Source organism: Dendrobates tinctorius, unplaced genomic scaffold, assembly GCF_039654945.1.
Source record: "Dendrobates tinctorius isolate UK_male_01 unplaced genomic scaffold, ASM3965494v1 ptg000303l, whole genome shotgun sequence".
In the NCBI taxonomy this organism is placed as follows: Eukaryota; Metazoa; Chordata; class Amphibia; order Anura; family Dendrobatidae; genus Dendrobates; species Dendrobates tinctorius.
Genome location: NW_027361970.1, coordinates 4,303,474 through 4,375,562, shown reverse-complemented (window position 1 = coordinate 4,375,562; position 72,089 = coordinate 4,303,474). Strand labels below are relative to the sequence as shown.

Here is a 72,089-nt window from a genome sequence, read left to right as displayed (position 1 = left end):
TGAGTGGCAGCTCACTAGCGACCACCTAGCGATGCACCAGCGATCCTGACCGCGTCATATCGCTGGTCGGGATCGCTGGTGAGTCGCTAGGTGTAACGGTACCCTTAGTGATCAGCATGGAAAGGACTGGTAGTTCCCCCTACACTTATTCAATCCAGGTTTTGGTTTCCTGACTGGTCCAGCTGATATAATCAGGAGGAGCTGGGATCTCTGTCTATCTCGTCTGCTGAGCTGGGAGCTGACACAGTAAGATTACATGGACTTGTTTGCTGTTATATAGGTTTATTTTGTAGTTAGCCTGCTATTGTTAGTTAGTGGCCAGACGGCCTTAGATGTTTTATTTCATGTTTGGCATGTGTAACATTGAATAACAAGTGTGCACAATAAATATGCCGTGTCCATATTCATGTGGAACTTGCTAGTCTGCTGAAGTGACTTCATAGCCACACGCTTGTGCCAAAGCAAAGATCCCAGCTGAGCTATCTATTCCCCACAAATGGTGTTTCGAATGCGGGGACTTGTGGCTGCTGGACTGTGACTGCAGAGAAAACGCTGTGTATGTCCTGGCTGAAAGCTTCTGCGCATTTTGAAGAGCCAAGAGTCCAGTAATATGGAGGAACTAGTGAAGCAGTTATTGCAAGCAAATGTGCAACAACAGCAGACTAATGCTTGCTTCCAGAAGGCTCTGGAGCAGCAACACCAGATGCAGCAAGAGCAGTTGGAGGCAATAAAACAGGCCTTGGTTCGGCAACCCCGAGATGAGGGAGACCGTGCACAAAGCGATGCTAGTGCACAGAAAGCCATACAGAAGACTTTGCTTAAAATGACCGCAGACGATGATGTGGAAGCATACCTCACCGTGTTTGAACGTATTGCAGAACGTGAGCACTTACCACTGGACAGATGGGCTGAGGTAGTTGCTCCACTTCTAAGCGGAGATCCACAAAAGGCCTATTATGATCTGAGTGGAGCGGATGCTATGGACTATATCAAACTCAAAGGCGAAATCCTGGCAAGACTGGGAGTAAACACGTATGTACGCGCGCAGAGGGTGCATTTATGGAATTTTGTGGAGCATCAGCCAGCCCGCTCACAAATGCATGATCTCATCCATCTAGTAAAAAAATGGCTGCAACCAGAGGCTTTGACGTCCGCACAGATGGTGGAGCGTGTTGTTCTAGACAAGTACCTGCGGTCCTTACCCGCTAAGATCCAGAGGTGGGTTGGACAGGGTGACCCAACTACCGCTGACCAGTTGGTGAATATGGTCGAACGCTACAATGCTTCTGAAAGCCTACTCCAAGGGACGTTAGCACCCCACTGGCTCCCCAAGAAATCGCTGGAGAGTCCTGCGAAACCTACTTCATCTTCAAAAGAAGAGAACATCACAATGAAGGGTAGCAGACCTGCAAAGGACTATGGAGGTGGTACGGGCTCACGTCAAGCCAGCAGACCTCGTCTGGGATCTCCATTGAGGAGACAAGGGCCTATACAATGTTGGCGATGTCGCGGGCTTGTCCATGTAGCAGCTAACTGCCCAATGACTACAGAGCCAATGGACTGTAACGCTACGAGGCGTCTTTCGTTATATGTGCAGTCAGTCTGTGTGGCGGAGACCCTCACGGGAAATGAACAACACGTGTGCCACGTCGAGGTTGACGGTTATAGTGTGAATGCCGTCTTGGATTCCGGCAGTCAAGTAACTTTGGTACATGCCAGTTTGGTGGACTCTAGCGCCCTAACGAACTTAACCGTGGGCATTAGTTGCATCCATGGGGATACTAAGAACTACCCCACTGCCTGGATTACTCTTGCCACGCCAGTAGGGACCAAAAGACATCAGGCGGCAGTCATAAAGTCTATGGGACACAGTGTAATCCTGGGGAGAGACTTTCCCTAATTTTGGGACTTGTGGAACTTCAAAAGTGGCATGAACCCTCTAGTTGAAGATGGTACTCCGGAGCTAGCCCCTGAACCATTGCAGCAAGACGACAGAGAACCCATCTCAGAGGAAGTACTAGAATCTGCGGACTCTCCTCTGGCTGTGTATGCAGGCAAGGCAGACCAGCTAGAGGATGTTTTAGAAATGCCTGATCTTGAGGTGGCCCGTGGTAAGTTCGGGACCGCTCAGCACCAGGATCCTACTCTAGCAAGGGCGTGGGAAAACATAAAGGTCTCCGAGGGAAGACCATTGTACCCAGGGGCTCAAAACGAGTTCCCACACGAGGCGGTGCAGCAGGATATGTTGTATCACATAGACAAGGTGCGAGGGGTGGTGGTAGAACAACTAGTGGTACCTAAGTCCTTACGCCAGGTAGTTTTGGAGTTGGCACATAAACATCCCTTGGGAGGACACCTGGCGGTAGAAAAGACAAAACACCGTATTCTGCAACGTTTCTTTTGGCCGGGTCTAGTGGGAGACGTGACCCAGTACTGTCGGTCATGTCCTACGTGTCAATTGACCGCACCTATGTCACATTTTAGAAGCCCCTTAGTGCCTTACCAATAATAGAGGTGCCCATCGAGAGGATAGCAATGGATATAGTCGGTCCATTAGTTAAATCTGCCAGGGGTCATCAGTACATTTTGGTAGTATTGGATTACGCCACGCGTTATCCCGAAGCCGTGCCCTTGCGGAATGCCAATGCGAAATCAATTTCAAAAGAGCTGGTTAATATGTTTTCCCGCACCGGCATTCCGAAAGAGATACTTACGGATCAAGGGACCCCCTTTATGTCTCGTATACGTAAGGATTTATGTAAACTACTAAAAATCTCCCATTTGCGTACCTCAGTATATCACCCTCAGACTGACGGTTTGGTGGAGTGCTTTAACAAAACCTTAAAGGGAATGTTGAAAAGGGTGGTGGATAAGGACGGGAGAGATTGGGATGCCCTACTACCATACCTCCTGTTCACTATACGTGAGGTACCCCAATCCTCCACAGGCTTTTCACCTTTTGAGTTGGTTTATGGGCGGTGTCCTAGAGGCCTGTTAGATATTGCCAAGGAGACTTGGGAACAAGAGGTGACTCCTTATCGCAGTGTAATTGAGCACATAACACTTATGCAGGACCGAATTGCAGCAGTTATGTCAATAGTTAAAGAGTGTTTAGAGCGCGCACAACATGCCCAAAGCACGGTATACAACCGAGCGGCAAAAACACGAGTCTTTCAACCCGGAGACAGGGTGTTGGTATTGGTGCCTACCGTAGAGAATAAATTTCTTGCGAAATGGCAGGGATCATACGAAGTGCTGGAACGAATAGGTGAAGTAAATTATAAAATACACCAACCAGACAAGAGAAAGCCCAAACAAATATACCACATAAACTTGCTTAAGGCCTAGTGGGACAGGGAGAGTCTGGTGGCAGGAGCTGCCCTTGAGGATGGGCCTCGAGGGGCACCACCTTCTAAGGTGAAGGACCCCCAGGTAGCTCCGCCAGAAGTGGGTATTGCAGACACGCTATCTGAAAGCCAAAAACGAGAGACCAGGGAGTTCATACAGAGGAACGCAGATATTTTCTTGGAACTTCCTGGCCGGACTCACCTAATTAAACATGACATTGTTACTGATCCACAGGCGCGGGTACGGCTAAAACCATATCGAATTCCGGAGGCTCGGAGACAAGCCATTGCCCGGGAAGTGAAGAAGATGTTAGAGCTCGCGGTCACTGAGGAGTCCCGGAGTGATTGGGCTAGCCCTATCGTACTGGTGCCCAAACCCGATGGGACTATCCGATTTTGTAACGATGTTTGGAAAGTAAATGAAGTATCGAAATTCGATGCCTACCCGATGCCAAGAGTCGATGAACTGATAGAGAGACTGGGTTCGGCCAGGTACATATCCACTATTGACTTAACAAAAGGTTATTGGCAGATTCCCCTCACGGAATCAGCCAAAGAGAAAACTGCCTTTGTTACGCCCCAGGGATTATTCCAGTACCGAGATATGCCATTTGGGTTGCATGGTGCCGCAGCCACCTTCCAACGTCTAATGGACATTGTCCTAAAACCCCATGGCCAGTATGCATCCGCGTACTTGGACGACATTATTATCTTTAGCGACGACTGGGACACGCATTTGTCAAAAGTACAAGCCATCTTAGACTCCCTAAAAACAGCTGGGTTGACTGCCAATCCCAAGAAATGTATGTTGGGATTGGAAGAGGCTCGCTATCTGGGATATAGCATAGGGAGAGGCGTCGTGAAGCCTCAAGCCAATAAAGTGGACGCTATTCAAAATTGGCCACGACCGGTAACCAAAAAACAGGTTGGAGCTTTTTTAGGGATCGTTGGTTATTATAGGCGGTTCATCAAACATTTTGCGACCATCGCAGCTCCTCTCACAGATCTTACTAAGGGGTCGAAATCTGTCACAATAAAGTGGAACGCAGAAGCAGAGGAGGCCTTTCAGCGATTGAAAACAGTCCTCTGTGACCAACCAGTGTTGGTTGCACCAGACTTTATACGGGAGTTTATTGTCCAAACGGACGCCTCTGGGGTGGGCCTCGGCGCGGTTTTGACTCAAGAAGTAAATGGCGAGGAACACCCAGTGGCCTATCTAAGCAGAAAGCTTACGAGAGCAGAAAAGAACTACAGTGTAGTTGAGCGGGAAGCCCTGGCTGTGAAATGGGCCCTGTGCACCTTGCGCTATTATTTACTAGGTCGCCAGTTTAGACTAGTGACGGACCATTCGCCCCTAACGTGGATGTCCCGGGCAAAAGAAGGCAATGCGCGGGTGACACGCTGGTTCTTAGCATTACAGGGGTTTAAATTTTCCGTTGAGCACAGGGCGGGCACAGCGCACAGAAATGCAGATGCGTTGTCTAGAACGCACTGCTTGGTGACTCGTCGTGTCCGACCCCACGGGCTCGAACAGAGGAGGGGGGTGTGTGAGGTGCCAAGGGGAGAGGTACTAGAAAACAGGTATGTTTCTCCCCGTTTCATTTCATATGTCTCCCTGTACTGATGATGAAGACAGTTTATTTCACTGTAATCCAGTCCTGGTTTCCTTAGTGATCAGCATGGAAAGGACTTGTAGTTTCCCCTCCGTTAATTAAATCCAGGTTTTGGTTTCCTGACTGGTCCAGCTGATATAATCAGGAGGAGCTGGGATCTCTCAGTCTATCATCTGCTGAGCTGGGAGCTGACACAGTAAGATAACATGGACTTGTTTGCTGTTATATAGGTTTATTTTGTAGTTAGCCTGCTATTGTTAGTTAGTGGCCAGACGGCCTTAGACGTTTTATTTCATGTTTGGCATGTGTAACATTGGATAACAAGTGTGCACAATAAATATGCCGTGTCCATATTGCTAGTCTGCTGAAGTGACTTCATAGCCACACGCTTGTGCCAAAGCAAAGATCCCAGCTGAGCTATCTATTCCCCACAATACATACACAGATACATACATAAACAGATACACACATACATATACTGTACACACACATATGTAAATATACACACATAATAATCTACGACCTCAGGTGTTCTGTTCAGATGAGTCATGGTGGTCGGCCACATAGTGCAGAGATAAAGCTAGAGCCTGGAGACGACAGCAGGGCCCACTGTGGGGGATGGGGGACACAGAGCACAGAGGATTTCAGCTCCATGCTGCTGCAGAGCTCTCCAGTGCAGGTAGCCACCTTCGCCTGACCTCCTCTGGGAGATGTCCCATGCAGTGATCCTCTTCACCTGACCTGTGCCCCTAGATGCTGCAGCCTGCCTGGAATGGCACAGTGGAGGAAGCACAATACAGTACACACTGTAAGTCCTGCTCTTCCTCCATTCACTGTTGTCCCCTGTGTGCTGTGCAGCCCGGGCCCCTGACAACTAGTGAGTACTCACCATTGGGACGGGTCATACAGGAGGATAGACGAGGAGGAAAGCGTTCATTGGTCAGCGTCTTTCCCTGCATGACACACCCCTGTGTGCTGTGCAGCCCGGGCCCCTGACAACCAGTGAGTACTCACCATTGGGACGGGCCATACAGGAGGATAGACGAGGAGGAAAGCGTTCATTGGTCAGCGTCTTTCCCTGCATGACACACCCCTGTGTGCTGTGCAGCCCGGGCCCCTGACAACCAGTGAGTACTCACCATTGGGACGGGCCATACAGGAGGATAGACGAGGAGGAAAGCGTTCATTGGTCAGCGTCTCTCCCTGCATGACACACCCCTGTGTGCTGTGCAGCCCGGGCCCCTGACAACCAGTGAGTACTCACCATTGGGACGGGCCATACAGGAGGATAGACGAGGAGGAAAGCGTTCATTGGTCAGCGTCTTTCCCTGCATGACACACCCCTGTGTGCTGTGCAGCCCGGGCCCCTGACAACCAGTGAGTACTCACCATTGGGACGGGCCATACAGGAGGATAGACGAGGAGGAAAGCGTTCATTGGTCAGCGTCTCTCCCTGCATGACACACCCCTGTGTGCTGTGCAGCCCGGGCCCCTGACAACCAGTGAGTACTCACCATTGGGACGGGCCATACAGGAGGATAGACGAGGAGGAAAGCGTTCATTGGTCAGCGTCTCTCCCTGCATGACACACCCCTGTGTGCTGTGCAGCCCGGGCCCCTGACAACCAGTGAGTACTCACCATTGGGACGGGCCATACAGGAGGATAGACGAGGAGGAATGCGTTCTTTGGTCAGCGTCTCTCCCTGCATGACATACCCCTTTTTGAACTCCTGCTCTCCCATGCCGGTCTCTCCCCAGCTCTGGTGTTCAGGTGATTACAGCAGGAATTGAAAGGGCCCAATGCTGCATAATACCGGGCCCCTTACTCTCCCACCGCCCGCAATCTGGACTCTGGCCCCATAGCGGCTGCATACTCTGCCCCTATGGGCACTACGCTCAGAGGCCCCCTTCCACCTCTGGGCCCTGGTGCATTGCACCAGCTGAACCGGTGGTATGTCCGCCCATGGGGCCCTTCACAGCCAAAAAATACCAACCCACAGCCACCCCAAAAGTGGTGCATCATGTTAGATGCTCCATTTCTGCCGCTTCGCCTTGGCTCTTCCCGATTACCCTGGGGTAATGTTTTTTGTGGTTGATGTCAGCTGTGAATTGCACAAAAAGACATCAAGCCCTGGTGTTAATAATGGTGGGGTGTCTATCAGAATGGAAACCTGAAAAGAACATACACACAAACCACATAAGAATAAAAAAAAACAAAGACACTTTTCCATGTTCACCACATTAAAAAAAAAAGGTTCCCATGCAGGTTTGATATAGTTCACCAAATCCAGCAAAGCCCATCGAGTTCTCTGTACAAAGTCTATGGGCCTTTCCAACAGCCACTTCCAGGTCACTAAAAGCTGCATGAGATTCGGCGACTCGGAAAAGTGATAACATCAATAACGTTACCGCTCATCAGAATCGCTGGGTCACACAGTGTGCAGCGCAGATTATGAATTGGGACCATTTTTACAAAAAATTGAAGCATTTCAGCATTATTACAACATAAAGTGACACTGGTAAGATTTAAAAAGATGGTGCTCTGTCACTAAGGGTTTAAAAACTTTTTTTCTTAAACTGTCTAATAGCAATGAGGCCCATGGGTCTCTACTGATCTTTTCCTGCAGTTTCCTCCTTGTGGCAGAATCCTTAGTTACTACGTACAACTACAATGCATAAGGCCATGTTCACACGGTCAGGATTTTACATCAGTATTTGTAAGCCAAAACCAGGAGTGGGTGATAAATACAGAAGTGGCGACTATTGATGAGCAAACATGGTCGCCACTACTTGGTGCTTGCCAGAGCATTTCACTGCTCGAGATGCTCGGAGCTCGACGAGTATTTCTGGGTTTCCACAGCAGGAACTCGGGTCCCTGCCCTGCATATTTGGCACTCGTTAGAGAGACAGTGAACATGCAGGGATTGTCTGCCACACACAGTAATGCTGCAGCCATGTTGGCTGTGGCATTACAGCGATTTTCTAGCCGCACAGCATCATCAGGTCTATATCAGACCTGGAGCCGCCATACTCATCACAGTCTGCTCCGGAATCAGGCAGTGTAGGAAGAATTGCTGCTGAGCTAGTGAGAGATTTCCTTGATTCTAACTTAAGGCCCTGTCACACACAGCGAGATCACTGATTTTGTGACGCCACAGCGCTCTCGCCAGCGACATCGCTGTGTGTGACATGGATCAGCGACCGGCCCCCCTGCCGGGTATCGCTGATCGTGCTAGAACGTCCTGGGCCTTTTGTTTGATTGTTGGTCTCCCACTGGCCAGCACGCATCGCTGCGTGTGGCAGCAAGAGACCAGCGATCAGCGACCCTGGGAGCTGGTTTCCAATGTAAACAGCGGGTATCTAAGAGCCACGTGGCTCTTAGTTACCCACTGTTTACCTCGGAAACCAGCTTGCTCGCTGGTCCTGATCGCTGGTGGGTCTGTCTATGTGACAGCTCACCAGCGATCAGTTAACTAGGTCCCAGTGATCCCATCCATGTTGGATCGTTGGTGGGATCGCTGGGACATTGATATGTGTAACGGGGCCCTTAGTGTGGGTATACCATATCTAATACACATATCCATCTCAACTAACAGTCCTTCTGAGGACTAATAAAGCTGCATAGATATCAGTGCTAGGCAGGCAGGCACTGTATGTGGCAGACTGCAGTGCATATAGCAAGATGGTCCATTCCAGTTCTGTCTGCTGCTGCTGATATTACAGATATTTGTAGACATAGCCCCAGGTATCAAGGGCCAGGAATAATTTTTTTACAGGCCAGCTATTTCAAACTGTGGTTTGTTCACCACATGGATGGGAGATAAAAAGTGCGCTTCAAATTCTGCCATTTCTGCCCTCCCTTTAAATTTTGTTGCAGTGTGTTATTGAAGTTTTTGACACCAGTTTGCTGGTAAAATAGTTACCTACAGGCCAGCTATTTCAAACTGTGGTTTGTCTGTCACACGGATCACATATACTTTGTTTGCTCCAAATTCAGCCATTTGAAGTGAACATGGAAAATATTGTCCTCCATTTACAATGGGCAAGGCGCGTGGCAAGGGACGGGGATCTGGATATGATGGTGATGGTGCATGCAGAGGCTGAGGCCGTGGCCGTGGGCAAGCTGAAATTGTGCCACAACATAAACTCACATCTTCTCGCCCAACCTTCCTGTCCGAATTACTATGGGATCGCAGCACACCACTATTGAATCCAGAGCAGTGTCAAAAGATGGTTAGCTGGATAGTGGATAATGCTCCAGTCACTTTGCCACCAACATCACCCTGTCTTCCACATGGTTAAGTCTCAGTAGCTGTGAGTCTGGACCGCATATTCCGCACCCTGATCCTCCTTGCTCCCACCATACCGAGTGCCTGGAGACAACTGATCCCACACTTGGACACTCCGAAGAGGTGTTCACTTTTCTATTTATAGATTTGGGCCTCTCGCCTAGGCCAATTGAAGTGGGGAAAGAGGAGATCGCGTGGAGTAATGCCCAAATATTTGAGCAGCTACAGTCACACGAAGGCGATGGGGGAAAGTGTCACAAGAGGTGGACGATGATGATACACAATTGCCAGAAAGTCAGGAGGAAGACAAGGGTGCTGAAGTGAAAGAGGAGGTGATGGATGATATACTGTAGTAACTAACCCAAGCTGGTAGGAGGACATGCAGAGCAAGGACAGCAGCACACAGGGGGAGGGAGGTGTAGCACCCCAACAGGCAGGAAGCGGTGTGGTGGCCACAGACAGAAGACGGGCAACTGTTCCCCGTAACACCAACACAATGGAGGTTGCCAGTCCAACTGTTAGGTGTCAGAGACACCGCACTGAACTTGCTCACCAAGCCAGTGCGCGTGTCCTGAGTAAAGCGAAGAGTGCTCAAAGCTACCTGTGGAGCGGGCAGCAACCAAATAGATGCGTACTTCAGAGCCGCAGGACCTGAAGCACGTGACTGCTAGAGGTGTGGCCTAAACTCCACAGAGCTAGGAGCTGCAAGACAATTCCTAGCAGAGTAACTGCGAGACAAAGTTACCAAGGGGCATAGACAGTGAGAATAGTCAGGACGCAGCCAATGAGTCACACACAGAGATAGCTGCAAGGTACCAGAGGGGCGAGCAGAGAGTAGTCAGGTCACAGGCAATGAGTCATACACAGATAATAACGCAGTACAAAATCAACAGGCAAACTCACAACGGGAAACAGAGGCGGGTCAGAACCATATAAACAAGCTGTAGCAACAAACAGGCACACGGGGGTCAGCACACTAGGCCAAAGGCAAAAGTATAACTGGCAGGGATTGAAGCTACCCAGGGGTTTATGAAGCTCTCCCAGAACCAGAAAGAGGCCACAATCATTAACCTCAAGTGTGCAGGTCAAAAAATGCACAGAGCTCCAGACATTAACCCCCGGTGTGCAGCTCAAAAACCTGCACTGGGATCATGACATTAGGTTTTCCTGAGTCTGGTTGTTTTATAAAGACTCTGCCGATAACCCCAAAAAGGCCATTTGCACCACGTGCCAGGCCAGCATCAGTAGGGGTAGCAAAACTACCAGCCTGACCACCACCAGCATGATCAGGCACATGATAGCAAAGCACCCGACTTTGTGGGCCGAACCACTGGGTCCAGGAACAGTGTTTGCGGGTGACACCACTGCTTCCTCCGCTGTTGTGCGTGCAAGCCAAACCCCTGTCCATGGTGCATGCAAAGATGCCTCCTGTTGTTGCCCACAGTCAACCAGCACCATTATCAAGCCTGTCCACATCTTTGTCCCAGCCCAACCTTCAGTTGTCTATACCCCAGTCATTGGAACGCAAGCGGAAATACACAGCCAACGTCCCACAGGCCACATTACTAAATTCACACATTTTGCGACTGCTTGTGCTCAAAATGTTGCCTTTTAGGCTCATGGAGACTGAAGCTTTCTGCAACCTGATGGCGGTGGGCCGTCCCTGGGTACTCGGTCCCCAGCCGCCATTATTTCTCCCGGTGTGTCGTCCCCGCATTGCAGAAGCATGTGTCCCAAAACATTAGCCATGCCCTCAACAATGCAGTTACTGGAAAAGTCCACCTAATTGCTTGTGCGCAGGGATGGTACATCTCACTGACAGCACAATGGGTTAACATAGTGGAAGCCGGTAGCCAGTCAGACCTTGGGATGGAACACATGCTCCTCACATGAAGGATTGTAGGCCCTACATCAATCAGGGTTGCCCCCACAGTCTACAGCTCCTGCACCTCATCCTCCTCTTCAGCCTCCATCTCTGAAATGACCACATCAGTCACAAGCTGGAAGCACTGTAGCACTTCCTCAGCCTAATGGCAACAGGCTGTGCTGAAGTTAATATGCTTAGGTGACAAGCCGCACAATGCTGAAGAGTTGTAGACAGCTCTGAAAGAGCAGGCAGATTTGTGATTGACACCGCTGATCCTATAGCCAGGCATGGTCGTGTGTGACAATGGCCGAAACCTGGTGGTGGCCCTGAGGCGAGGTGAGCTCACACACAAACCATGCTTGGCCCATGTGATTAACCTCATGGTTCAGCGGTTTCTCAAAACCTACCCGGAGCTGCTGGATCTGCCTGTCAAAGTATGCCGCCTGTGTGCCCATTTTAGAAAGTCAGCTACAGCTTCCACCGCCCTTGCCGAGCTTCAGCAGCATTTGCGGCTTCCGGCTCACCGACTGGTGTGTGATTTCCCCATGCGTTGGAACTCTATACTGCAAATGTTGGAAAGGATTTGTGAGGAGAAGAGGCAGTTGTTGACTACCAGCATAAGACCTCAGGACTGGACATGGAAGTCAGACATATGTACCATCTTCCAAAACATTGAGGAATCCACCAAGATGGTGAGCTGCAATGACGCCATAATTAGCATCACCATCCCACTTCTCTATGTTCTGAAATGCTCTCTGCTCACAATCAAAGAGAATGCATTGTAGGGGGAGCACGATGAGATGGAGCAAGGAACCATACAGGGTGATTACACACAGCCCAGCCTCATCTCATCCCAATGTGGATTGGGTGACAATGAGTCGGAGGAGAATTAGGAGGAAGAACAGGAGCTAATTTCATGCGCTATAGACGGTACTACCTGCACAACTGTCATACCGTCTTTTCAGGGAGGCCTGAGGACAGGGAGGAGGAGGAGAGCACGGTCAGTTGTCCTCTTGGTGAGGACATGGAAGTCTTGCTTGCCTGTTAGCAGTCTGGTACACAAGGCTGACTTTATGTTGCACTGCCTTTCCCGTGACCCTCGTATTCTCAAAATTTTGAGGGACAGTCATTACTGGTTGGTGACACTTCAAGACCACGCTACAAGGAGAACTTTCTATCTCTTATTCCAGAGGCAAACAGATGTACTAAAATAGTGCAGTACCAGAGGGCCCTTGTTGCGGAATTATTAAAAAAATTCCCATCTGAAAGCGATGGCGGCAGAGGTCACAGTTTGCTGGACAACCAAGAGTACAGGCGAGAGAGACACAACTCCAATCTAGCAGAGGCAGGGGAACACTGGCAAATTTCTGGGAGAATTTTGTCAGATCCTCTCATCGCAGTGGCCCTGAGGCGCGGGGTACTTTCACAAGGAGTGCAAAGTTTTGGGAGATGCTGAGGTAGTACCTTCGAGATCGTACAAACGTCCTCCGTGATTCTGATGTGCCTTATAATTATTGGGCATCCAAGCTGGACACGTGGCATGAACTGGCTCTCTATACCTTGAAGGTCTTGGCTTACCCTGCCGCTAGCGTTTTGTCAGAGCGGATTTTTAGTGCCTGTTATGTCCCATGAATGAGACATTTTACAGACTGTCCTGTGCATTTTACATGCTGTATTGCAGTCTCTCATATTGTTTACTGTTGCTATGTGTTCCTGTGTTTTGCATAGCTGAAATCCTCCCTTTCCATCAAGTTTGTCCCTCCTGTCTCCCTGTCTCCCTCTTCTGGGTGTGATGTCTCTTCCTTCTTCTTCCCCCTTGTGTCTCATTCTCCATCTTGGCTTCATTAGAAGCACATGTGTTTTCAGCCTGTCTGAAGAAAGTCTTTTTTACCTGCTGCTGTTTGTATGCATTCAACAGGAATTCTTAAAGAAATCAAAGTCTCATCTGGATTCTTCATAACATGTACGCCGGTAGCTGAGTTGAGCTATCTGTGACCGTGGCCAATTGTAAGTAAGGTGAAGAGATCCAGCATCTCGCAGAGCCATATTTGCAGCCACAGGCCCCGGGGACAGAATAGTAAAAAAGACTTACCAGATTCATCTGTAAAGCCCACAGCTTCTATAAAGCTACAGAGCACCCGCTCCCAACTTATAAGAGACTATACAGCTCCCCTTCTCCCTGTGAATCAGGATGGCTGAAGGAATGACTACACGGTCTCTGCCAGACCTATTGTCAGAGGAAGAGTGCATAGAACTTGATCCATCATTTAAGGCCCCGTCTCACTAAGCGATCTCGGTAGCGAGATCGCTGCTGAGTCACAACTTTTGTGACGTAACAGCGATCTCACCAGCGAGATCGCTGTGTGTGACAGCGATCAGCGAGCGGCCCCCCTGCCGGTATCGCTGATCGCTGGAAGAAACCTCTGGACATTTCTTTGGTCGCTGGTCTCCCGCTGGCCAGCACGCATCGCTGTGTGTGACAGGCGGGAGACCAGCGATCAGCTGTAAAAAATAATAAAAAATAAAAAATATAGTTATTCTCACCTTCCGACGTCCCGTTCAGCCATCCTGCCTCTCTCCACGCTCCGGCCCCAGTGATCCTTTGCACGAATGACCGCGAGATGTCACGGTCTCGAGGGTTAACAAAGTCTCGCGGTCATTCGTCCAAAGGATCACTGGGACCGGAGCGTGGAGAGAGGCAGGATGGCTGAACAGGACGTCGGAAGGTGAGAATAACTATATTTTTTATTTTTTTATTTCTACAGCGATGGCCAGCGATGCCGCACGCTCGGCATCGCTGTGCTGATCGCTGGTGAATCTGTGTGACAGCTCACCAGCGATCACATAGCGACTTAACAACGATCCTGACACCTTGATATCGGTGTCGGGATTGCTGGTAAGTCGCTTAGTGTGACGGGGCCTTGAGTGAGAAGGCTAGACGTCCCACAAAGCCCACATGGAAAGTAATCTACAATCCAGTAAACATGATCTCTGTGCTATAGCAGAGCTATGGCAAAAACTGCTGAGTCATATAGACAGCCTGTCTCAGCCTGCTTCTCTCCAAGGATCAGAGGGAACCCTTGCACAACTGTGTTCAGATTATCAATGTTATGCAATAATAGCTGACCAGTATATCTCAGTGTTAAAAAGACTTAATCCATTAGTTACCTGCAAAGAGCTACAAACTTTCCAACAACTTAGCTCTGAGAGAGAAAACATGGTGCGCAACATAAAAGCCAAGACAGAGGCAAGAATTGCGCTAATAGCCGAGATGTCATCTTGTATTTCTGGCTCAGCCAGACAGTCAAAGCGATCATCTAAGTCACACTCCTCAAAATTTTCAACCCTCAGCGAACAACTCGTAAAAGCACGTGCAGAAGCCGAGGCCACTAAAATACAAGCTGCCTTCGCTCAATAGGAAACTGAGATGAAAATAGAGGCAGCTGAAGCAGTGCACAGAATATAGGCCCTAGAGAAGGAACGTGAACACGCCATAGCCATGGCAAGGTTAAAGGTTCTGGAACAAGCCATCAGTGGGAGCCAAAGAGACAGCATCAGTTTAAGTGATTTTGATACTGAAGACCCTCTTAAGCGCACTAGAGACTATGTACAAAGTCAATACAGCGCTACCCCTGCTCCTGCAATCCTTCCTGACCGCATAGATGCTCCCCTGAGACAACAGGACACAGAGTGTTTACCCGCATCCTGCACCAGAGGTCAGTACAATACGCTGCCAACCCGCATCCTGCACCAAGGTCAGAACTCTTTGACATGTTTGACTTAAAGGGAAACTCTCACCCCTACACCCTAGGTACCTGCAGCGGTGTTACGGAGGTCTCTGGGAGAAGAGCCAATGGACTCATGGTTCTTCTCTTGAGAACAATGTGGAGATACCCTTACCCACTCTAGTAGAATGCAACCAGATACCATCCAACAGAGAGGAAATTCCAACTCCAGAGGCTGCACTCCTTCACCCTCATCTAAAGACTTTGGCAGGCAAGATACCAGCTCTCAACAACAGCGCAAACATCCTGATCCGGCTTGGCAAAGACATTCTGCGACTTCACAAGGTACGTCAGCAAATCAACAGGCCACACGACGCTCCATTTGCTCAACGCCTTGACCTAGGCTGGGCTATCAAAGGCAATGTCTGTATAGAAAAGATGAAGAGACCAATGAGGATTTCCTCATTTAAGACTCACGTCCTACCGAATAGTTGCAGCACTTACTTTCAACCATGCCCACATCATTACTGGGTAAAAGAGATGATAAGCGACAACAAGTGGAAGAAAGAAACCTCTGACAACATGAACATATTCCTGTCCCGTAATGATGACCTCGTGTCAACAGTGTTCATCTCTACAAGAGATGACAACCAGCTAGCACCTGCAAGGGAGGACAAAGAATTTATAAAGATTATGGAAAAGGAATTCGCCCAAGACGATTCAAATAGCTAGGTAGCACCTTTACCTTTTCGTTCTCCAAGAACAAGGCTACCTGATAATCTGCAACAAGCAACGGCAAGGTTTTCATCCCTAAAACGCAACTTAAAGAGAAGGCCGGAGAAGGAGAAACATTTTGTCGACTTCATGCAGAATATCTTCGATAGAGGTCACACGGAACCCGCACCCCCGCTAAAAGAAGGTGAAGAATGCTGGTATCTTCCATCCTTTGGTGTCTACCATCCTCGCAAACCTGACCAAATTAGAGTGGTGTTTGACTCCAGTGCTCAGTATGAAGGCATCTCCCTAAATTGCCTGCTCCTCACTGGGCCTAATCTAAACAACCTTATAGGAGTATCGATTCGCTTCAGACAAGAATCTGTCGCAGTAATGGCCAACATTCAACAAATGTTTCATTGCTTTAACATGAAAGAAGACAGCAGAAACTACCTCAGATTCCTATGGCACAAAGACAACGACATCCGCAACAAGGTCATAGACTACAGGATGAAGGTGCACGTCTTCGGGAACAGCCCCTCGCCTGCAGTGGCCATCTATGGACTAAGACGGACAGCACGGGAAGGTGAGAGTATGGGTCTGATGCTCGTCTATTTGTGGAAAGAAACTTCTACGTAGATGATGGGCTTAAGTCTCTTCCCACAAGTGAAGAGACTATCCATCTGCTCTCTAGGACTCAGGTAATGTCAACAGCGAACCTTAGACTCCACAAAATCATCTCCAACAGTGAAAAGGTAATGAAAGCATTTCTATCTGAGGATCACGCTGCTGGTGTAAGGGATCTTGTTCTGGGTTCTGACGTTCCTCCCATGCAACGCAGCCTCGGTCTGCTTTGGGATATTAAGCAGGACACGTTCACTTTCCAGGTGTCAGCTTGCGATAAACCTTTCACTAAACGAGGAGTCCTATCTGTTGTGAACAGCATCTATGATCCTCTCGGGTTTATCGCACCCATCACCATTCAAGGTAAGATACTGTTGAGACAGTTGACCGCCGAGAGTACGGATTGGGACACTCCGCTACCGTCCCAGAAACAACAAAGTTGGGAGGCGTGGAAGAAAACTCTGAAGGTCTTAGAGCATTTCCAAGTCGCACGTTTTTATTCCCCAGGCACCCTTTCAGCCACCATCAGAAGAAAAGTCCACATTTTCTCTGATGCTTCTACAGCTATAGCTGCCACAGCCTACCTGAAGACTTTGGAAGAAGGTAACAAGGTGCATTGTGGATTCATCTTCATTAAGGCAAAACTAACCCCGAAACCTGCTCACTCTGTTCCAAGAGTCGAACTTTGTGCCGCCGTTCTGGCAGTGGAGTTAGCTGAAGCTATAAAGGATGAAATGGTCATTGCTATTGATTCATTTACCATCTACACAGACAGTATAGTGGTACCAGTAACATCGGACCCTGATACACCAACGATCCTTACTCCTGCTACGCTTCCTACTCAGAAGGTTGGAGCTGCTGTAATCCCTCCAGGGAAGTTTGTGGACGGGGACATTTACAGACATCAGTGGAAACTGGTACAACACTTGTCCAATGCCTTTTGGCACCGCTGGAAAACCAAATACTTGCACTTGCTTCAAAGCCGTCACAAATGGCAGACTGCAAAACCTAATCTCCAAAAGGGAGACCTCGTCCTCCTTAAAGTTAAAGAAGCTCATCGCAATGACTGGCCAATGGGTCTTATTACCCAGGTTACACCAAGCGATGACGGGAAGATCCGTAAGGTAGAAGTCAAGGTTACAAAAGGCGGTTCATCTCGTATTTTCTTCCGTCCAGTCATTGAGCTTGTGCTACTTGTACCAAAGGAGGACATCACATGAAAGTCATGTTTATGGACACAGCTCACAGCGGGGAGCCTACCTCCATGTATTCTTCCGGCTGTGTTGGAACATTCGAACATTTGAACTTTCTCCAGTGGATTATTGGGTTGGTGGAAGTGTTTGCACGTTGCGGCTTCCCCAATCTGAAGATGGGTTTACGTTTTGACTCGGACTATTCCGCTGTTGAGGACTTCATGCCTCCAACTGAAAACTGGACCATGCCAATTGGACTACAACTGTTGTTGTTATTACTTGCATGCTTGTTTTCCCTTTGTTTTTCAGGTCTACAGTGACAAATCCAGAGGACATCATAAAAATTATGAAATCAATAGATTTCAGACGGGGAGTGTTATGTCCCATGAATGAGGCATTTTACAGACTGTCCTGTGCATTTTACATGCTGTATTGCAGTCTCTCATATTGTTTACTGTTGCTATGTGTTCCTGTGTTTTGCATTGCTGAAATCCTCCCTTTACATCAAGTTTGTCCCTTCTGTCTCCCTGTCTCCCTCTGCTGGGTGTAATGTCACTTCCTTCTTCCCCCTGTGTCTCATTCTCCATCTTGGCTTCATTAGAAGCACATGTGTTTTCATCCTGTCTGAAGAAAGTCTTTTTTACCTGCTGCTGTTTGTATGTATTCAACAAGAATTCTTAAAGAAATCAAAGTCTCTTCTGGATTCTTCATAACATGTGTGCCAGCAGCTGAGTTGAGCTATCTGTGACCGTGGCCAATTGTAAGTAAGGTGAAGAGATCCAGCATCTCACAGAGCCATATTTGCAGCCACAGGCCCCGGGGACAGAATAGTGCCGCTAGTGGCATTATAACTGATAAGCGCATCCGCCTGTCAACTGAAAATGCTGGCAGGCTGACTCTTATAAAAATGAACAAGGGCTGGATTGGGCCAGATTTCTCAAGACCACCAAATGAGAACAGCGAAACATAACCTCAAATCCAGTGTCTTTTTTGGGGAGGTCTATTCCCATGCACCTCTTCACACCCACACATGGGTATAGGCTTCCTGATTTTGGCTAATTGCTGTTGTCCTCCTCATCCTCCAACACCATATCACCAGGGTGACCGTGGTCCGTGATGCAACACCCACATAATTTTTTTAAAGGGTGCTTAAGATGCCCGTAAAAAGAATTTTTTTAGACAGTATGTTCATGTATACTCCCAGGGGTAAATGTTTGTCAGCCATACACTTAGTGCATGGGAAATACAAGTATAGGAGACCCGCTCCTTTCTAAAGGAAACATTTTTTTATGAGGCCCTCCTCCACGTCTCTTTCGAGGGGAATTGGGGTGCGTCCATATTTTTTGCAGCCCTTGCATTCACTGCATAGGCAAACAGTATGGGAGACATACTTCATAATAATGGGAACATTTTTTTGAGGCCCCTCTCCATGTTTTTTCCAAGGGGTATTGGGGTGTGTCCAAATTTTTGGCAGCCCTTGCATTCAGTGCATAGGCAAACACTATGTTAGACACACTTTCTGATAATGAGAACATTTTTTTTGAGGCCCTTCTCCATATCTCTTCCAAGGGGTATTGGTGTGCGTCCAAATTTTTGGCAGCCCTTCTATTGACTGCATAGGCAATCCCTATGGGAGACACACTACCTAATAATGGGAAAATTGCATTATGAGGACCTCCTGTACGTCTCTTCAAAAGGGTATTGGGATGCGTCCAAATTTTGGGCAGCCCTGCCACTCACTGCATACACAAAAACAGTTTAGGAGACCCACTGTTTAATAATGTAAACAAAGCATAGCCGGCTGATGGCTCTCTAAGAATAATGAGGACCGACTGCTGGCCCTTTAAGAATAGTAAAGGCCGCCTGATGGCCCTATAAAAATAGGCTTTGTGACTTTGAGACCCTCCTTCATAAATGAAACAGAATGTGTCTGATGATGTGTTACACATCACATGGCCAGATAAGGTTGTATAATGTTAAAATGACATTTCACAGTGAATGCATTTGCCTTGGTTGAAAGCAATGCTACAGTTCAAAAATGCATCAAAAACGCTACGTGTAAGCATAGCCCATGGTGTGGAGGAGCAGTTTTGTTTTTGGTTATTTATTTTGCCTTATATACAAGTCATTACTCTGGAAAGGATGTTCCTTAACATATTTCCCAGGAAAATCCATTTTGGTTTAGTTTTTGTGTTTTAGTGTGAGTCTTGTGGTGTAGTAACCACTGTGTCTGCTAGGGAGCGCTGTGTGGAAGTCCCAGGGGAAAGGATGAATGGTAGAATATTGAATGGCTGTTAGGTATCTCAAAGTGGGTGGCTTTGAGATGGAGACTTATGTATGTGTGATCAGCAAGGACATTTCTGAGGTGCTGCTTTAATATGAGAGGGAGAAGTCTCCAGGTAACTAGAGAGATGGGCGTGTCTGGTTACCTACAAACCCACCCAGGGGGTGTGTCTGAAAACGCCTGTAGTAAAAGGCTATGTGAGTGTGTGAAGGACCTGTGATGAGGTCATAGTCACGTGACCCGATGGGCGTGGCTATGGACCATATAATGTGGCCAGGGTAGGTCACATGTGGTGAATGCAGGGACCTGGTTGGTCCAGAGTGGAAGGTCCCGTGCGCAGGATTGTCTCCTGGCTAACAGCCTGTGTGTGGCTGTGTGTAATGGCTGCCAGAGCCTGAAAGTTCCCTGGAGGGATATGGACGTCTGCAGCATGAGTGACGGAACCATGTGGAGACCCTGACGTGGGTGAGATAAATGAGGCTAAGAGAGCCTGTATGCTGGACATTGAACAACCTGTGTGAACACTGGGTTTACAGAGGGAAGCTATAATGGACGCTCTGCTGTTTGTGTGAAGTTTTGTTAATTGCTTCTATCGGTTTATGCTGCATAATCAACCGCATGGACTGCTATGTTTGATGGCAAACCCGTGCCGGATGTGTTTTGTTCACTGCCAAGCGACAATTCCCCAAGTAAATGACAGCGCTGCCTCACAGTCTGTAAAAGTGGCGTAAGACTCTGACAACTTTGTTCACAGCAGTGACCTGGGAGTCAGAAATGTTTCAATGCAGTGTCGGACTGGAGCCCCTTGGGCCCACCAGAGAAAATATTTCTTGGGGCCCACTATGTAGCTACATAGGATTAAATACAAGACCAACAATTGTGTGGTAAAACGCGCTAATATCAGGGTATAATATAAGGTAGTACACGTCTTAATTATGTAGCAGGGGTTGAGGCAGCCCCCTCATAAAATATAATGTAGCCCCCTCATAGAATATAAAGTAGCCCCCTCATAGAATATAATGTAGCCTCCCTCATGGAATATAATGCAGCCCCCCTCATAGAATATAATGCAGCCCCCCATAGAATATAATGTAGCACCCTCATATGGTATAATGCAGTCCCCATCATATAGTATAATCCAGCCCCTACACAGAATATAATGTAGCCCCAATCAGAGTAAAATACAACCCCCTCATAAGGCAGCCCCCCATAGAATATACTGTAGCCCCCTCACAGGGCATAATGCAGCCCCCCTCATATAGTATGATGTAGCCCCCTGATAGAATAATGCAGCCCCCACACAGAATATAAAACAGGCCCCACATATAATGTAGCCTCCTCATAAAGTATAACACAGCCCCCTCATAGGGTATAATGCAGCCTCCCTCATAGGGTATAATACAGTCCCCCTCCACATCCATCATTGTTCTCCCCCCTCCACCCCCATCATTGCTTTCTCACCCACCACCCCTATGATGGCATTTTCTAGCACCTCCTTCTTTGCCCATTCCACCGCCTCCATCATTGCCCATTCCACCATCTCCATCATTGCCTCCTCCCCAACACCATTGTCCTTTCCCCCAATACCATCATTGTCCTTTCCACCACGACCATCATTGCTTTCTACCCCACCACCCCCATTATTGCCCATCTATATAAAACTGTATGTATGTGTGTGTGTGTGTGTGTGTGTGTGTGTGTGTGTGTGTGTGTGTGTGTGTGTATCACCAACCAAATGCAAAAGCAGAAAGGAGGGCACCACTAACTATGATAAAGGAAAGAAGGGGTTCACCAGGGGCATGTCAATTATAATATCATGAAACAAGAGAAAGGCGACCTGCCCATGAAAAGGGAACACCACAATTGTAAATTATGTAGTAGACAAAAAATATTTTTATTTAGCAAAAAAGACAAACACATAGAACAACACTAGACCCATAAAAACAATTAAAAACATGCAAAAGTGCAAGCTGGTCATGTCATATGGTTATGATGCAAAGACCCTCCCACATCCAAAATCCCACAAATAGAAACAGATGTATTTAGACAATATAAACCGCACACATTTGGTATACAAATAGTCACAAATAATCTATAATGCCATTTCATATGCACAATACAAATAAGGCTATTCACAGCACCAAGCAAAGAATAGAGCACTAGATCTATGTATAAGGAAGAACCTATATACCTCTAAAGTGGTTTAAATAAATGCAGCAGTCGTCATATATTACCAGAAAAAGAGAAGACTGGGAGCCAGATCAATCAAAGCTCCTGAAAGCATGAAGGTGCATCAAAAATAAAGTGCATGGTGCAGGTGTGGGATGGAATAGTGGGGGAAGCAAGGCCCCACGAGTATCGCCACTACCCAGGTGGCTTTTCAAGGGAGGATGAAACGCTGAGCGTCAGTGTGTGCCCGATATATTTATGCAAAGAACACATGTGCAACATAATTAAGTTAAAAAGGATCTTACTGCGATGAGACATCAGAAGAATCGCGCGGCCAAGGCCATCTTGTTAGCGTCTCCAGACATAACAATAAAGTTGGGCAGGAGATCAGACGGCGCCTGTGCTAGACACAATATAGGGCGCATGCGCAAAGCAACACATCTAATTTCCATCATAGGTCAGACTGCGCTTGTGCTAGATCCAATACAGGGCGCATGAGCAAATGCCACATCTACATTCTATCATAGAAGTCGTCACCTTATCACAGGACAAACAGCGCATGCGCGGCTATCACATTAATGTCATATCGCAAGACAAGCATTGAACCTATGGAGGGCAGAAGATATAAGCCAACAGAACAGTGCGTGTGCTGAACAAGGCAAAATGCACTTTATACAGTTCAAAGTAATCATAAATGGTATACATATAATGACTATCGGACATCGCATGCGCAGGCATCACATATAAGTCCTGTAACAGTGACAGAATTTGATAAAAAAAAGAAAAAATAATCCAGCTCACCGTACTGCCTTGCTGGTAGAATCCAAATCCTGCGCACGGATTTGACTAGGCAGTCAATCAATAGTGGAAAGGAAAAAATAAAGGGAAATTCCAGCGCCAGAAATGAAAAATTAAAAATCCATTTTATTGTGCCAATGCATATTAAAATTCCAGCAGGTACAGCATATCAGTCGGATGACTGCAGAACAACGCGTTTCGACGCCTCAGGTCTTAATCATGTTCTGACATTAAATGCAACCAACTTCCTTTTATTGGATTCTCCCACCTGTACAAATCAGAAGCACATGTGTGGACTGCTCCAAAGCAGCTCCCGATATTGTAATGGTGGGAGAGCCAAACAAGGAAAAAAAAACAGTCAATGTAGACAACACAACATAAATGACATATATAATTTAAAAGGGAGATATATATATACTCCTAATGTGAGATGAAAAAGATGAATATATAAAGAGAAGAAAAAATATATATATATAATAATTGCAATAACATATTTCAAAGTACATATCACATATTCATATCCCATACATAATATACTAAAAATTAGATCGATATGTTACATTACAACCTCTGAATAAAAATATGGGACGAACATATTCAATAATGTAATATAAGATCTTGTCGGCTATTCATACCATCCGGATATCTAGTGCAGAGGGTGAAAATCCAGAAGGACTCCCTGTTCAATAATTTCCTTCTGTGATCTCCACCCCGAATCGGTCTATGCACCTGTTCTATTCCCATAAAATAAAAGCCGCTACCATCCCCTTTGTGAACTGTGGCAAAGTGCTTTGATACTGCAGAAACCGCAACAGCATTGTGATTAGACACATCTGAGAGATGCCTCCTGATTCTAACCTTCAGGGGTCCCGTGGTGCAACCCGTGTATTGAATATTACAAATATTGCATGTTATTAAATATACAATATAAGAAGAATTACAGTTTATTAAGTTTTTAATGGTAAATGTTTTTTTGTTTACCATAGAAAAAAATGTTTTTCCTTTTTGTACAAAATTGCAAGTTTTACATCTAGCTGCACCGCATTTGTAAAAACCCTTTAATGTGATCCAGGAGGATCCCTCCGTCTGGCCACTGTCACTTGTAAAAAGACTAGGGGAAAGAATAGTACTAAGTGTAGGTGCCCGTTTAGCAACACACCTAATGTTATTCTGAATCACCTGTTTTAAAATAGGATCCTCATTGAGAATTGGTAAGTATTTTTTCACGATGCCAGTAATAGTATTAAACTGATTACTATAACTAGTTGAAAAGACAATATTGTTATTGGATTTATTTTTCATATAAGATGATTTATGTTTATACAATAAGTCTCCCCTGTTGATTTCGCTTACAATTGATTTAGCTCTATTGAGGATCCAGGGACGATACCCCCTCTTGGAAAGCCTGTTGCAAACCTGACTTTCTTCCCTATTGTAATCACTGGATTGGGAGCAGTTTCGTTTTGTTCGAATCAATTCTCCTACCGGAATATTATTCTTGGTCTGTACCGCATGGCAGGAATCTGCCGTTAAAACAGAATTAGTGGCAGTAGGTTCGTGGTAAGGGGTGACTATGACCACATCCGAATCGCTAAGGCTAAGTGCACACGTACCGGAACTCTCGCGGAAATTACCGCGATTATTCCGGAATTCCAGTCCGCGGGAAAATCGCATTTTAAATTCCCGCGATTTTCAAGCGGAAAAACTAGCATTGTGCAAGCGTATTTAGCTTGCAAAATGCTAGCGTTCTCCAAGCGATCTGTAGCATCGCTTGGAGAACTGATTGACAGGTTGGTCACACTCGTCAAACATAGTGTTTGACGAGTGTGACCAACTTTTTACTACTGAGGCTGCCTATGCACGATCCCGCGAGATTGGACGGCATCGCGGGCATTTTCGCAAAGGACTACTGGGAACAGGAGCGTGGAGAGAGGCGGGAAGGCTGCGCGGGACGTCGGAGGGTAAGAATAACAATATTTTTTATTTTAAATTCTATTTTTTACAGGGATATGGTACCCAAAGCCCGGAGGACAGTCTCCTCTCCTCCGGACCGTGGGTACCATCCACAATTGTTCTGCTTACTTTCCGCATGGTGTGCACAGCCACATGCGGGAAGTAAGCGGAACAATGCATTCCTATGGGTGCGGGATCGCCGCGATTCCGCAAAATAATGAGCATGCTGCGGTTTTTACCGCGAAGCGATTCCGCCGCGGTAAAAACCGCAGCATTAGCACAGCATTGCGGAATCCCATAGGAATGCATGGGATGCTTATTTTTCGCGTTTTCGCGGCAAAATCGCGCGGTTAAAACTGCCGCGGAAACGCGAAAAAAACGCCACGTGTGAACTCAGCCTAATAGATAAGGTGACGTCCAGAAAATTCATTGTAGTCAAATGATGGTAAGAGGTAAATTTTAAATTAAATTCATTGGTATTCAAATATGAAACAAAGTCTTGTATGCTATCTTCTGGACCACACCAAATCATCAGCAGATCGTCCAAGTATCTGCCATACCATAGCAGGCATTTGGAAAATGGGTTCTCATCAGAGTATAGGAAATCCTCCTCCCACCTCGCCATAACAATATTTGCAAGGGAGGGGGAGAAGCGAGCTCCCATACTAACTCCTCTGCACTGCAAATAAAAATTTTTATCAAAAGAAAAATAATTATGCTTTAGGAGAAAATCAATAGATGAGACTATAAAATCTTTTAAACAGGTGTCATAGTCGCTAAATCTGTCTAGATGTTGGGATAAACAGCGTAATGCAACGTTATGAGGTATGGATGGATATAAAGAATTTACATCGCAGGAGAGCCAAGAGTAATGGGATTTCCAACAAAAATTGTCTAGAGCCTTAACAACCTCTTTAGTATCCCTGATATAACCTGGTATATCAAGAATCAAAGGTTGAAGAAAATGATCTATCCAACCTCCCAAATTCTCCCCCAATGAGCCAATGCCTGAAACTATTGGTCTCAGTGGGGGAGGAAATACAATAAAAAATCCTTAGTTTTCTCATTAATGGCACCCACACAGACCCCCTCCTCCAGACATTTCAACAATAAATTATTATAGTGTCTAGTGGGGTCCTGATCTAACTCTATATAGGTGTCTAAATCCTGTAGGTCCCGAAGTATCAATTTTTTATATAGACCTGAATTCAATAATACAATGGCCCCCCCCTTGTCACAGAATTTGCCCTGTAAAGAGAATCAGGCAGCACTTGTGCTGAACAAAACACAGTGCACTTACACAATGGAAGTAATAGATAGACATTGGATGTATATACGAATGCTAGACTCAGGCATTGAAACCAAGCATAATACAAGCATCTTTCATTTCACCAGCGCTGTTCAAAAGAAGCTGAGCTGTGATTGGTTGCTATGAGCAAGTTTTCCCACTTGAAAACAACTCAGCAGACACTGACATAGTGGGAGAAATCTAGCATCCCTGGGAACATAAGCTCCCAGCCATTGTCTGCCCCCCAGAAAGGAGCAGAGAGCACATGACAGAAACGAATCCCCCCTCCCATGCCCATATCCCCATCACACATCCTCCATCCATAGGCACATCTTCTCTCTTAAAGGGATCTTCGGTATGGAAGTCAGAGCAAATCCATCCAGTGCTTTGGTTCTGACCCCAGGCTCTCTTAAAGGTATCATTGGTATGAAAGTTAGGGCAAATCCACTCTGCGCTTTGGTACTGACCCCAGGCCTTCCTTAAAGGGATCTCCGGAAAGGAAGTCAGGACAAATCCATCCAGCGCTTTGGTTCTGACCCCAGGCCTCTCTTAAAGGGATTCCCGATAAGGAAGTCAGGCCAAATCCCTTAGCGCTCTGATTCTGACCCCAGGGTTCTATTAAAGGGATCATTGGTATGCAAGCCAGGGCAAATCCACTCAGTGTTCTGGTTCTGATCCCAGGCTCTCTTAAAAGGATCCCCGGTATGGAAATTAGGGCAAATCCACTCAGCGCTCTGGTTCTGATCCCAGGCTCTCTTAAAGGGATCCCTGGTATGGCAGTGAGGGCAAATCCACTCTGCGCTTTGGTACTGACCCCAGGCGTTTCTTAAAGGGATCTCTGGTATGAAAGTCAGGGCAAATCCACTCAACGTTCTGATGCCAGGCCTCTCTTAAAGGGATCCCCGGTATGGAAATTAGGACCGTTCCACTCAGCGCTCTGGTTCTGACCCCAGGCTGACGGGATGATGTGGGATATTAGGGGTAGTAGTCCGGTGGCTGTGGCTGACGGGATGATGTGGGATATTAGGGGTAGTTGTCCGGTGACTGTGACGGGATGATGCGGGATATTAGTGGTAGTTATCCGGTGGCTCTGGCTGACGGGATGATGTGAGATATTAGGGGTAGTATTCCGTTGGCTCTGGCTGATGGGATGATGACTATTGTGAATTCTCTTGCTCAGAGTTCTGAGCCGAAGCTCCCTCTCGTGGTTGCTGAGAGTAGTGGAGTTGGTCAGGTGGATAGAAGTTCCCCACCTGACAACGATAATTGGAAACCTGGGATTACTGGCTGGGAGCATATAATTGAGCTAGCTGCTCTTGGAGGTTGCTGGTGATTCCCTCAGTGTGCATTTGGAGCTCTTTTGTCCCCTGCCTGATCTGCACGGTTCAGCTAAGTGATTCTTTTGCTAATCCTTTGCATCTAAACTGGTCCAGCATGCTCCCTGCTGGGGGTAGCGCTGGGTCCTGCTTCATATGTTGCTTGTTCAGTCTCCTGTTATGTTAGTATCTTTTTGCTTTGCTGCCAGTTTATACCAGAGTGCTGATCTAGCGGGGGTGAGATCGTGTGAACTCAGGTTTTTTTGTATATCAATAGTGTTGGATTTTTTCAGGGTTTTGTGCGTGATTGCAGACAGTATCTTTTCTGTCCTGTCCTGTCTAGACAGCTTGGGCCCCACCATTTGCTCAGTCTGTTCTCTGCCTGTGTTTGTGTCTCATCTTGTCTCACCGACAATATATGTTTGGGGGCTATTTCTTTGGGAATCTGCTCTGGGGCAGTTTAGATTTCATCTTTCTGTCTTTAGGCTTAGTTAGTCCTCCGGCTGTGACGAAGCGTCTAGGGCATCGAAGGAACGCTCCATGGCTACTGCTAGTTGTGTGGATAGGATCAGGGGTCTAAAATCCACTTAGTTACAAACCTCTTTGGTCTTCTGGTGGCTTAGCCTGTTCCTGCCATCCTCCTCAGTGACCCTTTCATGACAGAATCACCAGCCCAAACCCAGCCCAAACCGCAGACTCTAGGGTACTCAAAAGAAAGAAAGAATTGTGAAAAAAAAAAAGTGTCAGAATTTTTTAATGTATTTTTTCATCTTTTTCTCTGGGGCCGTAGGAGGATTTTTTTCTGTAATGGAGACTAAGCAATTGTCCGACCGTGTTGAGCAGCTCGCTGCTGAAGTACGGGGAATTTCTGCCTATCTCGCTCGATCATCTGCTGTAGAACCAAAGATCCCTACTCCTGATGTGTTTTCTGGGGATCGGTCTAAATTTTTGAAATTCAAGAATAATTGTAAACTATTTCTTGCCTTGAAGCCTAACTCATTGGGGAGCTCTGTGCAGCAGGTTAAAATTGTCATCTCCCTGCTGCGCGGCGATCCCCAGGATTGGGCTTTCTCTCTGACACCTGGAAATCCTATTCTGGCTAATGTGGATGCGTTTTTTCAGGCCTTGGGGTTGTTGTATGATGAACCTAATGCTATTGATCAAGCTTAGAAAACCTTATTGCCATTGAACCAGGGTCAGGATTCTGCAGAGTTATACTGTCAAAAATTCCGAAAGTGGGTGGTACTTACTAAATGGAATGATGATGCCCTAGCAGCTCTCTTTCGGAAAGGTCTAGCAGAAACCGTAAAAGATGTTATGGTGGGATTTCCTGTCCCCTCTGGTATTAACAACTCCATGTCATTAGCAATTCAAATTGATCGACGTTTACGTTAACATAAAAGTAGACGAGAGGCGTTGCTTCCTTTTGAACAATAATAATAATAATAATCTTTATTTATATAGCGCCAACTTATTCCGCAGCGCTTTACAGTTTAATAGTTTCAAAACACAAGTCATAAGTAACAACATTAACAATACAATAATTAAAGCAAAATAAGACGAAATAAGACGACCCTGCTCGTGAGAGCTTACAATCTACAATGAGGTGGGGGAGATACAGAGTACAGGGGTGTATTTACAATTGTGTATTTACAATGAAGGTCCAGCCATCTTGAGGGAGTGAAAGATGGATGGAGATAGTGAATGGGCTACACACGCAGCCTTACACATAGAATGACTTTGATTAGTGAACGTAATAAGTCGCTCTGAACAAACGTGTTTTGAGGGAGCGCCTAAAACTGTGCAAATTGTGGTTAGTCCTAATTTCTTGGGGTAGAGCATTCCAGAGGATAGGAACAGCATGGGAGAAGTCTTGGAGTCGGGAGTGGGAGGTACGGATTAGTGCAGAGGTTAGTCGAAAGTCGTTTGCAGAGCGCAGCGATTGGCTAGGCCGATAGACAGAAATGAGGGAGGAGATGTAGGGGGGTGGAGAGCTTTGTGGGTGAGAACAAGTACTTTGAAGTGCATCCTATAATGAATGTGCAGCCAGTGTAATGACTGATGAAGAGCGGACACGTCCGAGTACCGATTAGCCAGATGGACAACCCTGGCTGCTGCATTAAGTATGGACTGGAGATGGGATAGTCAAGTGACGGGGAGGCCAATTAATAGAGCATTGCAGTAATCCAGCCGGGAGTGGATCAATGCTACAGTGAGGGTTTTTGTCGTTTCCATGGTGAGAAAAGGGCGGATTCTAGGTGTAAGCGGCAAGAGCAGGCAAGAGATTGTATATGGGATGTGAAGGAGAGATTGGTGTCAAACATAACACCCAGACAGCGCGCCTGCGGCCGGGGTGTTATTGTGGTGCCACTCACGGGGAGGGAAATGTCAGATTTAGGGAGGTTAGTAGATGGCGGGAGCAGAAGTTGTTCAGTTTTGGAGAGGTTGAGTTTCAGATAGAGAGTGGACATGATATTGGAGACAGCGGACAGACAGTCACTGGCGTTCTGTAGTACAGACGGGGTAAGGTCGGGGAATGACGTGTATAGTTGTGTGTCATCAGCATACAGATGGTACTGAAAGCCAAATCTGCTGATGGTCTGTCCAATTGGGGCTGTGTAGAGAGAGAAGAGAAGGGGGCCAAGGACTGAGCCCTGAGGTACCCCGACAGCAAGAGGAAGAGGAGATGAAGTGGAGCCAGAGAACAAAACACTGAAGGAGCGGTCAGAGAGATAGGAAGAGAACCAGGAGAGAGCAGTGTCCTTAATGCCTAGTGACTGGAGCCTAGAGAGTAGGAGATGGTGGTCAACAGTATCGAAAGCTGCAGATAGGTCAAGAAGAATGAGCAGAGTGGTGACCATTACGTTTTGCTGTCAGAAGGTCATTTGTCACTTTGATGAATGCAGTTTCAGTCGAATGTAGGGGGCGGAAGCCGGACTGTGAAGTGTCTAGAAGGGAGTGAGTGGAGAGGTAACGGGTAAGGCGGGAGTAGACAAGGCGCTCCAAAAGTTTAGAGATGAAGGGGAGACTGGAGACTGGTCTGTAGTTGTTTGTGCAGGATGGGTCGAGAGCGGGTTTCTTTAGTAATGGAGTAACGATGGCGTGTTTGAAGGAGGATGGAAAAATGCCCGAGGAGAGGGAGAGATTAAAGATTGTAGTAAGGTGGGTTGTGACGACTGGAGAGAGAGACTGGAGGAGATGTGAGGGAATGGGATCGGTAGTGCATGTAGTCGGACGAGAAGAAGAGAGGAGTCTGGAGACTTCTTCTTCTGTGATGGGATCAAATGTGGAAAGTGAGCCAGGGGAGATGCAGGAAGGGATGGGAGTCACAGCACTTGGTGGTTGGGAGCAGATTTCCTGAGGGATATTATCTATTTTTTCTGTAAAGTGGGAGGCCAGGTCATCAGCACAAATTTCAGTAATAGGGGCTTGTGCTTTTGGCCTGAGGAGGGAGTGAAAAGTGTCAAAAAGTTTATTGGGGTTGTTGGCTAGTGAGGAGATCAGGGTGGTGAAGTAGGTCTGTTTGGCGAGGTGAAGGGCAGAGTTGTAGGTTCTTAACATAAATTTGAAGTGGATGAAGTCTTCTGGTGTGCGGGTTTTTCTCCATAGGCGTTCAGCACTCCTAGAGCATCGCTGGAGAAGTTTAGTTTGCGATGTGAGCCAAGGCTGTTTTACTCTGTGCTTGGAGGTTCTGAGGGTGAGGGGAGCTACTTGGTCAAGGGTGCTTCTAAGAGTGTCGTTGTAGTGATGAACAGCCAGGTTAGGACAGGAAAAAGAGGAGATTGGGGACAGTGATGAGTGTAGGGAGTCTGAAAGTGTCTGAGGGTTAATGGCTTGTAGATTTCTGACTGTGTGGTAGGTAGGAGTGAGCTGGGGTGGGCGAGGATTTGTGAGCATGAAGGAGAGAATGTTGTGGTCAGAGAATGGAAGCGGTGAGTTATTTAGGTGGGAAATTGAGCAGAGCCGGACAAAGACCAGATGAAGGGTGTTACCGTCCTTGTGTGTCTCAGAGGTTGAAAGCTGCGAGAGGCCTAGAGAGGTGGTTAGTGATAGAAGCTGGGATGCAGATGTAGAACTAGGGCTGTTAATGGGGATGTTGAAGTCTCCCAGGATAAGGGTTGGAAGTTCTGAGGACAGGAAGTGCCGCAGCCAGGCTGAAAAGTGGTCAAGGAAGTGGGTGGGTGAGACTGGGGCCCGGTATATGACCGCTACTCAGAGGGAGAGGGGACGGAAGAGCCTGATGGTGTGGACCTCAAAAGAAGGGAATAAGGGTGATGGAACTGGGGGGATGACCTGGAAAGTGCATTGTGGGGACAGGAGTATGCCGACTCCACCACCATGTCTGTTTGTGGGTCTCGGGGAGTGGGAGAATTGTAAGCCACTGTAGGAAATGGCAGCAGGAGAGGCAGTGTCAGAATCCTGAATCCAGGTTTCAGTGAGGGCCAACAGATTGAGAGTTGTTCAGAAAGTAGTTGTGTAGGAAAGGAAGCTTGTTACAAGCAGACCGTGGATTCCAGAGGGCACAATTAAAAGATTGAGATGAGGGAGTGCAAGTAATTTTAATAAGATTATTATGGTTTCGATATGAGGTAAGGTAGGGGTTGAGGTTGGGGGATGGTGGACCAGGGTGGACCATGGGTTCAGAACAAATTTCTGAACCCATGCAATGTGATACGGTTTTGTCTTGGGCGCAACGTCAGGAGTTTAGAAGGCGTAATAAGTTATGCTTCTTTTGTGGGGGCGCCTCTCATGTTATTTCTGTCTGCCCTAAACGACAAAAGCGTTTTCCTCACTCATTTGCCATGGGCAGTGTACAGCCTAAGTTCCTTTTGGCGATTACTCTGATCTGCTCCTTGTCTACATTTTCCGCTAAGGCCTTTGTTGATTCAGGAGCAGCTTTGAATCTGATGGATTTGGACTTTGCTAAATGTTGTGGTTTTCCCATGATACCCTGCAGACTCCTATTCCTTTGAGGGGTATTGATGCTACTCCTTTGGCGGAGAATAAACCCCAGTTTTGGACCCAGGTGATAATGCAAGTTGCCCCGGACCACCAAGAAAATTGTAAATTTTTTGGTGCTGCACAATCTGCATGATATTATTGTTCTGGGTTTTCCTTGGTTGCAAACTCATAATTCTGTTTTGGATTGGAAATCTCTGTCTGTGGTGAGTTGGGGTTGTCAATGTGTACTTAGTGACACTCCTGCTTTCTCCACCTCTCCCCAGTCTCATCATATTCCTATTTGGCTGATTTTTCTGATGAATTTAGTGAGAGTAAGTCTGCATCTTTGCCTCCTCATAGGAGTTATGATTGTGCAACTGAGTTAATGCCCGGGTGTAAATTTCCCAAGGGTCGGCTTTTCAACTTATCGGTACCCGAACATGATGCTATGCGATCTTATCTCAAGGAGTCGTTGGAGAAGGGTTATATCAGACAGTGTACAAACAGACACACATTGCTCCGCACAGTATACACACACACACATTTCTCTGCAGTGTACACACACACATTGCTCCGCACAGTATACACACACATTGCTCTGCAGTGTACACACACACATTGCTCTGCAGTGTACACATACACATTGCTCTGCAGTGTACACATACACATTGCTCTGCAGTGTACACATACACATTGCTCCGCACAGTGTACACACACACATTGCTCTGCACAGTGTACACACACACACTGCTCTGCACAGTGTACACACACACACACTGCTCTGCACAGTGTACACACACATTGCTCTGCACAGTGTACACACACACATTGCTCTGCACAGTGTACACACACACATTGCTCTGCACAGTGTACACACACACATTGCTCTGCACAGTGTACACACACACACTGCTCTGCACAGTGTACACACACACACTGCTCTGCACAGTGTACACACACACACTGCTCTGCACAGTGTACACACACACACTGCTCTGCACAGTGTACACACACACATTGCTCTGCACAGTGTACACACACACATTGCTCTGCACAGTGTACACATGTAGGGAAGGTGACCTGACGGACAGACCTGTCAGTATAGAGAAGGAAAGGTTTGCACAGTGTAGGTAGGTGTCAGTTATTACAGTGGGGAAACGGCTAGGAAAGTGTAGTGGATGTGCAGTACCTGAGTTGACCATTAGAAGGCAGGGAGGAGTGTGAGCAAAGGACTTGACATCAGCTTAGGGCTTAGGAAACCGTTGGTCATGGGGGGCGGAGTTACAGGGACCGGGAAAGATATAAATTTGAAGGAGGGTTCCAGAAAGTTCCAGTCCCCAGAGGGAGCTCAGGTGACAGGAGGACTATGGCAGTCTGTGCACTCTGAGGAGAACCGAACCAGGGGGACTGAGGAGAGAGAACGTCAAGGGGGTGGTCCTGACAGGAAGAACCGCAGAAGAGACAAGACACTGGGTGTAGGACACCGTATTTGACACGACACCTGATCAGTGGAAGCGCTGTTGGTTTATGGGCCTAAGGCGGCCACAGTGACGGACCTGTCAGGTGCGTCGACGAGTGAAGAGGGGACGGTGTATGCATACACATCCCCAGTATAGAGTACGGTGTGTGAGAAGCGGCCCTGGAAACGGAGGGCCGTGAGGTGAAGAAAGTGCGGTGTGCTCTGAGGCCATCAGGCGGACGGCGAGTGAAATAAACTTGGACCTGTTGCACCCAGAATCTGCCTCCATCTCGTCTCTTTTGTCTCTGTGCGGTAAAGAGAGGGACCACCCCCCAGCTCGGCCCACCGACCCTACACATTGCTCTGCAGAGTGTACACACACACATTGCTCTGCAGAGTGTACACACACACATTGCTCTGCACAGTGTACACACACACACTGCTCTGCACAGTGTACACACACACATTGCTCTGCAGTGTACACACACACATTGCTCTGCACAGTGTACACACACACTGCTCTGCAGAATGTACACACACACATTGCTCTGCACAGTGTACACACACACATTTCTCTGCACAGTGTACACACACACATTGCTCTGCACAGTGTACACACACACACTGCTCTGCACAGTGTACACACACACACTGCTCTGCACAGTGTACACACACACATATTGCTCTGCAGAGTGTACACACACACATATTGCTCTGCACAGTGTACACACACACATTGCTCTGGTGTATACACACACACTGCTCTGCAGAGTGTACACACACACACATATTGCTCTGCACAGTGTACACACACATTGCTCTGCACAGTGCGCACACACACATTGCTCTGCACAGTGCACACACACACACATTGCTCTGCACAGTGTACACACACATTGCTCTGCACAGTGTACACACACACACACATTGCTCTGCACAGTGCGCACACACACACACATTGCTCTGCAGAGTGCACACACACACACATTGCTCTGCACAGTGTACACACACATTGCTCTGCACAGTGCACACACACACATTGCTCTGCACAGTGCACACACACACATTGCTCTGCACAGTGCACACACACACATTGCTCTGCACAGTGCACACACACACATTGCTCTGCACAGTGCACACACACACATTGCTCTGCACAGTGCACACACACACATTGCTCTGCACAGTGCACACACACACATTGCTCTGCACAGTGTAGACACACACACATTGCTCTGCACAGTGTAGAAACACACACTGCTCTGCAGAGTGTACACACACACATTGCTCTGCACAGTGGACACACATTGCTCTGCAAAGTACACACACACATTGCTCTGCAGTGTAGACACACACACATTGCTCTGCAGTGTAAACCCACACTGCTCTGCACAGTGTACACACACATTGCTCTGCAAAGTGTACACACTGCTCTGCACAGTGTAGACACACAAACATTGCTCTGCAAAGTGTACACACATTGCTCTGCACAGTGCACACACACACATTGCTCTGCACAGTGTAGACACACACTGCTCTGCACAGTGTACACACACTGCTCTGCACAGTGTACACACACACATTGCTCTGCACAGTGTACACACACACTGCTCTGCACAGTGTACACACACATATTGCTCTGCAGTGTACACACACACATTGCTCTGCACAGTGTACACACACATATTGCTCTGCACAGTGCACACACACACATTGCTCTGCACAGTGTAGACACACACACTTTGCTCTGCACAGTGTACACACACTGCTCTGCACAGTGTAGACACACACACATTGCTCTGCAAAGTGCACACACACACTGCTCTGCACAGTGTAGACACACACTGCTCTGCAGTGTACACACACTGCTCTGCAGAGTGTACACACACACATTGCTCTGCAGTGGACACACATTGCTCTGCAAAGTATACACACACATTGCTCTGCAGTGTAGACACACACACATTGCTCTGCAGTGTAAACCCACACTGCTCTGCACAGTGTACACACACATTGCTCTGCAAAGTGTACACACTGCTCTGCACAGTGTAGACACACAAACATTGCTCTGCAAAGTGTACACACATTGCTCTGCACAGTGTACACACACACATTGCTCTGCACAGTGTACACACACACATTGCTCTGCACAGTGTACACACACACATTGCTCTGCACAGTGTACACACACACATTGCTCTGCACAGTGTACACACACACACATTGCTCTGCACAGTGTAGACACACACACATTGCTCTGCACAGTGTAGACACACACACATTGCTCTGCACAGTGTAGACACACACACATTGCTCTGCACAGTGTAGAGACACACACATTGCTCTGCACAGTGTAGACACACACACATTGCTCTGCAAAGTGCACACACACACACTGCTCTGCACAGTGTAGACACACACTGCTCTGCAGTGTACACACACTGCTCTGCACAGTGTAGACACACACATTGCTCTGCACAGTGTACACACACACATTGCTCTGCACAGTGTACACACACACATTGCTCTGCACAGTGTACACACACACATTGCTCTGCACAGTGTACACACACACACTGCTCTGCACAGTGTACACACACACACTGCTCTGCACAGTGTACACACACACATTGCTCTGCACAGTGTACACACACACATTGCTCTGCACAGTGTACACACACACTGCTCTGCACAGTGTAGACACACATACTGCTCTGCAGTGTACACACACACATTGCTCTGCACAGTGTACACACACACATTGCTCTGCACAATGTACACACACACATTGCTCTGCACAGTGTACACACACATTGCTCTTCACAATGTAACACACACTGCTCTGCACAGTGTACACACACACATTGCTCTGCACAATGTACACACACACACTGCTCTGCACAATGTACACACACACACTGCTCTGCACAGTGCACACACACACTGCTCTGCACAGTGCACACACACACTGCTCTGCACAGTGCACACACACACTGCTCTGCACAGTGCACACACACACTGCTCTGCACAGTGCACACACACTGCTCTGCACAGTGCACACACACACTGCTCTGCACAATGTACACACACATTGCTCTGCAGTGTACACACACACATTGCTCTGCACAGTGTACACACACACATTGCTCTGCACAGTGCACACACACACACTGCTCTGCACAGTGCACACACACACTGCTCTGCACAGTGCACACACACACACACTGCTCTGCACAGTGCACACACGCACAGTGCACACACACACACTGCTCTGCACAGTGCACACACACATTGCTCTGCACAGTGCACACACACATTGCTCTGCACAGTGCACACACACATTGCTCTGCACAGTGCACACACACACATTGCTCTGCACAGTGTACACACACACACTGCTCTGCACAGTGTACACACACACACATTGCTCTGCACAGTGTACACACACACATTGCTCTGCACAGTGCACACACACACATTGCTCTGCACAGTGCACACACACACATTGCTCTGCACAGTGTACACACACACACTGCTCTGCACAGTGTACACACACACATTGCTCTGCACAGTGTACACACACACATTGCTCTGCACAGTGCACACACACACATTGCTCTGCACAGTGTAGACACACACACATTGCTCTGCACAGTGTAGACACACACACATTGCTCTGCACAGTGTAGACACACACACATTGCTCTGCACAGTGTAGAGACACACACATTGCTCTGCACAGTGTAGACACACACACATTGCTCTGCAAAGTGCACACACACACACTGCTCTGCACAGTGTAGACACACACTGCTCTGCAGTGTACACACACTGCTCTGCACAGTGTAGACACACACATTGCTCTGCACAGTGTACACACACACATTGCTCTGCACAGTGTACACACACACACTGCTCTGCACAGTGTACACACACACACTGCTCTGCACAGTGTACACACACACATTGCTCTGCACAGTGTACACACACACATTGCTCTGCACAGTGTACACACACACATTGCTCTGCACAGTGTACACACACACTGCTCTGCACAGTGTAGACACACATACTGCTCTGCACAGTGTACACACACACATTGCTCTGCACAGTGTACACACACACATTGCTCTGCACAATGTACACACACACATTGCTCTGCACAGTGTACACACACATTGCTCTTCACAATGTAACACACACTGCTCTGCACAGTGTACACACACACATTGCTCTGCACAATGTACACACACACTGCTCTGCACAATGTACACACACACACTGCTCTGCACAATGTACACACACACACTGCTCTGCACAGTGCACACACACACTGCTCTGCACAGTGCACACACACACTGCTCTGCACAGTGCACACACACACTGCTCTGCACAGTGCACACACACTGCTCTGCACAGTGCACACACACACTGCTCTGCACAATGTACACACACATTGCTCTGCAGTGTACACACACACATTGCTCTGCACAGTGTACACACACACATTGCTCTGCACAGTGCACACACACACACTGCTCTGCACAGTGCACACACACACTGCTCTGCACAGTGCACACACACACACTGCTCTGCACAGTGCACACACACACTGCTCTGCACAGTGCACACACACACACACTGCTCTGCACAGTGCACACACACATTGCTCTGCACAGTGCACACACACATTGCTCTGCACAGTGCACACACACACATTGCTCTGCACAGTGCACACACACACATTGCTCTGCACAGTGCACACACACACATTGCTCTGCACAGTGCACACACACACTGCTCTGCACAATGTACACACACACTGCTCTGCACAATGTACACACACACTGCTCTGCACAGTGTACACACACACTGCTCTGCACAGTGTACACACACACATTGCTCTGCACAGTGTACACACACACATTGCTCTGCACAGTGTACACACACACATTGCTCTGCACAGTGTACACACACACACTGCTCTGCACAGTGTACACACACACACATTGCTCTGCACAGTGTACACACACACATTGCTCTGCACAGTGTACACACACACATTGCTCTGCACAGTGCACACACACACATTGCTCTGCACAGTGTACACACACACATTGCTCTGCACAGTGTACACACACACACTGCTCTGCACAGTGTACACACACACACTGCTCTGCACAGTGTACACACACACTGCTCTGCACAGTGTACACACACACATTGCTCTGCACAGTGTACACACACACATTGCTCTGCACAGTGTACACACACACATTGCTCTGCACAGTGCACACACACACATTGCTCTGCACAGTGCACACACACACATTGCTCTGCACAGTGTACACACACACACTGCTCTGCACAGTGTACACACACACACTGCTCTGCACAGTGTACACACACACTGCTCTGCACAGTGTACACACACACATTGCTCTGCACAGTGCACACACACACATTGCTCTGCACAGTGCACACACACACATTGCTCTGCACAATGTACACACACACTGCTCTGCACAATGTACACACACACTGCTCTGCACAGTGTACACACACACATTGCTCTGCACAGTGTACACACACACATTGCTCTGCACAGTGTACACACACACATTGCTCTGCACAGTGTACACACACACATTGCTCTGCACAGTGTACACACACACATTGCTCTGCACAGTGTACACACACACATTGCTCTGCACAGTGTACACACACACATTGCTCTGCACAGTGTACACACACACACTGCTCTGCACAGTGTACACACACACACATTGCTCTGCACAGTGTACACACACACACATTGCTCTGCACAGTGTACACACACACATTGCTCTGCACAGTGCACACACACACATTGCTCTGCACAGTGCACACACACACATTGCTCTGCACAGTGTACACACACACACTGCTCTGCACAGTGTACACACACACACTGCTCTGCACAGTGTACACACACACACTGCTCTGCACAGTGTACACACACACATTGCTCTGCACAGTGCACACACACACATTGCTCTGCACAGTGTACACACACACATTGCTCTGCACAGTGTACACACACACATTGCTCTGCACAGTGTACACACACACATTGCTCTGCACAGTGTACACACACACATTGCTCTGCACAGTGTACACACACACACACTGCTCGCTCAGCTGCCTCCCCGCGCCTCCAGCCCATTGTTCCTTTCCGCCTGTGTCTGTCCCTTTAAGTGGAGGGGCCGGTCCTGGAGGAAGTGACGGCCTCAGAGCCGCCGCCTGGGGGAGAACATCCCGAGATCCGAGTCCGGCCCGGGATAGACGCGGCGGCCGGAGCGGATGAGGACGGAGCTGTGCTGGGGCGGACGGGCCGGGGGCAGAGGATTCCCAGGACGGGCAGCCGATGTCACATCTGCTCCGGGTGAGTGCGGTGGTCCCGGCTCCTGCTCCTCCCGGGGTGTCCTCGCTCTGATTTATGACAGTGACAACTGCGGTGCAACCATCGAGAGATGCATCACACGTCCTGCCTGAGCGTGGCCATCCGAGGGGGTCACATGCCTGACCCCCACTGTGCCACAAGCAGAACCCCATCCATCAGAGCCTACACCTCTGCACCCATATGTGCTGAGAGCCCGTCATCCACACGTGCAGAGGGTGACTGCTATGGATGTGGCCCCTGAGGCGTCAATTTATGGAGCATTATATCTTTATTATCAACATTTGCCGTATAGCGGAGCACAAGCTATTATCAGCCACGGCCGGCAGCTCGCGAGGTGTCCTACCTTCAGGTATCGGGACTGTATGACACATCATCTGTGATATCAGGAGATCTCTATCTGCTCCCCTAAAAGATAGAGGTCCCACTCCTGGGGGGCTCGGTCGGATGCCCTACAGGTCCCACCACTGCTCACTCCTGGGGGGCTCGGTCGGATGCACTACAGGTCCCACCACTGCTCACTCCTGGAGGGCTCGGTCGGATGCCCTACAGGTCCCACCACTGCTCACTCCTGGAGGGCTCGGTCGGATGCCCTACAGGTCCCACCACTGCCCACTCCTGGGGGGCTCGGTCGGATGCCCTACAGGTCCCACCACTGCCCACTCCTGGGGGGCTCGGTCGGATGCCCTACAGGTCCCACCACTGCTCACTCCTGGAGGGCTCGGTCGGATGCCCTACAGGTCCCACCACTGCCCCCTCTTGCGGGGCTCGGCCGGATGCCCTACAGGTCCCACCACTGCCCCCTCTTGCGGGGCTCGGCCGGATGCCCTACAGGTCCCACCACTGCCCCCTCTTGCGGGGCTCGGCCGGATGCCCTACAGGTCCCACCACTGCCCTCTTCAGCTGGCTCGTCCGGATGCACAAGTTTTTGTGTCGCCACATTACTAAACCGTAATGTGCCTGTTCTCGGTCCTGCTCAGGATACCCCAATGCTCTGCCCGTCCTCAGTCCTGCCCTGGCACCGTATTACTCAGGATGACCCAATGCTCTGCCCGTTCTCTGTCCTTCCCTGGCACCGTTTTACTCAGGATGCCCCAATGCTCTGCCCGTTCTCGGTCCTGCCCTTGCACCGTATTACTCAGGATGACCCAATGCTCTGCCCGTTGTCGGTCCTGCCCTGGCACCGTATTACTCGGGATTCTCCAATGCTCTGCCCGTTGTCGGTCCTGCCCTGGCACCGTATTGCTCGGGATTCTCCAATGCTCTGCCCGTTGTCGGTCCTGCCCTGGCACCGTATTGCTCGGGATGCTCCAATGCTCTGCCCGTTGTCGGTCCTGCCCTGGCACCGTATTGCTCGGGATGCTCCAATGCTCTGCCCGTTGTCTGTCCTGCCCTGGCACCGTATTACTCAGGATGCCCCAATGCTCTGCCCGTTGTCGGTCCTGTCCTGGCACCGTATTACTCAGGATGCTCCAATGCTCTGCCCGTTGTCGGTCCTGTCCTGGCACCGTATTACTCAGGATGCCCCAATGCTCTGCCCGTTGTCGGTCCTGTCCTGGCACCGTATTACTCAGGATGCTCCAATGCTCTGCCCGTTGTCGGTCCTGCCCTGGCACCGTATTGCTCGGCATTCTCCAATGCTCTGCCCGTTGTCGGTCCTGCCCTGGCACCGTATTGCTCAGGATTCTCCAATGCTCTGCCCGTTGTCGGTCCTGCCCTGGCACCGTATTGCTCGGGATGCTCCAATGCTCTGCCCGTTGTCGGTCCTGCCCTGGCACTGTATTACTAAGTATTTCCCAATGCCCTGCCCGTTCCCGGTCCTGCCCTGGCACCGTATTACTCAGGATGCTCCAATGCTCTGCCCGTTCCCGGTCCTGCCCTGGCACCATATTGCTCAGGATGCCAATGCTCTGCCCGTTGTCGGTCCTTCCCTGGCACCCAGTGATCTGACCGCGGCACATGCTGTAACGCTGTGGTGTCCTGTGACTGCAGCACTTTCTGCGCCATTTCTCCATGATGATCTGGTCTTGTCACTGACTATAACGCTGTCTCCTTTTGAGGAGCGTTGGTGGTATTTGTGGTGTAGGTCAGTGACAGATGTGGCGCTTGGCCTGTGTCCAGTCTTCTGTCAGATCTTCATCTGTCTCCCATTTTCCCATCGTTGTGTAATCTGCCCACAGTTTCCTCATCTGTTATTTTGCTCTCAGAACTTTCCTTTGTATTGTGTAACTTTCTGTTTTGGGGTGTGCAGGTCCAGGCACGGCTTGTGTTGTGCCCTCGCCAGGGTTAGTATTTGGGCTTCTCCTCACATTTCAGGCTTTGCTTTTTTATTTCTACCACTAAGTTTGTTTTTTCCTTTCTGCAGTTTTCCCCAGCACTGCTCGCCTTGCTGCCTGGTGATGTGTCCTCTGGTAGCAGCCAGACATTTCTTGTGGCTGTTGTCGTTGCTGTGGTACTGTAGAACAAGCCTCGGAGAGCTGAAGGTCCGTGTCCGTCTGGAAGATGGTCAGGTAGCAGAGGAGAGCCTGCAGGCGGACATTGAGAGGGACTGTATCACCCTGGAGTTCCGGAAGGCTGATGGCACTTTTATCACCTACCTGGCAGACTTCAGACAGGTGAGCGCCGGTGTGATGGAGCTTGACCATGGTAATGGTGGCTGCAAAGTAATATGAGATGGAGGGAAATCTTGTAGAATCCTCCTTCACTAACCTGCCGTCGTCATTGTGGGTGCTGCTCTTCTGGAACTGCATTGTTGGCAGATTCGCCTTGTGTCTGCAGTCCGCCTCTGATTCCCTGCTGCCTGTGGTTTGGATGCCAGGAATCACCTGTCGGGCTCTGTCACTACAGAGAGATTTTGGCTCTAAATGATGGGTTATGAGAAGTTCGTTTTTATGTCAAGAAAATTTCATCTTGTTTTCTGCCAGTGAGAATTTTCTACCCTTACCACCTGTGTGTGATGTCCCCACACTGTGGGCAATGTTCACACACTGTGTACGTGCTCGGAAAATTCCATAAAGTTTCACTACTGAACTCAAGTGCGTTAAATCCTATCTGGATAGTAAATGTGTAGTATAGTATCCTCAGGAGAGTCGATCAGTGTCTGTGCGGAGTCCTACTGATCACAATATCAAGAATCCCATGTCCTGAGTTTGACTGTTGCGGTGGTATGTAGTTGGCCGTCTCTGTCATCCCACAGACTTTTAAATGAAGCAGATTTGCAATCCGTGCTCCGTTCACCTTCCCGCTATATGTGGGGGTCTGAGCTGTGGAACGCCCCACAATCACATTTATTAGGTGAGAAGTATTGGTTATGGGAAAACCCATTCATGGTCTCCTATAGAGAAACCGATCAGTATCCAACAGTCGAGTCCCACTCCGACCAGCTATCACCCATCACCACAGGGGGAATTAAAGGTTTAGGGCTCATGCAGATGGCTGTGGAGCTCGGTCTGATTTCGGACAACAGTTTACGGACTAGCTGCGGCTTTCCCGACCTGAGCCTAACGGCTTCATATAATTGAGTCTCTTGGGCTCAGTTTTGGAAACCTGCAGCCAGTCCGAGCATTAGTGGTCCGTGCTTGTACGTCTGAATGAGCCATTACAGTTTCCATTGAGAATGCATACAAGTACTTGTCTCTTCACCCGTCGTTGCCACTTACATTTTCTGAGTAGGAAATCTCTGAGAAGGTCAGGATAGACCTTTAGAGACTAATGCGCCTGGTTCTTCTCCTTCATACTGGCAGGAGATTTCCCCATGTTGTGGGAGATGACATGGCAACCGGTCACTGAGGAAACCAACCTCGTGATGGAGACATTTGTCACTCTGCGAGCTGTAAAACCAGCAAGTCAGGGGGTCACCAGATTTACGGAAGCTGCTGGTGGTTTCTTTCTTCCTTTTGGCAAGACTTTCCAGCACTTACAACATATTTATAAGGGTTCAGAAAATCAGATAACAAGGCCTACTGAATGACCGCCTGGATTACCTTGGCATGTGTGCCCCTTGTTGGAGGTCGGTGCCTGGGTACATGCGCTCTGATGACACACCGCCCGTGAGGCTCCTGACCCAAGCTCCACTGCTTCGTATAAGTCTAGGAGACTGTAGAGTGCAGGTCAGAAGTCTCACCGTCAGCGCAAACTGCAAGACATGGATGTGTGAATTCAGCTTAAGTCCGTGTCTGACCCCTTAATCAACTTTACAAGAGAACCAGAGATATTAGCCAAAGTGGCCACCTATCATATCCCGACACATGCTGCTAGAATCGTTATAGGGTCGAGTATGGACTCAGGGTTGAAACCACCTCTAGGTGAGATTGTTTTCTTGGGTCGGTTTCACACATGATTATTTTTTTTTTCGTATGTGAAAAGCAGACACTTTCATCAGTGTATGGTCAGTGTGCTGGTTTTTATCATCAGTTTCATCAGTTCTTCTCATATGCAAAAAAAAAAAAAAAAAGTGTATTATCTCCCAACAGTCAGTGAAAAATGTCCTGCCCTCTGAGCTGGCTGATATGTCAGCGGCCTAAACACTGGCACAGGATAATAGATAAAACAGACACTTCTCCTTTTTTATTTTATCTATTGTTTTCTAGAAACTTGTTCTGCAAAAACAGCCATGTGAACAGCTCCATCGAACACATGCCCATTCCCCATGAAGTATTTGATATTACACAGCTGATTTCTATAAGGAGAATTGGTCTCTTCTTCCCCACAGTTCTGCCATACACATTATTGCTTCATTCACACATCTATGTTTCATAATATGGACTTGCAAATTCCCTTCAGAGATAACGAGGACTTGAACTCTAGTGCCACCTATGAAGTAGCAATCCTAAGAGTCACTATCAACCCTTTAAAGGGAATCTGTCACCCCTTTTTAGAGATATCATATAATGATATCATTCAATTGTGTGTCACATAAGGATTCTCTTAGTACTTTTACTTCCCCCTGACCCTGCACCTTTCATGCATAAATACCTTTTTTATATCGGTTCAGATGTATGTAAACTGCCACTGTCCGGTCCGCTGGGCGGGGCTTATTCAACTGCTCCCCCCTCCCTGTCTTGCTCTACGCATTTCTTCTTGTGTAGAGGGAGAAGTAAAAGTACTAAGAGAATCCTTATGTGACACACAATTGAATAATATCATTATATAATATCTCAAAAAAGGGGTGACAGATTCCCTTTAATCAGCCTTGCCACATGACTTAGGATGAAAGCCAAACCAGAATCACTATTTACAGACGTGTTTCAGGGTATTGCCCCTCCTCAGTGCAAAGCATGAGATCTAATTTGACTGTATGAGAGGCCACTGACTAGGGTCTAAGAGGTAACATCTCTCCTTATGGAGAGTGACATGCCACTTTAAAAGACCCCAGTCAGAGGCATCTCATACAGCCAAATGAGATGTCCTGCTTTGCACTGAGGAGGAGCAACACCCTGAAACACGTGTTTTCAAATAGGATATAGTCTAAACCAGGATCTGTCATGTGGCAAGGCTGGTTAAAGGGTGGATATTGACTGCCCTAGTGTTTAACCCTCTTCCTCTAGAAGAGGCAGTTTGCATACTTAATTTCCTAGAGAAGCATGCATGACCTATAAGTCTCCTTACACCAGCATGTCACTCCACAAGGATAGTATAGACAGTGATACACGAACCGGCCACGGGTCTCCTGACCCAAACATGACAGCCTCATATATGTGTGACTCTGGCATTATTCACATACTCCTGATGTGTTCATGCGCTTGTTATGTGATAATTGTATCCGGTTGAAAAGCTTTTCTTACAATAGATGTCTATTGATCTGTCTGGTGGGCGGCTGTACAGCTGACGCACTGTGTGTCATCGCCATTAGGTTGTCATCTTCTGTAAAAGTTGTGGGAGCCTTGGATTGTCTTTGTTACTCCCAACTTAGTGCAGATGAACGTTCTTTACTGTACATCACTCACCGCACCCAAAGGGGAGATGCTCATGTAATCGCAGTGTGGTGCCACCACTGTTGCTGGGCTTCCCCAGTCCTCACCAGTACAGACCTGGGCACCAAGCACTGGTTGTGTCTGCATGAAGCTGGAAGCGCTGCCATTGTCATATTGTGTCCCGGCAGAGGACGGGTCTGAATACCCTTCTACGTGGCCACATCTGGACTACAGATGCATCCCCCGCTCATCGCAGACGTCTCGTGTTAGCTGGAGTGTTGCTGCGGGCTTGTTGTTTGTGGGAGAAAAAAAAGATCTTCTGTTTCTGGAGTCAATAGGATCTGCCCTCGCTGTCTGGGCAGCGCCAAATGCTGTGATGTAGCTTCCATTGTGGCATTTCAGCCGTGCCAGCAATTTCACTAGAGAGAACTTATAGGTCGAGAACAAAGAAGAATAGCAAATCCAAACAATACCCTATAAAATACAGATATATTATAGTTGTAGCCAAAAGTTTTGAGACTGAAACACTTTGGTTTTCCCATAGTTTGCTTCTTTGGTGTTCTTAGATCTTTTAGGCTATGTTGTGTTTTTTTTTTTTTTCTGCAAATTTTAAGCTGCGTTTTACAGTACCACGCCATGAGATTACAGAAATCGGATACACAACCATTGTTTTTTTTTCCTGTCTAAATTGGAAAATTGCTGCGTTTTTGACAACTGTAGCATGTCACTTCTTTCAGCATTTTGTTCACCACAGCAAGCAATGAGTAAGTGCAAAAAAAACACAGGTACAGCAGCATTTATTTCTGTGATTTTGTTTAAACCATAATGTCTTGGTCTCCTGCCCTGAAAAAGGATTAGTGATATGTGTAAAAAGTAAACAGTGGTCGACCAAAGAATGAAATTAAACAATACCTGCAGCCGACCAAGGTTTGAAATTGAATAATACATGTGGCCCACCAAGGAATGAAATTAAACAATACTGACCAACTCCTGACTAACCAAAGTGTGAAAGTAAACAAAGTCCTACAAACTCAATGCTCTGCCAATGTTTTAGGTAACCTAGTGTGTTTTGTTTTTTTTTGTTTTTTTCATGAACTTTGATGTTCAGTATAGTCCTTTTTTTTTTTTTTTTTTCCACGCATAAAAAATCTTTTTCCACTAAATTTTTTTTCAAATTGCCATTTTTAATTTATTTAATACTATACTTGGTCATCAGTTATCTGTTGTATCACATTGGACTCTGTCTTCACATGAGGTTGCAGCCATATCACATTTTTCTGGGATCCAGATTGACACGGAGCAGTGCCCATTCTATGTCCCCGTGTTATTGAAGTGTCGCCTTCTGGTTTTTATTGTTTTACTACATTACAAAGTGTAAACCGTCAGTGACGTCTAATGGCGCAATAAAACTATCCGATATCTCCATTAGTATAGCCACAGTGCAGAGGTCACTGCTATATCTTTAACTCGTTAATAACCAGTCTATCTGGATCCTTAATGAATAAGCACATTATTTTTTCTTTAAAGGGAATCTGTTACCCCATTTTTGCTCTTTGAGCTGCGACCACCGCCATCAGGGGCTTATCTGCAGCATTCTGTAATGCTGCAGATAAGCCCCTGATGTAACCTGAAAGATAAGAAAAGCAAGTTGGATTATACTCACCCAAGGGCGGTCCAGTCCGGCGCCTCCCATCTTCATACGATGCCGTCCTCCTGCTTGCTCCTGCACTGGCATACTTTATGTGCCCTGTTGAGGGCAGAGTAAAGTACTGCAGTGCGCAGGTGCTGGGAAAGGTCAGAGAGGTCCGGCGCCTGCGCACTGCAGTACTCTGCCCTCAACAGGGCACATAAAGTACGCCTGTGCAGGAGCCGAGGCAGAAGTAAGAGGAGGACGTCATCGCTAGAAGATGGGAGGCACCGAACCACGACACCCATCAGACCGGACACCCGGGTTAGTATAATCTAACGCTTTTTTTTTTTTTTTTCAGGTTACATCGGGGGCTTATCTACAGCATTACAGAATGCTGTAGATAAGCCCCTGATGGCGGTGGCCGCAGCTCATACAGCAAAAATGGGGTGACAGATTCCCTTTAATGTCGACATTCCAAGTGTCGGAACTCTTTTTTTCTATATTTTTTTTTTTTTTTTTTTCTTTTTTTCTCCGTTTTGTATTTTTGAATGATACTATTTTTGAGGTGCCTGAAATGCATTGTATGTAGTGATGAGCGAGTATACTTGTTGCTCGGGTTTTTCTGAGCATGCTCAGGTGTTCTGAGTATTTGGCGTGCTCGAAGATTGTTTGTGTCGCCGCAGCTGCATGATTTGCGGCTACTAGACAGCCTGAATACATGTGAGGATCGCCTGTTGGTTATGGAATCCCCACATGAATTCAGACTGTCAAGTAGCCGCAAATCATGCAGCTGCGGCGACACAAACTAAGTCTCCGAGCAAGCCAAAATACTTTGAGATCACCCAAGCAAAGAGTATACTCGCTCATCACTAATTGTATGACTCTGTATTCCTCTTTTTATTTTCTTCTTGGTGCATTTACTATATTTTTGAGTTTTGCGTTAACAGTGTGGTTTGTGTAATCTGATATTCTCATGCTTGCTACTTTTGCAGTGACTTTTCTCTGGGAGCTATGTGGGCTTGTTTCTTTTTGGATAGATTGCAGTTTTTGTTAGTACAAACAACTTTTTGATCACTTTTAGTTCTTTAGTAGATTGAAGAATACACTGCAATGCATCTGCATTGTTTAGTTCTTTGTTTTTTACAGTACTAACTCTACAGGATAATTAGTGTGGTCTGTTTATAGTTTGGGTGGTTGTTTTACATTTATTAGTCCTACAAAGGGGCTTCAAGACACTGTTTTGGTTATACTGACTTGCAGTGTATTGGCTCATACCAATAGCCATTATCAGGTTATTGCAACCTGCAGTCACTGTGTGGTGGGCCCCGGTGGGCTGATATAGAGAACCCCTTCCCTCTTGGGTGTGTCGGTCACTGAGCATACATGGTATTTGTAGGTGGGTCCAGGCAGCATTCTTCAGTCAGGGCCTGCTGAGAGCGCCTACAGCTAGAGGGCCACAAGTCTAGGTGTGGAAATTGCCAGTAAAAATGCCACAATTAGGCCATATTTCCATACATGGCACGCAGCACCTGCCGGGTCTCATACGTCGGGATCTTGGCTGGTCCTGTAGTACAATGCTGTCATTTGACGTAAAGGCTAGATTTGGCTGCCATATCTATTCACGTGTTCGGTGTTACACGTGTCCTTCCTGTGTTAGGGGTTTACATTCCATCTAAGACTCCGTTTACACTTTGGGTGTTGGGAAAGCTTACAGGTGCATGAGCCCAACTTTCCTTGTGCCTTAATGTGCTTGGCGTATGCTGATAGTGTGCTTTTGGGGTACATGGTGTCAGTATATATTTTATTTTAGATATGTTTTACAGAAGGGGTCAATGGCTAATGGGGGGCATATAGGGGGTATACGTTTGGGGAAACTCATAATTAATATAAAAGTATAATAAGAAGTGTGAACAGCTCCCTAAAGATCTGTCGCCAGATTTATCAGTGCTTCTGCAACTTGGGTCCATCTCTAAAGCCTAAATTCTGTGGCTGGTGTACTTACTATGAAAATCCATGTCAGAATTACTTTCTAATACGCTGAAAAGTTTAACTCCATATCTTACCACCTAAGCTGACAGCTTCTCAGTGTTCCTCCTCCCTGCTGCTGTTGAATCTCGCCCTGCTCAGGACAAGCTGCAGCTGTCAGGCTGGGTGGGCTGAAACTGAATACACATGGACCTATGAGCTCTTCTACTCTGTAACTGAACTGATAAAATGCTTCTCTTACAATCAGGGTTATACAGCCATGCTGACATGGATTTTCAAGGTAAATACACCAGGCTCATCTGGTGTGAGAGATGAGTTTAATAATGTATGCAGTTGGTAATGTGAAATCTGGTGCCTGATCCACTTGAATCCAATATAAATGTATCTTTCTGGTCGTTCTGCCTTCCAAGAGGGATCTGAAAGCCAAGGTCAGCACCTTTGCGTCCACTGCAGTGTTCCTAGATTGTCTGGAATGTACGGGAAGATGAATCATGGGATCCTTCCAGCTACAATACATATATGTTTTGAGAAGCAATTCCTGCCTTGGGGCTATGTCGTTCCCCTGACGAGTAAGGCAAACAGCTCTGGAGGGAGCGCTGCGCAGAGCGGGGTGGGATGCTGGTGCTTTTGTAAGAAGTTAGAATGCGGAGTGATCAAAGCACGCCGACCATTATGTAGCTGCGAGCGTTGGAGGGTTGTGTTTTCTTTATCGGTATCCTCCGCGGTGATGGAAGTTATTGAGCTGTAATGTAGTGAGCAGCGACCTGTCCTAGAGAAAAGTCTTCTGTACACAGGCGCGCTTACAACCTGCCGCTATTCTGCACAGCTACCGTGTGAAAAATGAATTTGGGGTTAGAGCATGTTTAGATTCCAAACTTTAGTCACGTTTTCCTAGCTTCCTCAGGGTGGGCCAGGGCTGTGGAGTCGGTAAGCCAAACCTGCGACTCCGACTCCGACTCCTCAATTTCCCTTACACCGACTCCGACTCCGACTCCACGACTCCGACTCCGACTCCCACACATATTGCTTATATTTAAGTGAAAAACTTATTGTAGTACAATGTGAATCTCAGACATTTAATCATTTTTATGATCCAATAATCAAGATATTTAGATAGAACAGAATATATATTGGTGTACTACCCGGTTTTCATTCTTTTTGGTACAGATACGATATGGATAGACAGATATGGATAAATGGATAGATAGAGCAGATTTCTAATCTGCTTTTGCTATTGAAAACATTATCTATGAGCTCAAAAACCTTTCAGGTGATGCAGTTTTTTAAAAAGATGATCTGCTTTTGCAGCTGAAAAACGTATCCTCAAAAAACACAGGAAAAACGCTGTGTGTGAATGTAGCCTTAGATCAGGAATATAACAGCCATTTATAGGACATTTCATAACTTTCCCAAACTCCTATGAAAAAATATTCAGCACATCCTGCATTGAATTACTGTACCCAATTTATTATATATTTTAGGAGTCGGAGTCGGTCCATTTTATACCGACTCCAACTCCGACTCCGACTCCACCAAAATGAGCACCGACTCCACGACTCCGACTCCACAGCCCTGGGGTGGGCATGTAATGAAATTGGTTGCAAATGTAGAAACCTGGAGCGGTGGCAGGCCAGGTGAGGTTTATAGCGTATAAAGTCAGTTGTTGATGACCATCAGAGCCATAAATCGCCGTCGATTCCTCCTCTGACCTAGGTTCTTGGAGGTGCTCCCTATAAATTATACCTTTCTCTGGATTTTTTTTAAATTTAAGTGAAGTACCTCATTCAATTGAGGCCGCATCACTGATTCTGGCCCAGGTTTTCTTTTTTTTTTTTTTTTTTCTTCTGGGCCTCTCTGTTCTCAAGTTATGCTCCTTTTTAATGTCCCCTTCAACCAACTGGGGTGTACGCTACAGAACCTCATTGCTGGCAGAGCCGTGTTTTGGCCAACATCGGAACAGAAAAACGTAAACCCCAGTGAAAAGTTCTGGGGTATACACCCAGTTGGGTGAATGGGAAAATTTTCACATTTATTATCAAGGGACATAATTTTGGTAAAGAGGGGCACAGAGGAAAAAAAAACTGTTTGAGAATCGGTGGCAATTAATTGGAGGAGGAACTGTAGTTTCAGGCGGCCTTTGCTAAATGTACAGATTTTCCTGTAGTTCCCCCTGGGTAGGGCATTGTAGTAGTGTACAGTAGGTATGCATGGTTATGACCACAGACAACTAACTGCCCCTATATGAGTGGTCGTAACCATGGATACCTTGGGTAGGTCACTTTGCAGGGTATTGCAGTAGCTTATCAGGAGAACTATGCTAAATTTCCAATTGGAGGTATTTGCTAATATTATTGTTCTTGCACCTACTACATATTTGGCTAGGATCTTGGAGATGGGTTTACCCCTTAAGTTGTAGGTGCTTCTCCAATATATGAGAGATTTTGTCCCTGGACCAGAAACTGTCTGCTTTAGCTATCGGTCAAATATTTTGTCTGGATTATCTCGGTGGCAAATTTTCAGTTTTGACCAAGTTTCCATGTGATCAGAGAAGGCTTTTTGACATAGGAATAACTTATCATGGTCAATATTCCAGCACTGCAGAGCATTAGGAAAGCTTCATCAGCTTGTAGGGTAAAGACGTCCCTGGAGATGGGAGGAGAATTATGGAAAGTTCTAAATCAGCTGGATTCCGACCTTGGTGAAATAGCACAATATTGTGATTGTCAGAGGCTATTGTGGCGCCTTCATAAGGGGAGGATGATTTAGGTGGTGCTTCCTATATCATGCTCTTCAGTTTCTATACTTTTTCCGTATGGGGACACCCGACCTGTAGTCTGCCGATAAGATCTGATGTTGTACATCATTTCCCTCTCACACGCTTTCACTTATGTCACAGTATTTTCTCCCTAATCGGTTTCCCATAAGTCTTGTCCATTGTACGTTTCAGAGGAAACTGTTACTCACTCGATTAGATCTTTGTGGTTTGTGCTTTACGGAAGAGGGAATAGACAAATCCAATGTGAGTTAAGCAATCTGTGAACCAAGTAGTATGGTGGGGATTGCCAGCCCAAAATGACTGCTCAAACCAAGCACATGTGCTCTGTGAGTCTGTGGTGTGGACAAACAATTCAGGACCCCTCCACATTTACTTGTTTTCTGCCCACCTCCGCACTTCTTTGGCTTCTGTAAAACCTGAGCTGTCAATGGAGAAAGAATGGAGAACAATTAAGCAGGATGGTGTGCTGACCGGTGTCTCCCTGCAAAGTGTGCACTGAGCGCTCATACTTGGTTTCAACAATCATTTTGGGCTGACAGACCCCCTCTAATAAAAATAATAAGGCTGTAAAATTGCCCGCTATATCCGTCTCTAGAATTTCCTGCATATTCTCATTCCAGTCTTGTGGAAATTCTGAGGAGAACTTGGGTTAATCTCATGTTCATCCATATTGGTCTGGGAATCTGCTGAGGGGTTAAACCAAAACAAGAGGCAAGGTTTAAAGACCCAAACTGTGGTGTCATAAATCATATACTGGCTGCACGGTTGCAGCCATGTATATTATTCTCTGAAATGTTCTAGTATTTAAGAGAAATTACACTTTCAACATCTGGACTGGAGCCATGGCGGGAAACCGGATTAGTCCTCTGCTGCCCCCGGATGACTCTTCCCAGCGCCACTGCAGGTGAGTCACGGGTCTCCGTGGTGTGTACATAGCCAGAGACAAGCCAGTCAATCACCTGCTGCAGGGCTCTGAAGAGCCGGCCAAGGACAGATCCGGATTAGTCTGGTCTCCGGTTAGGGCCCTCATCTGGATCTTTTTAAAGTATATTTCCTCTGAAGCTCCAAAGCATTTCTGAGAATGTTTGTATACCTGGCTGTGATTTATGCTGCCTACGGTTTGGGCAGTTTGAATCACCTGACAGGTTCCCTTGGTCACCCACACCAGAGATGGCAGAAGAGAGGGAGAGGCTTCTGCTGCAGCCAGTTGTCTACAGCTTGCTGGAGGATAAGGGGGAAATGGCTGATCTGAGAGACACCAGCATGATCTCTTTAGATTTCTATGCTTGAAATGTAATTTTTTTTTTTTTTTTTTTTTTCATTGAAAAATGTAAGGGTGTGACAACACTGGGTTCTGTGTGCAGTCAGAACTGATGAGCACCTAATATCTCTTCCCACTGAAACTTCTTCTGTCGATTAACCCAATTCTATATGAAAATTTTGACTATGATCTTGGGAATGCCCAATCTCTTCTTCTTGGATTGTAAGCCAAAATGGTGCTTCGCAGAGGAAGATCCTTTATAATGAAACCATTTATCGTTAGAAAAAAGTGTACCTTTAGTTTTATTATCTCCTCAATGATCTGTCACCCCCCGACAAGAAGAAGCCAGAGTTCAAGCAGCGACACGTAAGGTGATCAGTCCCAGCCAGGCATGTGTAGTATCCGTCAGACCAGGCGTGGTACCATTGCTGGGGGGCCGTATACTTCTATCAGTTTGTTAGCGCTGCGCATACAAATAACTCATCGCTCTCATACAATCCTTAATAGTCTCTAAAGATGTCATTACTGCATGTTCCCCAAACTGTCCTGTATTCATCTTGACGAGATGAACCTAATGTTGATCTGTTCCATTTTTGGCCTGAGAACAGCATCTGGTGTCCAACTGCAGCCAAGGCAGAGGGGGGAGGCTCCTGCTGCAGTCGGATACAGGATTGCAAGGGGCAGGGAACATGGTGGATCATATGGGACAGGTGTAATTATGAGGAGTCAAGTTCTTTGTAATTTTTGTAGCATTCTAGTATTTAATGATTAGTGGTCCCTTTTCTATCTGACTTTTGCTATTTCCAGCATTTGTGCCTCTGCTTGGAAGGAACTTGCCAAATAGATTGATCATCCATCAAAGTGATTTAATTTGGGGACAATCCTTATTAGCAGAGACTTCGCACTGCTTTGTGTTCCCAATCGTGTGTGTCTTGTAGCAGATTACTTTGGTCACACATTCTGCATTGTGTAACGAGGATTATTTTATTTTTTGTAAAGGTTTAACATGCAGCAGATCCGGGGTGTTGGCCGCAGCACTTTGAACATTTTGCCTTGGTCTTTTTAAATTGTTCTTGCTGGGAATTATAAACTTGCCGTGTAATTCCAGGTGTTCCTCCACCACTATATCAATGGATGGAGCACGCACCTCTGGGACATTATCTCATAGTATATTCAGAATGTCTGACAACCTGCGCACCAGTGGGTAATAAGAATAGGACTTGCAGTAAAGATGCAGATCTCTACATGCTTACCCTTTATTCTGCCTCTTTTATGTTTTTTGCTTGTAGTTGAATGCCATTTGTATTTATTGTGTACATTCATGCTTGAAGAACCGACAAATACAGAGAACATCATTACGGTAAACTTCACTTTCTGATCTTATCGATGGCTAGAGTGGAGAAAGCTGCTGCCAGACACCTGTGACAGTGGCTTTTCCCTGTGGGAGTCATCAGAGAATAACATGGAAGGCTGCAATTTCAGCTTCTCTTCAGAACCAAAGCTGGATATTGTAGCTATAATATAGTCATGGTGTAGAAGAATTGCTATTTGTACAAAATGTATGTATATTCATACAGAGATGTATAATGTCAATATTCTCTACTTGTACAACTAGCCATAGGTTGGCAAGCAATGTCTTATAGGCTGACAAGACCAGTGATAAGTGAATGCGCAAAGCATCAACTTTTACCCAACCTACAATATCTGTTCTTGGCAGCATTAGGGGAATGTGCTGCTGACAAGCTACAAACTATACAATATCAAAAAACATGTATTTAAAAAAAATCAAGTTACCCTCAATCAATGTGTAAATTGTTGATTGCAGGGGGTCTGAACTCTGTGACTCCCAACAATCCTGATGATATGGGTCTGGAACCCCATGAAAGAGGTTCTGCAGCCAGAGCTATGGAGTCTGGAGTCAGGCAAATCAAGGAGTTGGGGGTTTGACTTACCGACTCAATAGTCCTGTCTGCACCCCTCTCTACAATGTAGCAAAGTTGCGCGATTTTTTTTTTTTTTTTTTTTTCGCTCCATTCATGGTCAGTGTCACAGAAGCCAAACGCTATACTGGCTTTTACCGGTAGCCACATTAGCAATGACTAGCGAATGCCGAGAGTGTGCATCGCTACTGCATTTATGATGGGGCAGAGCCTAATCTCTGGATAGTCCAGCGATTGAACCCTCGGCGATCAGTAAGTTATCTCTTATCCTACGGATCACTTGATGTCTTGGGAATAGCTTGTCTCCTTACCATGTGCATTGGTCTGTATAAAAAGAGCTTTAAACAAGCTTAGATCGATTAGTCATTTTGCTGGACAAAGCAGGAGGAAAGTCTGGAGCACTTGCCACCAGGTGCGCCGATGACATAGAACGTAAGAAACACCCAGCATCGCCAATCCGATACAACTGAAATGGGCTTTATTGAATATCCATAGAGTACACAGACTAATACAATAACTGACGGGATTTGGATCAGTTAGGATTCTAATAGCATCAAAAACTATATTCAAGGATCCTATCTGGCCCGAAACGCGTCAGTTACTGTACCTGTGTGTGGATAGTCAATAAAACCCACTGGAATCTTATCTGGTCACCGTACTGGGTGTTGACAGGCTTTAATTATGGGCAGGAATCTATGCAAAATCTGATTTCAGCAAATAGGAGTGTCATTTTAACTTTGGAGGAGCTGGAGAAAATTACTGAGATTTTTCTTCATTATATGCTGACATTTCCTAGTTTCTTTTTCTTGTGTATTTAGTCTTTCTTTTGTGGTACACTAGGTGGATACTTTGCGTTGGTTTTCACTGTTTATGATGTGGCAGGAACTCTCCCTTAGTCTTGTGACTCAGCGTGAACTTTGAGGAGGAAAAGCCACGCCAGCTTTCTACACAGTCTGTGTGTTCTGCAGGTCGCTCTGCTTTCTTATCGTCCTCTTCCCACATTGCATTTGTGTATTGCTTCCCCCGTTCTACGTTTTTAGCAGATTTTTCATTGCTGTCAGGAATGAGTCGCGCTAATGTATGGACATGGTAATGTCATCAGTGGAGTGTGGGATGCTGTCCTCTTGGCCGGGGTTCCACTACTCCTACAACGGGGTCAGAGAGGGAATTTTAGCTTTTTCTGCCAGATTTCGTTAAGAGGAGAATACCTTGATCTGAGGACATGGGCGGCTGGAGGCTGGATGGGATTCCTGGGGCTATAGTTCTGTAATCAGATATTGAAGCGAAAGTGACACATTTCTGGCTTTTCATCTTATGCTTAGATGTAGATAAATTGTGTCTCCCCGATGTGATTTTATTTTCCCCCGAGTGCAGTGTCCTGATATATATCACACACATGTGCAACCTGCGGCTCTAGGGCCCCGCAGCAAAATTGGACTGCATGTATAAAATAGGGATTTTAGGAAATGGGGGAAAATGTCAAGGCAAGTTCAACTCACCTCAAATTGCTGCTTTCTTTTCTAGTAGTTGACGACCTTAACAAAGTTTAGATTTTTAATAAATGGGACACATTTGGCATCACTGTATGGGGAAAATCGCAAGATTAGAGAAAATGTACAGTAACTTTTAAACGGGTTTGGTTAAAATAATATATATATATTTTTGCAATTCTAATGGCATAAAGACAGTAATCCAGTGACAAGTTAAGGCCTCTTCTTGCATACAGTAGTATGGCGCAGTGTTCTGAGCATATAACAATGCACACGTCCCATTAATGAGCGGAGTACCGGCACAGACGCATGTTCTGTCGCTCTGCTTGGTGATTCTTTGCAGAAAAAAACTGAAAGTATGGGACATTATAATTTTTTTTTCTTAGATAAAACCCACAGGACTATCTGCCGCCTTTTCCAGATTCACATATATTTATATGCGTATATAGGCTTAAGGTTACATTTTGTTTCCATGCTGTAGCCAATACACCAGAACCATGAAAACGGGCAGCGCCTAATGCAGCACGTTACATCATGTTTTACTGCAATAAATCTCGGCTGCTTTCGTACGAGATTTCCATCATTCAGAAACTCCACAAAAAAGGAAGCTAATGGTTCAACCTCAGCTTAGTGGTCAGATGCGTGCGGCAAATCCCAGTCCAGGGATGGATTGGTTCTTTTTTAGAAACAACATTTACTTGCCAATTTATAGTTTGTTTGCTACTTGCATTATATACATACCATATTTTTTTTTTCCCTTTAACATGCTGTAAAAGGTGGTGGTTCAAGGTCTTGACACCACCCCCAACCAGTCACTTAGGGTACAGTTACACCTAGCGATGCACCAGCGATATGACGCGGTCAGGATCGCTGGTACATCGCTGGGTGGTCGCTAGTGAGCTGCCACACAGGCAGATCTCACCAGCAACATCGCTGGGGTCGGGGGTCGCTACTTACCTGTCAGATGCGGCGATCCTGCGTCCTCCACGCGTCGCTCGTCGGCGCCACAGGAAGCCCCGGCAGGAAGCTGACGATGAGAAACAGTCCTGGACATTCTCGCGCGTTCACCGATAACCAGCGGGGGAGCGGTCGGAGGCAAGTATCACACATAGCGATATCGCTAGCAATATCGCTGCTACGTCACAAAATCGGTGACTTTACAGCAATATTGCTAGCGATATCGCTATGTGTAACGGGGGCTTAAGACTGTGCAAACCAGCATAGCGAAGCCTCTAAATGAGGACATTCAAAGAGAGGTGTACAGGCACATGGATGTATGGCTCTGTTCACTCTCCCAGGCAGGAGCTGCTCACAGCTGCGCTTTCTGTACAGTTATTTGAGCGACAGGTCAGGGTCTCAGGACGTGAACTGCCCCCACCACTGTTCAGTTCATTAAAGGAGACGTGTCGTTAGGTCAAAAGTGGGCAGTTTTTACTCTTTATTTTATTCCCATTATTTGCCTGAGTTTAACCTTTTTTCTTTAAATCTTTCATACTGGTTCAGAGATTGGGCTTTTTGTTTACTGCTAATTTTTGCATAGTCTTTACAAAGGGGCGTGGCTTACAGGATCCTCTGGGGCGTGTCTTTAGGTTTCTCAGCGTTATTACGCTGAGTTACACCGCCCTGTAAAAAAAGGAAGGAAAAAACTTTAGCATGAAATATTCTCTGGAACTGAATGGGGGATTTACAAAAAAAAAAAAAAAAAATTGAATATTTGGTGGAGCAGCAGGAAAAAAATTGAGAACAAAATTTGGCCACTTTTGAACTGGTGATCATTAAATGGAGTATCGAATAATTAAATAAAAAAAAAAATTGTAAATGATACCAGACAAGACTCACGGCAATCATTTAATTGTCTTTTTCCAGGAGGTGAAGATTTTTCGGATCCTTATATTGGGGGAACTGGAACGAGGACAAAGCCAATTTCAAGCTCTTTGTTTCATTACTCAACTGCAGAATAATGAGATCATCCCCAGCGAGTCTATGGCCAAGCTGCGACAGGTAAGGATATTATCTCTGATTATGTAAGGACCCCACCTACTGTGGTCGGAGAAGACCGGATTGCTCAGTCTACTTATCCTTCCCTACAAAGTTCTCCAGCCTCCTGGGCTGGGGCGTAATAAGCAAGTAAAGTAGTGACCGGCTCTCAGGGGTAATACAGGACTCTGACTTCTATTTTTTTTTTTTTTTTTTGTGTGACTTTTATAGCACTTAGAATTGAAGTGTCATAGGACTAAAAATGGCTGCCTATGAATACAGAATATGAGGAGAGGGAGAGGGCTGGGCGCATCCACATAGTATGTAGATGAATTGTAGTTGAATATCACTGGAGGGTGCCGATTTTGTTAGTGAACACAACCATAGTGGAAACAGGATTCATCCTACCGCGACCATTCATGTAAAATAGCAAAATATTTTTGGTACAGTTGAAAAAGAATAAAAGAAACCTGACCCATTTCTGGCGCGATTATAGTGCCCTTAGTTACAGGAAACGTGTCTGGTTTCTAAGGTGTTCCAATAAAATGTTGCTATTTTAGCTGGATGGTTGTGCCAGGACAAATCCTTTCTTTTTCCACTACAAATACAGAATATATGTCGAGCAATCATATGGCCGATTGTCTCAGGACCGTACACACTCAACATTCTTAAGTGCTGGCATTTCCTGTTCCAGCTGATTGCGAGGTTTAGTTGTGTGTGGGGAAGACATGATGGAGTGATAACGTTGGCCTTCTCCTGGTGAGCCACATGGCCCTGTCTGTAGCTACAGTTGGGAATCTGAGAAACCAGGACAGCTGCAACGTTACACCAGATCCACCTAGCATCAGTCTGATTGACTTATTGGGGGTTATCAGGTTTGTGTGAAAATAGAGTGACATAAAAATTGACAAAATCAAGGCCAGTGCTGGTAATCATTTAAAATAAAAAAAATTAAACATACCATACTTAAAATTGCTGGGGCTGAAACAGTTATTACCCCCACTGGTCTGTGTTTATAAGTCTGCTGCCATCACCTCCTGACCACAACATGTGACTACTGTAATTAATCACTGGCTTAAGCGTCGTTATACTATCTACCCTAGCATCACCAGTGAGGCGAGTGATTGGCTGCAGTTGTCACGTGTTATAGAACTGGTAATGCCCCCTGTCCTTTACAATAATCTCTGGAGGCAGGTTATCATTGAGATTTATGACCAGCCCATAGATCTAAACGGCTCATTTACATATTAAGGATTTCTCTGGAATAAGACATCAGATCGCTGCTATCTGTATCCTTTTACTCAGCTTCCTATAACCTGCATGCCTGTACAGACAGCTTAGGGTTAATCCTACTTACAGATTCCCTTATATTGCATTACTATGACAACCCCTTCTCTTTCCTCATGTTTGGCCCTATACTCCTTCTCCGGTGCCGACCCTATTTCAGCAGTGTCTGCACTCCCGGGGCTCATGCAAGGCTTTTACATTACATGAGTCCTGCACCCAATTGGCGCCATCTTCAATATCGCGGCCTTCGGATGTATTGAGCATCAATAGGAAGTCAAGGCTGTGGATGCTCTGACGTCCTCCTGATGTTTGATTTGTCAGAAGGCGGAGATAGCGATGCCAGCTCTGATTGGGCACGGGAAGTGAGCAGAGGTGTTTTTACTTAAACAGGGCCAAACCTGAGGAATGAGAAGGGCTGGTCCTACTAGTGGACAGCCGCTGTAACAGGAACATGGCCAAAACGGAAAAGCCATGTGTGAAAAATTAAGTGCCCCCCCCCCCCCAATGAATCAATATCTCTGTATGACTTTATCAATCTCACACATCGTTCTTAAGGAGTGTTCTTTAGTGCTTTCATTCAGGTGTTATAATCACTCATTTATGCAGAACTCTCCATGAAGTCTTTTAGATGAAGGCGTACTCGCTTGAGTTTATCCCTCAAAAGGCAGGAAAATGGTGGCAGTATTTTTCTAAAACTGGGTGATTTTTTTTTTTTTTTTTTTTTTTTTATGTATAGATGATAAACCTGAAAAATTGCTAGCTCACTTCTTTGAACCACTTTTTTTTAAGATTTATGGAAGAATAAAACTGTTAAAATAAGCTCAAAAGATGGAGCATGTGCACCGAAAAAAGTTGTATTTTTATACACAGCAGTTTTTTTTTACAATTTATGCTGTTCATAGATCCATTCTTTTTGGTGTTTTTTAGCAGTGGGTGTGAGGTGGAATCTGCCTGAAAAAGAAGTCATGCACATACCCTTAAGGTCTCCCCACACAACATTTTCAATTTGTTGTGATCTGGACTATGACTGGGCCATTGAAATGCCAGTTTTATTATTTGTGGGGTCAGTAAGCCATACCTCTGACTCCTCAATTTCCCTCACTCCGACTCCATAGCCCTGTCTCACTACTGAGCATGTGCATAAAGTGCAGCACAGATTCATCTCCACTAAAAGCCCCGATCCTCAGATCAGGAACAGACATACATAGGACATTTCATCACTTTCCCAAATTATGAAAACATTTTACATCACATTCTGCATTGTACTACTGTACCCAACTATATATTTTAGGAGTCGGTCCATTTTGCACAAACTCCACAGCCCTGCTTAGATCACTGCCAATGTATTTCCTCCTTGGCGTTGTGTTGACACGCGTCTGAAAGATCCAGTCCAGCAAACTGCTGGAACTTCTGCTTTTATAGAGACAGTCACACTTGTTGATGAACAATTAGTGAAAGGCATTTCACTAGCAGCACCTGTATCCTACTTACCTATGGTAACAATAAGGGTGTACTTAACTTTTCACTTCTTCTGCATTCTGTTCATCTCAGGTTGTATTTACCTATTCTTTAGATTTAGGGACCAGACTTTTTTTTTTTTTTTTTTTTTTGTCCAGCTACATTAAACCATAGACGTCAACGAGTGTGTAGTTTGTTTTTCACATGACTATACGAGTATTTGCAACTAAGAAACATAAGTCTGAAACCGTAACATCACTCCTATTTCTTTCGCGTAGAAAAATCCACACACCGTGCGTCAGGCAGAAGACATGAGAGGATTTGAGAATTTGCAGATGGACGTAGCTGTTAACTTTACTAAAGGAATCCAGCTGAGCTCCCACATCCACAACATCTGCTCCGAGGCCAGAGAGGCAGTCTATACACGGCAGGAAGATGTGAGGGCTTGGCTAAAGAAAGGTAAGTCGTGGCAGACTCATCCCTTAATATGGCTATACAACAGTTGCTGGACTCCTCTTCTTTCTGGTGTGTAAATGTACAGAAGGCCAAGAGAGTTTCTCCCCCCCCCCCCCCCCCCCCTTCTATCTGTTTGAATGTTAATTCAGGATACACAAGAGGACGCTTATGTGTGGCTTATTGAATACCATAGCTCCATTTTACATGGTGTTCAAATTATTGGATCGTTTTTCATTTGACCTCAAGACTGAATATATCTTGTGCACGTGATCATATTATGCCTCTTCCATAAGCCATATATTTAGTGCCAAGGATCCTGTCCTGGGAGATGAGGAAAGCTTTTAGCTTGTTCAGTGAAGTCATACAGTTTTGCAGTTATTGAAGCCAGTAGTAGGGGTGGTTTTGTGATATCTATATTTCTTTATAATGAGGATGGTGTCCCCTAAAATTGCTAACACGTTAAAGAGGACCTTTTTACTTCGTTTTTCAGTTAAAAAAAAAAAAAATGTATTAGTGGCTGCAGAGCAAAATAAAATATTTTTATGTTTATATCTGCAACTGAGGGGAAGAAAACAAAGGTTTTTTTGGCACCTAATGAGTTAACGTTTAGGTCCAAGCAGGTGTTACCAGTTTTCACTTGGGGCGTGTACTTCTTCTCCCTGTTGTCCAATCATAAGCCGGTAGCAATACACTAGAGACAGAACACGCCCCTACAATATCTTAGAGCAAGTTTCCCAGTGTGAGATGTAAGCACACTCATGTCTGCTGTACTCAAGCAAGTTGTAATCACTCGGCAGTGAGATCAGGGCTGTCATTACATCTCACACATGAGTAATCTTCTTGTTCTGGACTTCTCCTGTGTGAGATGTAATCACCTGATCTTATCTCCCTGCACAGTGAGAACAGGTTGTGCGCAACACATTTAGTGTAATTACTGACACATCACTGGACAGAAGGAGGGGCACTACAGCAGAGCTGACTGTGATAAAACTGATAAAGTTTGTAATATGACACAGCTAAGCTCAGCTACACTACCCCTCAGGGACCTTATCTGAAAGGTGTTAGTGCTCTACTCTCAGCACATTGTAATCATGCAGGAAATTAAGGGGTTTTACACATAGCGATATCGCTAGCAATATCGCTAAAACGTCACTGATTTTGTGACGTTATAGCGATATCGCTAGCGATATTGCTATGTGTGATACTTACCGCCGACCGGCTCCCCCGCTGTCCATCGCTGATCGCGCGGCTCCATTTCTCGTCGTCTGCTTCCTGCTGGGCTTCCTGCTGTGTGAGACAAGCGACGCGTGGAGGCGGGCGGGAGGACGTCAGGATCGCTGAGTGTGAAAGGTGAGTATCGTGCGCTGCGTCGCTGCTGCATCGCTGTGAGATCTTTCTGTGTGAAAGCTCACTAGCGATCATTTAGCGATGCACCAGCGATCCTGACCGGGTCGGATCGCTGGTGCATCGCTAAATGTAAAAGGGCCTTTAGATCAGGAGATCAGTGCTGTATCATTACATCTCATACACTGAGAAACCAGCCCTAGCCTATGGTGGGGGGCGTGTTCTTCATTCTTCTGGATGTTGCTGCTGCTTATGATTGTTCTGCATCATACAGGGAGAAGTGCACACCCCCAATGAAAACTGTCTGACATCCCATTTAATTTCTTTTCTTTTTTCTTTTTATCTCCTCTCTTTAGGAGCAAAGCCGAAGGATTTCACTAGATTATTAATAAAAATTAACTTTAAATAGATATAATTTAACATTTTTAACTCGCACTAGTTTATAAAAGAGCTGAGCTCAGGATTTACAACACAGCAGTATTGATGAGGTGCTCAATGCTACTAGTGCTCAGGAAGAAAGGTTCAATATCTCCTCTGTTCTCCCCATATGCAGTTCTCCGCTGGATCAAAAGGATGAAATTATACAGATTATCCCTCCTTCACACGTCCTTATAATACCTGTACTGGAAAAGCCAGTTCGGGTGCTGTCCGTGTGCAACAAACTCGTGGTATCAGTGTAGCATCTGTGTGCCACATCATTGATGCGTACCGGCACCGAGGAAAAAGCAGTACAGTTTGTGATGTTCCCAGGCACCGGGTGCTGTGATTAGCGAGACCAGGGGCGCTGATGGGAGTTGGAGTCAGCACTCGCTGTGTGTTTATTGTGTATTGAATAAATAAATAAGGCAGCTGGAGCTGTCTGACTTGGTCTGTGTGTTTTGCAAGGTGAGGAGGTCCTGCATGTGCAACTCAGACTCTGCTCGAGTCTGAGAGGAAAAGACTGATTTTAAAGGCTGAGTCCTTGTATTATATGGACTTGTTATTTTCTGTTTTGCTCTATTATACCTTTTCTATACCTAGAAGAAGCTGTTTATTTTGTAACCCTGACAGTTTATGGACGGATTTTAATAAACCGCATTTTGGTTGGAACCAGTGAACGAAGTCCCGTGTGTGAACCATCGTCTACTGCAGAGCCCATCCCTCACACCCTGTATTTTTGATAACCAGCCAGGTAAAACTCACAGCTGGGGCTGCAACCCTCAGCTGTGAGCTTCAGCAAAGCTGGTTATCAAGAATAGAGGGATGATAATAATAAATTTTATTTCTATAGCGCCGACATATTCCGCAGCACTTTACATTTCAGAGGGGATTTGTACAGACAATAGACATTACAGCATAACAATAATCACATAGATCATAACAAATACCAAGAGGAAAGAGGGCTCTGCTCGCAAGCTTACAGTCTATGAGGAAACAGGTAGACACGAAAGGTGGGTGGTAACAGTTGCCCTGATTGTATGGACCAGCCATAATGTTAAGTGTGTAACAGTACAGACACAGAGGGCTAATGGATGCATAAAGCATGTGGGAACATGATGCTGGGAACCTGGTTATGGTAAAACTTTTGGCTGTGCCACACAGGGATAGATTAGGTTAATATGTTGAGGCGATAGGCCAGTCTGAATAAATGCGTTTTCAGGGCACACTTAAAATTGTGGGGATTGGAGACTAATCGTATTGACCTGGGAAGTGCATTCCAAAGAATTGGCGCAGCACGTGTAAAGTCTTGGAGATGGGAGTGGGAGGATCTGATTATTGAGGACGCTAACCTCAGGTCATCAGCAGAACGGAGGGCGTGGGTAGGGTGGTATACTGAAACAAGGGAGGAGATGTAGGGTGGTGCTGAGCCATGGAGGGCTTTGTGGGTGAGGGTAATAAGTTTATACTGAATTCTGGAGTGGATGGGTAGCCAGTGTAATGACTGGCACAAGGTAGAGGCATCCGTGTAACGATTGGTGAGGAATATGATCCTGGCTGCAGAATTCAAGACAGATTGGAGAGGGGAGAGTTTGGTAAGAGGGAGACCGATTAGAAGAGAGTTACAATAGTCGAGACGAGAATGAATAAGAGAAACAGTAAGAGTTTTTGCAGAGTCAAAATTAAGAAAAGGTCGAATTCTAGAAATGTTTTTGAGATGCAGATGACGAGCGAGCCAGTGATCGAATGTGGGGGTAAAGGAAAGCTCGGAGTCAAGTATGACCCCAAGACAGCAGGCATGTTGCTGGGGAGTAATAGTGGAACCACACACAGAAATGGCCATGTCGGGTATAGGTACATTAGTAGAGGGAGGAAACACAAGGAGTTCAGTCTTTGACAGGTTCAGTTTTAGATATAGTGAGGACATGATGTAAGGCCTGTTTCACACTTCCGTTTTTTCAAATCCGTCAAAATCCGTTGGTTTCCGTAAAAAAACGGATCCGCCAATTTTTTGCAGGATCCGTTTTTTTGTCCCATAGACTTCCATTAGCGGTTACCGCGGATCCGTCAAAAAAACGGATCCGTTTTTTTAAAACTGCTGCTCGTGCTCACTGTTATTAGAGGCAGCAGGTGTAGGCAGATGGGAGTAATAGTCCCATCAGCTGCCGCCTGCATTCATTGTTATCAATTGAATATAACTCATCATTTTCCTCAGCTCGCACTGATCGCCGGCAGAGCAGGGGAGAATAAGTGCTTCTTGAGTATCCGGCACCAGGGAACAGTGCTTACTGTACGACTGCTTCTCAGGCGCCGGGACCTATCGCAATCTCTGTGTATCTGTGTGCACATGTGTGTACCGTCTTGTAGCCCGTGCTTCCAGTAAAAAACTGACATGTCCGTGTGTTTTTTCCACGAACACATGGTCCGTGGAAACACACTGACATGTTCACAGACCCATTCACTTGAATGTCTCTATGTCTGTAAGTGTCTCCGGTACTTGTGAAATCGGTCCCTACATGTACTGGGGAGACTAACATGTGAAAGAGGCCATACAAGGGTGGTATCAAGGATATATCTTAAACATATATAACAGTACCCCTACAAAAAAATCCCTGGGAGGGATTTTTCTAGTCTGTATAACTTTGTTGTTTTGGTCCAGCGAAGAACCATGCATACCGGGAGAACTGAGGTGAAATGGAACCTTTCTTCCTGAGCACTGGTAGCATTGAGGACCTCATCAATATTGTTGTGTACATATTTGTGTGATTTATATGTTGTACGTCCTTAGCTTATCTTTTAGAACTATTGTGAGTTCAGAAATTTTCAATTATACCAACTAAAAGTTTAATTTTTTAATAATAATCTTGTGAGATCCTTCGGCTTTGCATTTGAATTCAACTCTGAAGTGACATTCGTGCCATTTTTGATTAATGGTATGAGACTTGACTCGCCTCATTACGTGCCAAATACTTACACTTCTAATCTCTCCACAATGGAGAGGCAAAATAAAATTGTGTTCTACTTTGCAACCACTATTATATCTTGTGTTCGGTTCAACATGGAAAAAAATGTTGGCAGGTCCTCTTGAAGTAGTGGATTAGCCTGAAATGTGTTTTTTGAAGACCTAACTTTGAGATGACCAATATGTTCACTGACAGCCAAGTAATTTGTTCCATGCAGAAACCTAGAGAATAGAACACTGCATGTTCTCCTCCCCAACATATCTAAGATCGACTGAGTTATGTAGTGTGGGGGAATTAAGCGAAGCTAAAAAATGTGTTCATCTCCTTGCCTCCTTTTTCCCTGTAAGGTGTGGATGGCTCCATGTTTGAGGTCCTTCCTCAGTCATCATCTTTGCCCATTCTTCACCCCTGCAAGATCTGCTCTCATGACTGGAAAGCCTGCATCTGCTCATATCGTTTAAGTCTGGAATGGATCCCCTGTAGCCTAAAATACTGCAAAACTCGGGATTCATCCGGGAGGACCACGTCTTACAAGTGTGGCATTCGCAGCTGCCAGAAAGGATACACCTTTCACTTCTATGTGACCCAGAAGCAGCTTTGCCTGTGGGATGAAGAGACCTAGAAACATCTGCTGCGAGGACTTCTATCTACACCAGCGTGCACATAAATGAAATAGGACCACAGCTTCTTCAGATCCAGCAAGTACATTTGCCTTAAAGACATTTTGATACTGTGAAGTTTTAGGATCTTCTAAGAAGTAGATCTCCGCACATCTACCTTACACTTTGCTTTTCTCTTATTGTTGAGAAGATACAGACGTATCCATATTAATTGCACAATGACTGGACCTTCTCAGCACTCCTATGTGCCTTAACACAAATATGATTTTTTTTTTTTTTTCTTAAGCACCAGAAGAATTACAATTATACAAAGTGTAGGTCTCCACTAGGACATTATGGAGAAAAACAGTATTAAAGGAACTGTGAACATGTGGGAATTATTTAACCCCCTCCATTTATCAGAAGGGCCAGTCATCTATTTTTTACATGAATTCTTACTGGTCATGGGTTAAATGTTGCAGATTCTGTGTGCCTTCTTCATTCTATATAATGTATTTTAATATAGTTCTGATATTTTTGTATGAAGACGCTTTTTTTTTTTTTTTTTTTTTTTTTTTTTATTGCAAGTCCAGAAAAGAAAACTTGTGAACAAAATATTTATCATTTGTAAAGTGTAAGATGAAATAAAATGATTTTTTAAAATTGCAATTTATTTCTTATAAATCTGCTTAAATGCATTGTCCATGACACAGTAACTAAAAAGGGCTGCAGCAAATGCATTGGTTTTCAGATTATTGTATATGATTATTAAGAGCCAATTAATTAATTAGCAAATTATTAGAAGGTGGTGATGGTTAGGAGCCAAAGTTTTGGAGACTTGTACTTGTACAATAACAAGGAAAAATGGAGTTCCAGCATCCAAATCCTCATTAAAAACCCTATTACAACAAGGAATTAAAAAGTTTCAAATCCTTAGCCAGTAATTGGCTAGCAAACGCGTTTTCGATTTCTTTAGTCATTGCTCATGACTCTTGTCTGAAACGTATTTACAGCCATTTACTAACCAACTCTAAGGGTGGTAGTATTTCGTAAGCTTCAAAGGTCAGGCACCCGTGATTGCAGCACACAATTACGTGAGGTATATCCACACGTGGCAGGGAGAAATATGTTGGGTAAAACTCACAAAGAAATCCACAGAAAGTGTTAAAACATATTTTGCAGTCTAAAGCCCCCGTTACACACTGCGATATCGCTAGCAATATCGCTGTAAAGTCAACGATTTGGTGACGTTACAGCGATATTACTAGCGATATCGCTGCATGTGATACTTGCCTCCGACCGGCTCCCCCGCTGGTTATCGCTGATCGCGCGAGAAGCTGCTGGATCATTCCTCGTCAGCCACTTCCTGCGGCGCTTCCTGTGGCGCCGACGAGCGACGCATGGAGCCGGGCGGGAGGACGCAGGATCGCTGCGTCTGACAGGTAAGTAGCGATCCCCGACCCCTGCGATATCGCTGGTGAGATCTGCCTGAGTGGCAGCTCACTAGCGACCACCTAGCGATGCACCAGTGATCCTGACCGCGTCATATCGCTGGTTGGGATCGCTGGTGCATCGCTAGGTGTAACGGTACCCTAAGGGGTAAACTTTCTTGTGGAGAGTGACATGCTAATGTAAAGAGTCATGCAATGCTTTTCTGGGAAATTAAATATACTAATTGTCTCTTCATGGCTGTTAACATGTTAAATACCGCTGTCAACCTGAACATGATCGGCGCGTCACAAACTCTGCCCATCGGCGCCTGTTTCACATGACTGCGGGTCGCCGATGGTTTGGCATGACAAACCGGGGTCTGCTGGAGACACCTGTGGTTGTCGTTGCCTAACTGCTATAGGTGCCGCCCTGTGTCCGGTACTCATAGCAGATGAGCATTTTAGATGAAGCCCTGCTGTGTGTAGCACAGACGATCGGATGATCACAGCTTCTAGCCTATCATGGAAACTATTTGAAGCAAGTAGAAAGTATAAAAATATATATACTAGATGAAGAGCCCAGCGCTGCCCGGCCATAGTAACTAACTGTGGTTAGTTATAGCAAATTATAATTATCCTCCATCTCATAGTCCCGTGCCCATATACCCATCATACATATCCACGATCCCATAGGCCTGTGCCCATATACCCATCATACATATCCTCCATCCCATAGTCGAGTGCCCATATACCCATCACACATCCTTCATCTCATAGTCCCATGGCCATATACCCATCATACATATCCTCCATCCCACAGTCCCGTGCCCATATACCCATCATACATATCTTCCATCCTATAGTCGAGTGCCCATATACCCATCATACATATCCGCCATCCCATAGTCCAGTGCCCATATACCCATCACACATCCTCCATCCCCCATAGTCAACCATTATGACATCCTAATAAGTGGCGGGGCTTGCAACCTATGATGACATCAGCGTCGCCATGGCAACCATTATGGCATAATGAGGGGCGGGGCTTGATATACACACTTTTTCGCCATTATGTAGATAGGGGCAAAATTGTTTGGTGAATTGGAACGTGCGGGGTTAAAATTTCGCCTCACAACATAGCCTAGGACACTCCAGACATGTGACTGTGCCAAATTTTGTGGCTGTAGCTGCGACGGTGCGGATGCCAATCACGGACATACACACATGCATAGATACACACACACACACACACACACACACACACACACACACACACACACACACACTTGAGCTTTATATTAGATATATAATTTTTTTTTTTCAAAAAAAACAAGTTTTAACCCCTTTACTCCTAAGGGTGGTTTGCATGTTAATGCCCGGGCCAATTTTTAAAATTCTGACCACTGTCCCTTTATGAGGTTATAACTCTGGAACGCTTCCATGGATCCCTGTGATTCTGACTTTGTTTTCTTGTGGCATATTATACTTCATGTTAGTGGTAAAATTTTTCATATAACTTGCGTTTTTGTGAAAAAAACTGAAATTTGGTGAAAATTTAGATAATTTCGCAATTTTCCCACTCTGAATATTTATGCTCTTAAATCACAGAGATATGGCACTCAAAAAACTTAAGTAACATTTCCCACATGTTTACTTTACATCAGCACAATTTGAGAACCAAAATTTTTTTTTTTGTTAGGAAGTTATAAGGGTTAAAAGTTGACCAGCGATTTCTCATTTTTACAACACCATTTTATTTTTACGGACTACATCACATTTGAAGTCACTTTGAGGGGTCTATATGATAGAAAATACCCAAGATTGACACCATTCTAAAAACTGCACCCCTCAAGGTGCTCAAAACCACATTCAAGAAGTTTATTAACCCTTCAGGTGCTTCACAGGAATTTTTTGAATGTTTAAAAAAATGAACATTTAACTTTTATTTCACAAAAAAAGTACTTCAGGTTCAATTTTTTTATTTTACCAAGGGTAGCAGGAGAAATTGGACTGGAAAAGTTATTGTGCAATTTGTCCTGAGTACGCTGATACCTGATATGTGGGGGGAACCACTGTTTGGGTGCATGGCAGAGCTCGGAAGGGAAGGAGCGCCGTTTGACTTTTTCACTGCAAAATTGGCTAGAATTCAAATTGGATGCCATGTCAAGTTTGGAGAGCTCCTGATGTGCCTAAACAGTGGAAACCCCCCACAAGTGACCCCATTTTGGAAACTAGACCCCCCTCCCCAAGGAATTTAGATATGTGGTGAGCACTTTGAACCCCCAAGGGCTTCACAGAAGTTTATAACGTACAGCCGTACAATTAAAAAATCATTTTTTTTCCACAAAAATTCTTTTCACCCCCAATTGTTGTTTTCCAAAGAGTAACAGGACCCCAAAAGTTATTGTGCAATTTGTCCTGAGTACGCTGATACCCTATATGTGGGGGTAAACCACTATTTGGGCGCATGGCAGAGCTCGGAAGGGAAACAGCGCCATTTGACTTTTTTTGAGATTGGACGCCATGTCGCGTTTGGAAAGCCCCTGATGTGCCAAAACAGTGGAAACCCCCCAATTCTAACTCCAACCCTAGCTCTAACCCTAATGGGAAAATGGAAAAAAAATACATTTTTTTTTTTTTATTTTTCCCTAACTAAGGGGGTGATAACGGGGGGTTTGATTTACTATTATTGGTGGGTTTTTAATTTTGGCAGATGTCACACGCTAAGACGCTTTTTATTGTAAAAATAGTTTATGCATCACCACATTTTGAGAGCTATAATTTTTCCATATTTTAACCCACCAAGTCATGTGAGGTCTTATTTTTTGCGGGACTAGTTGACGTTTTTATTGGTACCATTTTCGGGCACGTGACATTTTTTGATCGCTTTTTATTCCGATTTTTGGGACGCAGAATAAACAAAGACCAGCGTTTCATGAATTTCTTTTGGGGGGGTGTGTTTACACCGTTCCGCCTGTGGTAAAATTGATAAAGCGGTTTTATTCTTCGGGTCAGTACGGTTACAGCGATACCTCATTTGTCTTTATGTTTTGGCGCTTTTATGCAATGAAAACCATTTTATATAAAAAATAATTATTTATTGCTTTATTCTGCGAGCTATAACTTTATTTTTCGCTGATGACG

At 46.1% G+C, this 72,089-nt stretch overlaps 1 protein-coding gene across 2 annotated transcripts; it reads left to right on the top strand.

The window, feature by feature from the left end:
- The first annotated feature begins 19,976 nt into the window (after positions 1-19,976).
- OAF (out at first homolog) lies at positions 19,977-68,014 on the top strand. 2 transcript variants are annotated; one of them, XM_073560734.1, is made up of 5 exons: positions 19,977-20,121; positions 42,385-42,634; positions 58,881-59,015; positions 62,015-62,195; positions 67,264-68,014. In XM_073560734.1, exons 2-5 carry the CDS (start codon positions 42,419-42,421, stop codon positions 67,536-67,538), a joined length of 807 nt encoding a protein of 268 aa, XP_073416835.1. In that variant the 5' UTR covers positions 19,977-20,121; positions 42,385-42,418; the 3' UTR covers positions 67,539-68,014. The 2 variants fall into 2 exon arrangements, with proteins under 2 accessions (XP_073416835.1, XP_073416836.1); XM_073560735.1 differs by lacking the exon at positions 19,977-20,121 and adding an exon at positions 39,841-40,004.
- Positions 68,015-72,089: the final 4,075 nt, after the last annotated feature.

Coding starts and splice junctions, on each gene's coding strand:
- OAF (XM_073560734.1), top strand. CDS start 42,419: ATGTGTCCTCTGGTAGCAGCCAGACATTTCTTGTGGCTGTTGTCGTTG. Junction 42,635..58,880: donor ACCTGGCAGACTTCAGACAG/GTGAGCGCCGGT, acceptor GTCTTTTTCCAG/GAGGTGAAGATTTTTCGGAT. Junction 62,196..67,263: donor GAGGGCTTGGCTAAAGAAAG/GTAAGTCGTGGC, acceptor TTTCCCTGTAAG/GTGTGGATGGCTCCATGTTT.